Source organism: Crotalus tigris, unplaced genomic scaffold (assembly GCF_016545835.1).
Source record: "Crotalus tigris isolate CLP2741 ecotype Arizona unplaced genomic scaffold, ASM1654583v1 scf7180000017744.3724543626:3957646, whole genome shotgun sequence".
Lineage (NCBI taxonomy): Eukaryota > Metazoa > Chordata > Lepidosauria > Squamata > Viperidae > Crotalus > Crotalus tigris.
In genome coordinates this window covers 2,107,557-2,163,061 of record NW_024096611.1, presented here as the reverse complement: position 1 = coordinate 2,163,061, position 55,505 = coordinate 2,107,557, and the positions used below count along the sequence as shown (strand labels likewise).

Here is a 55,505-nt window from a genome sequence, read left to right as displayed (position 1 = left end):
TCAGAAGACAAACATTTTGGTCCTGCCAACATAGCAGATGGTAATTAGATGGCTCTTTTTACATGACCAGCATCTTTTCTACAAGAAACATCAAGCTAAATGCATCCCTGCTTCTCTTCAGTCAGAGACTGCCCAATAAAGAACTTCGTCAATAGGATTGTGTCAGACTAAGGAAGGTGAGGAGCGTGCTTTCTCTCTAGGGATATCTTGGTGTGCTAATGGTTTCATCTGGTTCATCTGGAATCAATATTTGGGGAGGCCAATCTGAATATAAATTAGCTATTTAAGCCCAGCAAAACCCCAGTTGGATTTCTTTTGGCCATACTTGAATTAAATCTTTTTAATTGTACGTTTTAAAAACTGCATGTCATAGTTTTTACCTTGGTGAAAAACTGAAAGTCAGCTTCAGCAACTGTGGCCAGAAGAAGATTCAACAACTGCAAAAAAAAAAAAAATGGACTACAGATCTTACAAGAAGCCATGGGCTCCATACCACTATCCATTGCAATTAATTCCTAACCAACTTTTTTTCAAAAGCGGTTCATGCTTTGTACACTAATAAAAACTGACATAAAATCATATGGAAATTCAAAGTCCACAAAATGTATCGACATTTCATTCACGTGAAACAAAAAAAAAGCTTTATAAAACTTTATTAAGGCTAGGCAAGGCATTAGAAAGTATGAGATAGCACAGGTCCTGTGGCATGTGTGTTTGTCAGGCCCAGGCCTAGAAACGATACCGCAACATGCAATTGAGTTCATTGCTTCATTTGCTTACAGTTAATAGACAGAATCTGGCCAGACTAAAACTGTAACCTAATTGACTAGATACATACTGAAAGATTCTAGAGACAGGCTCAGAGTAAGAGGCTGCATAGTTCCAAGCTCTGTGTGTGTGGGGGGGGGGAAGAAGTTCAGGGTAGCCACAGTCTAGAACAGGGGTAGGCAACCTCAGTTCTTTTATGACTCATGGACTTCAACTCCCAGAATTCCCGAGTCACTATGCATAGCTGACTCGGGAATTCTGGGAGTTGAAGTCCATGAGTCATAAAAGAGCCAAGGTTGCCTACCCCTGTTCTAGACTGTGGCTACCCTGAACTTCTTCCCCCACACACACACACACACAGAGCTTGGAACTATGCAGCCTCTTACTCTGAGCCTGTCTCTGGAAAAGCTCTGTGTTGCCACAAGTCCCTTCCACCAACCCACTGCTCTTCCAGGTGTGCATTCCATTACAGTATTCGTGCACAAACAACACTTTCTCTGGGATTGCCGGCCAACCAAAGTAGTTGCATAATTACACATTTGGGGAAATTCTTCAAGGTAGTTGTAGGGACACTCCTACAGGTCATGGTTGTTTTAATGCTTCAAGGAACATTTTGCTTACATCAACCCACTCTGTAATGTGCACCTTCAAATGTTTTGCATAACCATAGTAGCTATGACATCTGCTAAATGAATTACTTTCAAGTTCAGTAAGCAAATGTGCTCTCTTTTGCATATCCCAGAAACTCAAGATTGGGCTGACAGGCAAATTGAATCATGGGTGGAGGTCCACACATCAGAATCAAAGTGTCCCCAGAGGGGGGAGGAAGATGGTCCTTTATCATGTTTGCAGTAACGAAGCCAGTGCTATACTTCCATCCTGCAACAAAAAGAAAAGAGAAGCTTCATGGCAACGTCTAGCAGAAGACAGTATTGCACGCACTCATGGTGTTCTCATGGCTCCTGCATTTCAAAGAAATCTAACTAAACTTGACTTCATTAAATTTGAATGTTATATCTCATAATAACACAATCATTCTCTTTATATTTAATAATTTCCTCAAACCATATTGATAACTTTGACAGCAACTTTTGGAGATATCCTGCAAACACACATGGCCAAGATTGTACGCCTCTGCTTCAAAGATAGAATCATAACCTTAACTAAGATCAGTTTACCAAACTCCAGGCTAGAAACCAGGAGATTTCAAGTTCTAGTTCTTAGGCATAAAAGCCAGCTGGGTGACTTTGGGCCAATCACTCTCTCAGCCCAACCTGCCTCACAGGCTTGTGGTTTTTGTGGGAAAAATAGGAGGAGGAAGGACTATTATGTATATTCATCACCCTGAGTTACTTATAAAGTAATGAAGGTGGGGTAAAAATCGAATAAATTTGTTATTGACTTGCACAAACCTAATTGCTTAATTACTGTTATTACTACAGGTGGCAAGACTGCATTGTGAATTTTCATGCTACTCTTCACCTTCCCGTGTTAAAAAACATGTGTCGCTAACTGTGACAGGTAATCCATTACTTAGAAACACAGCACAGTAACCATATACTTCTCAAGTAATTTTCTATAGAGACTTAATATCTGATATTGTACTGCTCAAATCACAGTGGAAAGATCCTTGGAATAATGGTAATAATTTCAGTCTGGAAAGGCAATGTGTGAAAAATTCAAACTCTACTTTAGTAAAAGTGGTGCATCATATCAAGGCAAATGTCCCATATGATTGCAATAGAGATAAAGGCATTATCTTAAATGGTTCTATTCAGAAGAGTTCACTTAGCCTTTGAGCAACATCAGCTTACCATGAGGTGGTCTGTCCAAAGTATACCACAATTTAAATTGGTCTGAGTGGTTTGCAGCTACATCTTCAAGCTCTGGTTTCAGTAATATATCCTGTTCCGTCTGCCAATCAAAAGTCAAGTAGCCATTCAGAGTTGAGCATGCAGGTTGACATTGTTAGTATTAGTTTACCTTTTGATCTAGGATTCTTATTTTATACATTGTTTTGCGGCTTCCCTGTATTCATCAATTCTCTTTGCTGTGGAAGGCAGTCTATTCAACCTTCCTAGAAGTGAGTTACTCTCAAGTCGAGTGGCTTACATTGTGGGTAATGTGGTTAGAATTAGATGTTAGCAATTCTGTGGAATCAGAAAACTGATTTCCAGGGATTTCCTGTACATCTGGCACATGCTGGTTCTATTATTTATTTATTTATTTATTTATGAGACTTATATACCGCTTTAAGTGCAAGCACTCTCTAAGCGGTGTACACCAGTAAGCAATGTATATATATATTTACATTGCCCCCAACAATCTGGGTCCTCATTTTACCTACCTCGGAAGGATGGAAGGCTGAGTCAACCTTGAGCCGGTGAGATTTGAACCGCTGACCTGCTGAACACAGTCAGCTAAAGTGGCCTGCAGTACTGCACTCTAACTGCTGCGCCACCTCGGCTCTTCTATTAATTAAACATGCAATTTATCATTGGGCTTAATGATAATAATGTGCTAAGTATAATCCCTTTCCAATGAACCCATGGGGCATGCAGAATTAATCTGTCAGCACCTGACTGGACATATATCAGTCTTACACAGGAGGTATATAAGAAGATGAGGAGGCTACTCAAACTATAATTCTTCCTGGCTACCTCACCATTCTCCCTCCCACCTCTGTTTGAAATCAATAGCATCCAGCTTTCCATGGGAACCAGAAAAAAAATTTCACCAAAGGAAGAACAATGAACAAACTTTTTGATATGTAGTCAAGAGGATGGTGTGGATGTCCAAGCAACCGCTGGTGGCTTAGTTGCTTTTACAGTGATTTCACAAAAAGGAAAGGCAAGCAAAATGTAAGTCAACCAACCCGATTAGCAAAAAGGAGATAACATTTTGTTTTATCGGTAGGGTCCTTTGTGATATGGCGGATCAGCTGAAGCATTGGAGTAATTCCTATTAAATCAAAGCTGAGGTTCAGAATGAAGTAATATTTTTTCCATAGCCCAAAAGCAGAGCCATAACGTTTAGTTATTATTCCTATCCTTGTCAACTATAAAACTAGATGGGCATTTGTGTGAGCATGAAAGGCATACAAAATAGAACAAATGTGTGCTTTTTTAATACTCAGTGAAGGTAATATAATTCTCCAAAATTTCCAAAATAAGAAAAGAGAGAGAGAGAGAAATGATAGATAAAACAGTCATTCCCAAGATTCAAGAATATTATTTAATACTTTGTCTAAGAGGATATCTTTTTTCTCCTCCTTTCATATTAAATGACTCTAGTCTCACACTATTTAATTTTACATTCAGCTTCTGAGGCACATGGCTAATGACAGAATATTAAATTATATTTAACTATGAAAGAGGATCAGTAGAAAAGAAATCTTAAAAGATCTCAAAGAATGCCTAGGCTCATAATAAAAATGTGGCTTTTCAAAAGCCAAAGTGTCAAACTGACTAGGACTTTATGTCATAATCAGCTCTTCAAACATAGTTCAGAGTTAGCTTATTAAGTAATTATCCAGACAAGGGTAAATATTCAAACATTTTTAGAAGTAAATTAAGTTGTGCATCTGATATGACATATCTTCTGTCCCATGCTAAGCCTTGGTCAGGTCTTCTGTGCTTACTCTTTTGCAATAGAGGGGACAATAATAAATATTAATTTGACAAAATTCCTTTTAGAGCATACATCATAATCAGGAAGTATATGGCTTTTTTAAATTTATTCAAGCCTCCCTATTCCCAAAACAAGGAATACCTACCTGTTCCCCCAGCAATCATCCCAAGGTGCTTAACAAACTTCATCTTTGCTTCAGACTTTTTATCCAATTTGATAGCAAATTTACCTGTGTAAAATTACAAGCGTCAATTCCAACAAAATTGAACCAGTGCAAAGCTCTGAATCACAGCTATATACATTACTACATATTAAATCTGCAATATTATATCGATTTCTAAGAGTGAAAACCTGTATAGTGCTAAAGGCCTTCCCTCTCATAAGCAGAGTTAAGCTAGGTATATATTTGAAACTAGCTTGCTGAATAAGCCATAATTGCCTGAGCTCATACAAAGCTAAATATTAATCCACAAGTGTACAATCTGAGTCTCCAGAGCAGTTTACAGCTCCTGAGAGTTTTCTTGTGACCTTTGGAACCATGCAACTAGATCTGCTGCAATATAAACCACCTTTAGATGGTGGCACAGATGTTCTGTAAGTATTTGCTACCATTATAACAGAATTATAATATTTGGTAAGTATTTGCTAGTATTCTGTAAATATTTGCTACCATCTAATGGTTGGTTACATTCAGCTCAGATCTGATAGTTTGACTAGAGTTATTACCAAATTATATTTAGTCTAGTAGTTAAGGCACCAGGCTAGAAAGCAGGAGATCATGAGTTCAAGTCCACCCTTACCCACAAAAGCCAGTCGTTATTGTGAAAAAAAATAGGAGGAGGAAGATGTGCTGGATATGTTTGCCACCTTGAGTTATTTGTAAAAACAACAGATAAGATACAAAGAAATAAACAGAATAATGTGGTATTTGTTGAATACCATATTCCAGACTTACCCAAACTTTCGGGGTTGGCAACCCGAAGGGAGGGAGGAGGGAAAGAAGGGATGGTTTTCTGGGGGGGGGAGATAAATGCATGTGTGCATGCATGCTCACAAGAACATCCATTGCTTGCACAAGTGGGGTTGTGAATGCCCGTGACAACACTCGCACAAGTGAACCAGTGAATGCCTGTGACACTCGTGGTGATGTTTGCACAAGTGGGGCTGCGAACACCTGCGATGCTTGCAATGCTCCTGCAAGTGGGGCTGTGCATGCACGTGCAGACACAATCACTGGCCAGCCACTCACGCGGCCTGGAAGCCAATAGGCCCGGCCTGCTAGTGGACCACAGCCCACAGATTGGGGGTCCCTGCCATATTCAATGAATTACATTCAACCACATGAATAATGTGATATTCATTAACAGCAGGAGTGGGAAAAAGTATGCTAAAGTTGGAGATGCTATCTGTAAAATATCACAGATGCATTCCAAATTATTGTAGGTCAAATGGCTATGAAGCACATAAAAAACAACTTAAAATTGATTGCACAGGCAAAAGATCTAAGGTTTGTTTAACTTGTGACATGCTATATTATCCGCCCAGAGACTCTCTGTAGAGAGATGGATAGTTTCAAAACTTGATAAATAAAATAAAAAAATAAATATCTCTCATCTGCCTACCGCTTTTATTTCTTCAAAAGCAGTTGATCAAACTTATTCGTAATTATAAATTTCTTAGGACTTGACAATGAAATGGTACCTGATCCTTTATAAACCAGAAGCCCATTAGGCCCTCTGAAATCCATGGTGTCACCAATTTTCATGATGTCTAAGTACTGGGACATCTTTCCACCTTCAGGAAATTTGGGATGAACATTTTTGCGGTAAACCTAGAAAGAATACACACATGCAATAACTGCACTGTTTTACATTTAGATGACAGTGGTCTGCATTGGAAAAGATAATTCTAATTTGTACTGTTACATAAATCATGAATTAGAAGCCAGGAAAAGCCACATTTCTCCTGTTTACGCTCTATAAAACAAATCCACTGCAATGCTAGGGGCAAATAATTTTATCCTCAATAAAGTTACAAGAGTATTAACCTAGACCAGGGATAGGCAACCTTGGCTCTTTTATGACTTGTGGACTTCAACTCCCAGAATTCCTGAGCCAGCCATGGGAGTTGAAGTCCACGAGTCATAAAAGAGCCAAGGTTGCCTATCCCTGACCTAGACTGTTACTTTTGGCCAATTATGAAGTATTTAATTATATCCCCTAAACTCTGATGAAGATGTTACCTATCCCGATAATGAAATGTTTGGAAACCAACCCACAAGCTTGGAGAACAAACCTTCACCCTCAATTATTATTTTACCAGGTATTTAATGGCCCTATTTATGTACTAGTTTTAGACCCCAAAATTGTTTGGGAGCAAGTTGCCTAAAATACCATCTTAAATAGAAGCTGGATCTTTAGAAATCCTTCTCTATAATAGCCTCTCTTCATATAGCAAGGTAGGGAAAGCTCTAATAAGAAGGCCTTTTCAGTTATAGAACAGTTTCCCCAGACATTAATGATCTTCTCACAATGGGGGAAGAACTTTTTAATTAACCTTTTGAAGAACATGTACTCTCGGCTGAGCTTCTTTATTTATAACCTGTTTTAAGTATAACTGTTTTATTCTGTAGCGGGTTTTAATGTTAGATTTGTTTTGTGAGGTCTTAGAGAATGCGTGCCTCAAGGAAGCAACGTTAACATGGTAAATATAAATGAATAACCCCAAAATCATGATCAAGATCACTTCAGAGTAATTTTGAATACGTTGCTTACTAAGTTCTGGATGATATTATTTCTTCATTATACATACAGGCAGAACCACACATAGTGGGGTCAAGAAGAACTATTCACTCTGGGTCTTTATCTCAAATTAGACATAAAATGTTTTAAAAATATTCAATGTATATCACATTCTGTCTTTTGATACTCTGGTCTGTCAACATCCATTAAGACCTTTTACTTTTATTATGAACAAGAAATTCAAATCAGGACTCCTCAGATGTTTTAGAAGCACCTATAGTAAGTAGGTACATTGGTTTCGCTGAGAAAAGTAACAAAATTAAATAAGCTATAGAGATTTTTCATCATTTACTCATTCTTCTTGTCGGTCTCAGTGCTTTATCCCTAAAATAATTGTGCACAGTATTCCAACCATACATTCAAAGATAATTTCTAGATATCAAATGTGATGTGTTGTCTGTTTTTAACATCTGCAAAGAAGAAGTGAGGGTCAAAATTTCTCCAAAGCACTAGAGGGCAGGACAAGAAACAATGGTTGGAAACTGACCAAAAAAAGCAGCAACCTGGAATTAAGGAGAAAGTTCCTGACAGTGAGGACAATTAACCAGTGGAACAGCTTGCCTTCAGAAATTGTGGGCGCTCCATCACTGGAGGTTTTTAAGAAGAGACTGGACAGCCACTTGTCTGAGATGGTATAGGCTCTCCTGCTTGAGCAGGGGGCTAGACTAGAAGACCTCCAAGGTCCCTTCCAGCTCTATTCTATTCTAATTTGACTTATGTAACTAGAGGATTAGGGAACAATTTATTTGAGAAACATAGCAACAAAAACAGACTAATTTACCTGGTCAAAACAGTTTAAACCTACCTTTATTACTAAATCAACATATCCTTTCACTTCATCACTAGAAACTGGAGTATAAGCCCGAATCACAAGGTTACCACTGACTTTAGCAGAGAGGTATACATGTTGGCCTAGAGAAAAATAGTTATAGTTCCATTAAAGAAGAAAGCAAATGATTTGGGATCCTTTTCCAAACTGGATAGCATCTGCAAAATTGGTTGGGAGTTCAATTCTTCTCATCCCCAGAGAAAAATGTCAATTCTTATATACTTAGTTAAGAAAGAAGAAGAACCTCCTACAGTTGTAAAGATAAACATAAAAATGCTGGGTGGGGGCGGGAGAAGTAAGTTCCAACTAGCTGATAAGAAAATAATATCTGGAAATCTACAAATCCCCCTGAACTGTAGATCCTGCAGAGGTGTGGAGTGTCACCATTCAAGCTTGTAAAAAAATAGAAGACCACCAAACAAATCATGACATTAACTGCATGACTGCAGTTATGAACATGTGTTAGTTAACTACGGCAGCCTGAACTTTAATGTTCATGACAGGGGATTAACTCTTTTCTTTGCGTAACTTGACTGCCTCTCTTACGGCATTAGTTTGGCAGATACATCTTAAAGAGGTTAATGACTATATTAAAGGGATTGCATCAGACAGCATACCTGTTGAAATAAAATACAGATGCAGCTGTAATCAACAGTTAAATTCCAACCTATTTTGAGTAGTTTCTGCCTTTTCCAAAAGTTAAGAGCTCACAATACAGTGCTAGAATTCTACCTCATTGGAGACCTATCTTTTATGCTAAAATATCTGCCTGGTTTCCTAACTTGTTTCTGGTTTAATAGTCCAGTTTTTATCCTTGAAGCCAGACACAGCCAAAGAAACAAGCATGAACAAGTCCTTGTCATCTATGCCTTCACCATCCATGGGTCACACCTGGCTTGGAAAAACTATGACTGACCACTATTTAAAACTGAAATCTTTTATTCTCCCCGGTGTTCAATGAAAGATGAGTTTTAAATACTGTATATGCCACCTTTCGGTTGTAGTTTCACTTCTGTGGCATCTGTGTTTTACTTTCTCATTTTATTTTGCAATCTCCATTATGATATACCGTATATTCCGGCGTATAAGACGACTGGGCGTATAAGACGACCCCCAACTTTTCCAGTTAAAATATAGAGTTTGGGCTATACTCGCCGTATAAGACTACCCCTCTTTCAACGCACACCAAATAAAAATTAAAAAACATCAGATTTGATTTCAATATGGTAATTTTAATTCAAATGCTTATGGCATAAAGGTACTTAGCAGGAAAACTGTCACTTATAAACATAAGGCTGTTTGTCATCAAACATGTAAACATAAAACAGTGCAAGTGATTAAACTTTTCCTAATTCACTCTAAAGCTGAAAGGAAGGATAAGACAATAAACCCATGGGAGCTGCCATGCTATTTGTTTTCTAAGCTGTCAACCCAACTGGAACTGATGATGATAGGAGGAAGATAACAAACAATAGAGAGAGCAAGTGCCGGGCAAGTCCCTGGCGAGTCAGCAACGCCCATCATAACTGCAAGCTATTTTTATATGTTTTGCTGGCATGATACTTTCCCTTTAAAAGCCTTTAAAATCATCCTGTTCATCATCTGATATCATAAAAATATCAATGACATCTTGTGATACATTTGCAAGGCAGTCATCGTATGGATCGAATTCCGTATCAGATGGTGTGGTCTCAGCTTCGGCTTCCTCTTCATCTTGCCACAAGTAGTCGTCCTCCATACCATCTCATGAATTTGATATGCCACACTTCTTGAAAGACTTGATTATTGTTTCTGCATCAATATCATTCCAGGCTTTTATGACAAACTTGCACAAAACATCCAATTGTTGAGCACGCATGTTTCCTCCTTTTGTGAATGACTTTTCGCCACTAACCATCCATTCATTCCACTGTTCTCGAATGCGATCTTTAAATGGCTTGTTTAGGCATACATCCAGTGGCTGTACTAACGATGTTAATCCTGCAGGAATAACTGCCACATCTGTGTTTAGTCTTGCAAGCTTTTGCTTGGTGCTGGGAGTTAAATGAGCCCTGAACATATCCCACACCAGTAGACTACGTTTTTGAATAAGTCCACCTGGTCGCCTGCTCCATACATTATCAAGCCATAGCTTTACCCCTTCTTCATCCATCCAGCCTTTTTCATTCACATGTACAAAACAACCAACAGGGAACTTGAGTTTTGGCATTGTTTTTCTTTTAAAAATAATCATTGGTCTCAGTTTGGCACCATCAGCTGTGCATGCTAGTACCACTGTAAAACTGGACGTCTCATGTCCTGTTGTTTTAATTAAAATTGTTTTTTCACCTTTCTGATGGACAGTTTTATTTCCAACCATATCAAAATTCATTGGAGTTTCATCCATATTTCCAATACTACTTAATGCATAGCCATGTTTAATGCGCTGTTGTAGTATGTATTGATGGAAACTAATTACTTTGCTATCAAGATCTGCAGGTAATTTTTGTGCAATTTTCGTCTTTTGCCTCAGTACCATATTATGCCTTTCCAAGAATCTAGTACACCCGGATGCAGTGGCCTTAAATCTGTTGCTGTGATCTGGGTTAGATTTGGCCCACTGAAGTGCAAACAAACGTATTTTATTTCGTGTCACTACATAACCGTTTTGGCGATGCTCATTCACCATGTCTGCTACATGTTTTTCAAGTTCTGGCCAATGTGGGGTGCCTCTTCTTAATGCACACTTACCCCTTGGCATACTCTTTAATGCTTTTTCATTTGCCTTCCAGTCCCGAACCATCTTTTCTGTTACTCCATATTGTCTTGCAGCAGCGCAGTTATTATGTTCCATGGCAAAGTTTACAACTTTAAGTTTGAAACTGGCTTCATATTTCCTTCTTCTGGCTGGTGGAGCCATGATAGGGTCTTGACTATTGGACATTTGTATACTGTACTGTATGTATTGGTGCTGTACTGTATGAACTGGTACAGATACTGGTGCTGTACTGTATGTACCCAGTATACAACAACCAGCCAATCACAGCAAGCGATGAACCTTAGCTGGTTGTTGTATACAAAGCCTGCTTGGATTGGGTGGATCAGCTCTCCCTGCCTGCCCAACCCTTCCTGTCATCTTATAGGCCAGGGGTAGGCAACCTTGGCTCTTTTATGACTCATGGACTTCAACTTCCAGAATTCCTGAGCCAGCTATGCTGGCTCAGGAATTCTGGGAGTTGAAGTCCATGAGTCATAAAAGAGCCAAGATTGCCTACTCCTGTATAGGCCCTAGGGAAAAAATGGACAAGCTAATTCCATGAGGGAGGGGGAAAGGGAGCACAGTTTCTGAGTTCTCATTGGCCACCTGTAAGTCCAAATGAGTAGCTCAGGGTGTGTGCGTGCACATGTAGGCATGCGTGTGACTCCCTGGGTCCCTTCCAGTGCCCTCCCCCCAGTAGCAAGCTTTGGCTTGGAGCAAACAGGCTGCACACAGGGATCTCCTCCTCTCAGTCTTCCACCCTGCGAATACTCCACAGCCTCTCCAAGCTGAGTGAGCAGAAAGCCTGCCTGTTTTTCAAAGGCTCTGCCTTGTCACTCGCACACACACCTTGATGAAAATTGCCCTGCCTGCAAAAGGACTTCTCAGCAGTTTTTTAAAGCAACACTACCAAGAATGAAATTGGAGACAGCCAGAATGTTTAGGGAAGAAGGAAAGGAAGAAGTTAATAAACCAAGTAAGAAAGACATTTGCCCTTTGAAAACTTGCATTTCCACAAATGTGATAAGTTGCCCCCTTTTCAGGTAATGGGGGGGAGTAAATGCTTTCCTTTTAATTTGTTATTAAAACTCAGTGCACTACAGTACTTATAGATGGGAGCCAGATTGACCAGCCAGGATCTGTCATAAATAACACCACAAAGGCACCATGCAAGTTTATTTAGGCGGGGGGAGGGGGGGAACTGCTTGCATAAGCTCGGTGGAAGTCGACAGGCGAAAGGATTGTGTAGCTGTTTTCTGTCCCCACTCCATTCCTGCTTCATAAATCCGAGAGGAATTTAGCTGACATCCCTCCCCTTCCAGACCCATAAGCTCCGCCTCCCCCAAGCTACTCTCACCGGCAGTGAGAGGTAAACGCTGAAAAGCTTGCATGAAGAAGCACTGAAAAGTGCCTCGAATGGACGCAGATGCTTAGGTTTGTTTTCATTATATAAAAAAACCACCCTACAATTCTTTTCCCCCCTTCCCCATTACATGGGCCATCCCTTTCTACTTCCTTTGAATGAATTAATCAGGGGATGGCCACTACCAATCCGCAGTTCTGGAGGGGTGGGCAAGGAATTGGGATGCAAAAGGGAGGGAAGAAGAGAGGAGACGGTTTGCAATGTAGCATTATAGAATGGGGATTAAACCTCCAGGAAATCTTACCGTCACAACAGCCAGATAATGCCTATCGTACTCTCAGAGATATCTTTAGTTGATCGTCTGGTTTTAATAATAACCCTAGGACTCTTTTTGAGTGAGAGAGAGGGGGGGGGGAAGAGAAAACTTGCTGAGTAATATTTTTCCGGCGTATAAGACGACCCCCCACTTTTGCGAAGATTTTAAGTGTTTAGAAAGTCGTCTTATACGCCGGAATATACGGTATTAAAGGACAGTATATAAACACCTGCAATAAAAGAACTTTAATAATAAGGCAAGTCAGTCTGTGTGAAACTCTAGTTAAGCAAATCATCTATCAGGGAACGGATAGATATCTGGGCACCATATATTTTCCTGTAAGAAAGACAGGGCAAAGTACGTCCCTCAAAGAAGGTGGGTGGCAGCGCCATAAGAAAAGAAAAGAACATGTGCACACAGCTGGATGCTTCACAACTGGATAGTTTCCACCCACATTTCCCAGAACTGATAGATAACCTATTCTGCAACACAATTAGTTAAAAATAAAGCCAACTCTTGTCCATTGGATTTATCCAGGAAAGTTTGCCCATGACTGCATTTTGACTGCTTCCCCTACAATGTGACCAAGTTCCAGCCTAAGTATAACTTAACCCATCACCATCCATTTAAGAGAGTCGTTGAATGAAATAGTAAGTGTAACTTAGTAAGCATAACTACTTACTTGGAAGTAACTTTGCTACTCATTTTGATACAGACTGTGAATTAATTTTCAGTCCTTTGGATCAAGTGAACATTATTCACCTATAATGCTGACCCAATGCTGTTGAAAACAGACTGTTATCTCTGAGAGTCCTTGCAAACTATAGTATTTATTCGACATCTCAACATTAAAATCACTTATGATTTCAAGGAGATAATTAACAAAAGATTTTGTGCAGCGCTAAAAAAAAAACAGCTTCAGTATCAAACAAGTTTCAAAGAAGGGCTTTTCAAAGAAGATGTTGGTGAGTAGGCACCAATGAAAGGACTCTGCACCAGGAAGAATAAGGCTATGCTTACCTACAGGCAAGCCCAATATGTGTTCTGGGGATGGAAGTGCAAATCGAAATCTCCTGGTGTCATGGCTGATATCCTGGAAAAAGAAATCAGGTGGAAAAACATTGAGCAATAAAGCATCACAAAAATAATTTAAGACCTTTTCATCGTGACAAGCCTCACTTTCCATGTGCTAAAATATACAACTGAGGAAAAAAATAAGGGGCAGGGCTTTTTTTTTCCTAGAATACCCAGAACGGAGTTCCGGCACCTTTTTTGGATGGAACCTTATAGGGTAGGCAAGGCAGGTTGTATGACGTGTGTTAGTTCCGGCACCTTTTTTTTTTTTTTAGAAAAAAAGCACTGATAAGGGGGAACTGAGGATACCATAGTGACCTACCCATAACAAGGCAGAGAACATACAAGATCTTTGGGCATTGGTTTATTCGGAGATCTCAAGCATCCAGCTTGTGGCCATATCTGGCCCATTGAGAGTTTTTTGGGTACGGCCTATGGCAGCCTCACCCATGAGGCACTACTGGCTCAGCTTCTCCTCCCATCCCCACTGTGTGCATCTGGCCATGCCTGGCAGCCAGCATCTCAATAGGGTGACCGTGCCTCCTGGTTTATCATTTATCCCAGATTTTCAAGCTCCAGGCACCCTTTTCCCATGTCTTTTTCTTGGCATTGCTGGATTCCCTCCCTTAGTGAATAGCACTTTACTCCTCCCCCACAAAGGAAGCCAACACTGCAACCTTGTGAGAGAAAAACTGATGCCGTATAAGCAGGCACTGTGGGGGTTAAAGGTGAAGTCTGAGCCTCACAAACTGTGCAGCAGGGAAGAAGACAGCAGCTGTCTGAGGCCTCATAAAGGAGATAATATGGAGAAAGGGTGCCTGGCACTGCCTTTGCTTTTCCCTCAACACATTGGCTTGTGCAGGGATAGGCAACCTTGGCTCTTTTATGACTGGTGGACTTCAACTCCCAGAATTCCCGAGCCAGCTATGCTGCCATGTTATAAATCATGCTATAATTACCAATATCCATCATGGGACACCTGCTCAATTTATAATATGATCAGTGAAGTCTTCAGCTAGCCATCCAAGGTTATAGATTAGGTCAGGGGTAGGCAACCTTGGCTCTTTTATGACTCGTGGACTTCAGCTCCCAGAATTCCTGGCTCAGGAATTCTGGGAATTGAAATCCACAAGTCATAAAAGAACCAAGTTTGCTACCCCTGGGCTTGTGTATCTTCTCATTCTACTTCCCTTGAATCAGCTAGTTTGCCTATCAATGGAATTGCCCGAGGTGCTGTAGAGATAGACAGTGAGGTCAGTGGGAAACACAGGAAAATTAAGAACATTCACAAGATTTATGTAATTTTCATATGTGTTTATTATTTTTTAATGTCCCCCTATCTCTCTCAAAGTGTCCCAGTTTGGATAATACAGTTGCCAGTCAATGAGAAACGTGGCTGGCTGCCACACCAGGAATATGATGTTGAGTACACTGAATAATGTTACCTATTTTATATTTCATAAAAAATATTCAGTTTCAGTTCAGTTTTTAATATTTCTATGTACATGAATGCGGCCCACCAGGTAGCATACTTTATGCAATGTGGCCCCCGTAATCATTTAAGATTTAATTCCTTGGAATATTTCTTTTTCTTTCTTTTTATGCCTCTATTAGATCATTGCACAACCCCACAGGACTGAATATACTACGTACCCAGTTGTGGGTTGGGAAAATCTTGTACACACTGGACCACATATTAAAATTTTAAGCGGTAGCTCCTCTGTTGCTGCTCCAGTATATCAGAGCTGCTGTTACTGAACATTATGCAATATCCCAAGGGCAAAATTTCCAAATAACTTGGCACATTGATGGCCTTCCAAACATGAGAAAATAAATGTAAGCCAATATCACATGCTCAAACTTTAATGCTTCTGAACAGACACAATTTTTTGTCAGCGCACATGCTTTCTGTGCCAAAGGCTCAAGTCCAACCCCTGAAATCTCTCATTTAAAATATAGACATCCAACTTGGCACATGGCTGTCAAGAGTTTTATGTGGCATTTTCATACATTCAGGGGAAAAAAAAAAAGAACTGACAGCTCACCACTTTCTCCATCAAAGACAATGGATATTTGATATTTGGATCCTGCAAGGTCACTGGATCTTTCTTCCTCTGAAATCCAATTATTTTATAAAGCAAAAATAGCATAGATGGTACAATTGCAGCCACGGCAATCAAAACAGAAATATCCTAAAAGATGAAAAAAGAGCACAGGTATGCAAAAAGAATGAAAACTCCAGTGCAAAACTGGACTTCTTCTCAATCAGCTTATCATCAAATTGATCCACTTTAAATCTATTGAACAAACAGGGATCCTGCATGTGGCATCCAGAGACAATGTTACAATCCAGAACTTAGCACTTGCAGAATTCCCTAACCCCATTTAACTCTTTAAACTAAGACTGGTTTATTTTTTAGAAAAATAAATGGGAAGCTATCGTGCTGTAAAGCAAGGCACCAGTTTCAACAATAAGCAGTATAGGTTGTCCTCAAGCTACGACCACAATTGAGCCCAAAATTTATGCTGCTAAGTGAAACATTCAAGTGAGTTTTATCCCATTTTATGACTTTTCTTGCCAGTGAATCACTGCAGTTGTTCAATTAGTAACATGGTTGTTAAGTGAATCTGTCTTCCCCATTGGCTTCGCTTGTCAGAACGTTGCAAAAGCTGATCACATGACCCCAGGACATTGCAACCGTCATTAGAAGAAGCAGTTGCCAAACATCTGAATTTTGATCACGTGACCATGGGGATGCTGCAATGGTCGTGTGGAAACAGTCATAAGTCACTTTTTTCAGCACCGTTGTAACTTTGAACGGTTACTAAATGAACTGTTGTAAGTTGAAGACTACCTGAATTTCCATGATGCCTGAGTGCACCCAGAATCATTCTTAGAAAATGAAATAATAATAATAATAATAATAGTAGTAGTAGTAGTAGTAGTAGTAGTAGTAGTAGTAGTAGTAATGATGATGAAAATAATAATACATAGAAAGAAAGTCATAGAAAATGATAAAATTAAACTGCTCTGGGACTTCAGAATTCAAACAGACAAGCACCTGCAACATAACACCCGGACTTAACAATTGTTGATAAGAAAGACAAAAAAGTCTGGATAGTGGACATGGCAGTGCCTGGAGACAGCAGAATAGACGAGAAAGAACTGGAGAAAATAACAAAATACAAAGACCTACAAATAGAAATAGAAAGACTGTGGCAAAGGCAAGCAAGGGTAGTACCAATAGTAATAGGCGCCTTGGGTGCAATCCCAAAACAACTGGAGCACCACTTGGACACCACTGGCATTGACAAATTCGCCATCAGTCAATTGCAAAAGGCGGCCTTCCTAGGAACTGCTTCCATCCTGTGACAATACCTATAATACCATCAAACATCCACATCTGCCTATCCCAGGTCCTTGGAAAGGACTCGATAGTTAGACAAAAATGCCAAATCCAGTCTGAACATCTGGCTGACTGTGCGATGATCAATAATAATAATAATAATAATAAAGTTGGAAGGGACCTTGGAGGTCTTCTAGTCCAACCCCCTGCTCAGGCAGGAAACTCTATACCATTTAAGACAAATGGTTGTCCAGTCTCTTCTTAAAAACTTCTAGTGTTGGAGTGTTTGGCTGCTGCCCAGACTTTTGTTCATCTGATATACGGAAGTTTGGTAACTTGCTCTCAAAACCCTAAATGTGCCTACCAAAAAGACCAAGGACCCAGACAAGGATCAACTTGTCTAAAAGTCATACAGTCTACTTTATGACTAAGGAAAACATAAGCTTTCGGTTTATTAAAGGCAAGAGCAGAATTCATTAACTATATCTGACTCTGGATAATGAAAAGTCATTTTTCTAACCTCCATTTATCACTTTTCCACCTAAGAAATGTGAAACTTGTCTTAATGCAGACATGCACGGCTATATAAACAAGTTAGTTCAGGTTACCACTTTTCAGAGGTGGAGCAGATATGAGTTGTATTTTTTCACTACCACTTCTTGTGCCAACTTTTTTATGTTTGTGTCCAAGCTGTAAAAAAAATAATAAATCTACAGTATTACTTCAGATCATCAGAAGATAGATAAAGGAATGAATTATTACAAATGGAAGTGTTAATGCTGGTAACCATAAGACCCCACTCACCCGCCCACCCAGCCTGGAAATATATAATTTATTTGGTTAAAAAGGGTCCCTTGGGCTTTGAACTCAAAATCTCTGCTTGTTGTGGGAATCCAGATTTAAAATATTAACTGGGCTGTCTATCCAATGAGGAGATAGAGAAGCCCTCCCTACGCTGTGACACCGCATTTGTAAGGAAACGTCTCCAAAAAGGCAGCCACAATCTGCCTTACGTATGTAAGGCGAATGTCCCAGGATAACGTTGCAGGGTCCAATCTGGGTCGGTCACCGGGACCGGCGAGCAACCCAGATTGGATCCTGCAGAATCTGCCTTCCTGGAACTGTTCATAATAAATCCATATATCTTAACGGGCTCTTCACGGTGGCGTTTCTTCGGGTATTTGAAAAGAAAACCTGCAGATTACGCCGATTTTTTTTTATTTTTTTATTTATTCTTGTCACTCCTGTGCAGACTTTGTTTGGACAAAAGAAGCATTACTGTACTGTGTTCATCAGTGGGGAACGAATTCCCGAATTCCCTACGGTCCCTTCGCCAAGCGCCGCCACAATCCGTCTCCCCAACTCGTCCCGCTACCCCTTGCTCTGCCTGTGGCTGCGGGGGGTGGGGGGGGCAATCTGGTGAAAGAAAAGGGAGCGCTCCGTTCAGCGGAAGAATCGGGAGGGAAGAGGAGTCGCCGAGCAGCTTCTGTCATTTCCGGGCAGTGAGAACAATTAATCAGTGGAAGGACTTGCCTCCAGAAGTTGTGCGCGCTCCAACGCTGGAGGTTTTTAAGAAGAGCTTGGACAACCTTTATTTTTTTTTAAATGGTATAGGGCAGTGTTTCTCAACCTTGACAATTTTAAGGCATGTGGACTTCAACTCTGGGAGTTGAAGTCCACATGCCTTAAAATTGTCAAGGTTGAGAAACACTGGTATAGGGTTTCTTGCTTGAGCGGGGTGGGGTTGGACTAGAAGACCTCCAAGGTCCCTTCCAACTCTTTTATTCTATTCTATTCTTTCCAGCCAGGGTGGCTTCGGTTTCGCTTACCCAGCTGAACGGCTCCATGGCAGCAGTTCCTCCGCAGGCAAGAACGGAGGGCGGAAAAGCCGAAATAGCTTCGCAGGTTCCTCTCTTCCCCACTTCCTAGATCTGGAGATCTCGCCGCGCCTTCCCACGTCCTCAAGCTTCTCGCAGCTTCACCTGATCCAGAGGACAAAGGGCGCCGCTGGCTCGGCTCGGCGCCTGCGATTACAACACCTGCTCTGGCTTTTCCCAGGCTACGTACAGTACCTGTTCTGCAAAGGCTAGGGTAATAGCAGAGATAGGCGCCCATTGGGTGGCGGGGGGGGGGCGGCCCCGGTTGGCAGCCTCGAGGGCCACCGGGCACGGGACAGTGATGGAAAGGGAGTCCCTTAGTTTTCCCCTCTCCCTTGGTCTTGGACAATGGGGTTCATAGTTCATTTAACTGTATTAGGCTGAGCGTAGACCTTCCCCTCCAATTTTACTGTTCCATTTCTTAATAGATGAAAAATTATATTTTCAGCAAGATTGATCAGAGAAGACTCTCTGGGCCACCAAGAAAAGCTCAGCTTGCCCCTTGTTGCTTTAGAGCAGTGGTGGCGAACCAATGGCACGGATGCCAGAGGCAGCATTCAGAGCGCCCTCTGTGGGCACACGTGCCGTCGCCCCAGTCCTTTAGCTGGGTTTTATAAAACCTTTTTGCTTTAGGCTTCCACCGCCTGTGCAAAAAAAAAAAAAAGTTTCAATCAGTCAATTTCAACTTCTCATGGGAAAAAAAAAGATCTTGCAAAGTTGGAATTGATTGATTGAACTTTTTAATCCCACCCAGTCTGCCATTACCACTGCAGCCACGCCCACCCAATTGGCCACACCCGCCCGGCACTCCACCATGCATAAGTGGGTTTTGGGTTGCAGTTTGGGCACTCAGTCTCTAAAAGGTTACCATCACTACTTTAGAGACTCTCTTCATTTAAACAGAAGAGCTGCTGAACTCAAGTACTTGGAGGTAGCTGGTGCGCTGCCTTTTTCTATAGGATTTTCTGGGGTTCCTTAGGTGTCTGCTTTCAGAGGACCTTTGGCTGGACAAAGCATGACTACGGGAAATACGTTGTGCCTTGCAACATTCTTGGATGTAAAACTGTGAATAGAAAGTTGGGGTATAAATCCAATTAAATAAACTGAGCTTATTTCTCATTTTAAAAGATAGGTGGATCCTTGGGGATGCACTAGAATCTTGGGTCAATAGAAAGAAAAGATAGAGGGTTGGAGAGCACCTCACCCACCTGGGCTGATCTTAAAAAATGCTAAGAACTCTCGGTCTTTATTTGGAAAGGAGATCACTGGAAAACCAACAGGCCATTGTCTTTCATTAGAGGAAAGGGATCCTGCAAGTGGCAGGCAAGTGTGCTGAGCTTTATTTGTGCATGTGCGGGATTAGATTGTGCAATCATCCTCTACCCTTCCCTGCTACTACCGCTGCTGGTCCGCAGACCCAAAAAGGTTGGGGCCCGTTGCCTTAGACTTAGAGCATTATTTGAAAACATATAGCAAACATCTCAGTTAAAAATCCTTCTACATACATTTATTTGCAGCATTCGTAAGTATGATGGTGAAAAGCCTATATAACTGTATAATTTTCATCAGGAGTCTGGACATTGTTGATCTATTATATAAGTAATATTACAATCACATACATTTCTTGCCTCGTAATCATCCTTATTTTTGTCCCTTTTTCTCCTCCCTTCAGCAGATAGTTAACAATATGGAAAAAATATATATTCATCTATACCAGTGGTTCTCAACCTGTGGGTCGGGACCCCATTTGGGGTTGAACGACCATTTCACGGGGGTCGCCAAACAACGCAGTCCGCCATTTTTTCCCCCTTTTCTTTAGCTGTGCTACTCCTTTTATTCTATTGGCTTTTGAAAGCCAATAGAATAGACTCTCTTGAATAGAGTCTAATTCTATTGGCTTTCAAAAGCCATAGGAATTGTCCAGGCTGTCTCTGCCCTGCTGAGCCTGCCAAAAGTCCCATTCTGCAAACGGTACTGCACCAGTTGAGTAGTCCTTGACTTACGACCAGTTGAGTAGTCCTCGACTTACGACCGGTTGGGGGTTGCGGGATTAAAAAGGTTGAGAACCACTGATTCTATACTATAAAGTTACTGTAAAAATAAGGTGCACTGTCTTTTTTTAAAAGAATGTTAGAACTCCTAACTCATTCAGTGCTTTTACTACTACTATCTGAGTAATTCTTAATGCATACAGAAACTTGAATATAAGCACACAATTAAGACTGTACTAATTAATGAATATCCCAATATGAGAATAGAACAGTTACAGCTTTTTTATCTTTTTTTTTTTTTACCAATGTAGCCCACACATCTAGGGCTCAGATACATGAACTAAGCAATGCCCTTCAGAAATTGTGCCTTTATTTAGTTGTCTTCTCCAAAGGTCTTCATGCCATACTTGATGAATCTGCAAAAATAAAGAAGCAAGCAATAACTGTAGGCCAATCGAAAGGTGATCCACATTAAATTACAACAAAGGAATGGCATAATGATTATGAAAAGCTTAAGCTTTCTGGGAATACATTTAATTAAAGGTTAACACTGATTGCAATTATTTTGATGAAGATTTTAGAAATCCATTGCTAGCAGATGACAACATCCCATCACAGCACTAGGATCGTAGCCCAACTCCACTGTTAATGTAGAAACAGCCAGACCAACTGGAAGAAGTGAACAATGAGCTCTGACTCAAAAAAAAAAAAATTAAAATAATCTGAAAATAAAATTGCAGGGGCTGGTAGAGAAAAGACTTCTCAAGATCCAGAGTACTTTTGGTCGTTTAAGGATCTCTGCATAAACATACAAAGGAGCCCTAAAAAGATCCAATATATAGATCCACACATGGAGAGAAATGTCGAAATCATTAAATCAGATTGGTCAACACAGGTCACAGGTAAATTACAAAAGAATCCTTTCAAAGTTACAACTTGAAAGCAAATATAGCTGCAAGAGGTTGGGGGCTTTTTGAAAGCACGAATTATCCTTCTCTTCAGTTAACTAATATGAAGCAACCCTTCCCCACATGCCCCTCCCCCTTTTCTAATGAGAGCCATGATAATCTGATAAATTTTCCCTTGGGGTTTGGAAATTCCTGTTCTTGAATGTCAGGTCATAGGTGGGAGTACCTTTGCTCCCAAGGACTGCAGATTATAAATTTACAGTCCTGGTTCTGAAGAATGCTTTCTTTCCTAAATAAGATGCAAGGGCATTGCAGGTAGGGTGGGAGTGTGCAACAGAAAATAGCTCTGTCATCTCTTAAAAACAATTTGATTGGAATGATTTATTGGTAATTGTGTTTGTAATTCCCCTGCTGGCTTCTATGCATTGAACTTTAAAGGGCTGGAGCAGTATTACTTGATTGACTGAGCAGAATTACACTGAGATTTTTTTCTGCCCCCTCTGATATATGCAAAGGGCAGCAGTCAGTCCATAACAGTTTTGTGCAGGTCCCTACTGATTATGCATATGAAGAATATCCAGATCAAAGTTGAAGAGCTGTTGTTAAAATGAACATAAGTGCATACTATTTTTTCCATCTATGTATTGACTGATCCAATCAGCAAAAGCAGCAACATTTGTATAGACTCCTGGATAGCCTTTTCTTCCACAACCAAAGCCCCAGCTGATTATTCCATTAAGGGTGTAGTAGCTTGAGTCTTTTGCAGGACAAACCAGTGGACTTCCAGAATCACCCTAGTGAAAAGGAATATGACTTATGTTAACAAAATCTGTTTGTCAAAGAAGTATGTTTTCACAGATTTTCACTATGATCTTAGCTTATGTGTTCTGCATGAAATTTTCCGGAGCTGTGGTGGCATAGTGGTTAAAATGTAGTATTGCAGTTTATGAGTAAATTTTAGAGTATTATTATTATTAATAGTTTATTATAGTTGAATTTTTATTAATTTTATTATTATTTTTAGTATTAGTATTTAACAATTTGGATACTGTATTGTTTAATAATATTGACTTGTTTATATTATGTTTATTTTTAATTTGTTTATACTTATGTTAAAGGGGAGTTAAAGCGCATTATGGACTTGGTTATTTATATAGTTGGTTAATGTTAGTTAGAGTTTGATTATTATATTTGTAACCCTGTACTCAGCTCTCGGAAGTGGGGGAGGGAGAGGGGGGTTTAGGGTGGGTGGGTTTTGGGGTGTATACTGTAATTTTTATAAAACTTTTCAATTAAAAAAAAAAGAACGTAGTATTGCAGGCTGACTCTGCATTCCACTGTCAAGAGTTCAATCCTGACCGGCTCTAGGTTGACTCAGCCTTCTATCCTTCCAAGGTCAGTAAAATGAGGGGGCAATAGGCTGACTGTAAACTGCTTAGAGAGGGCTGTAAAGCACTGTGAAGCAATATATAAGACTAAGTGCTATTGCTATTTCAAATATCAGTTGACTCATAGTGACTACATGGACACCTCCATCTCTTTTCTGATACAGTATAGAAGTTGTTTGCTGTTGCCTTCCTCCAGGGAGTTTTTTCATCTTCCCAATCTAATCTACAGCCATGGAATTTCCCAGTAGACTCTGATTCAAATACTAACAAAGACAAACCCTGGTTAACTTTTTCAAGACCTGCCAAGATTGGCAACCCGTAGCAACCAATAAGGAGTTAAGAATATAACTCCTGTTGCCATCCCATCATTATTTTCTGGTTATTTATTATTCCTCACCATTTATCAGCAAATGAAGATGGATCCTGCTAAGTTCTGAAGACAGTGCAAGACAGCAGATGTCTGCTAATCTATTCTTCCTGAAAGATGCACATTTTAAGGAGACAAGCCTGCTAAATAAATCATAGGAACTGCTTCCTCAATGTTTTCCAACAAGCAGTTTTCATAGCAGAACATTTCTCCTTAAGTAATTTATCAAACAGAACATTTTTTATAGGGAACGAGAACCATGTTCCTTTGTCATGGCTTATTTTATTGTTGTATTGTTTACTTCTGTTCTGTTTACACATCTTTCATTTTTCTTCCTTTTTATTATTGTAAGCCACCTAGAGTAGCCCTACAGTGAGATAGGCAGCAAATAAATTCAACAGATAAACAAACAGTGTTCGGGAAATATGGTTGACTAGGGTGTTCCTGTTAATATCAAAGCCTCCACATCTCTTTGTTCCACTGTAATCCATCCTGTTCTATGGAGAGGTATGAATAGGGGATTTCTCTGCATATTTGTCTAGGATAGGGATCTTCAAACTTGGCCCTTTTATGACTTGTGGACTACAACTCCCAGAATTCCTCAGCCAGCATGCCTGGCTGAGGAATTCTGGGAGTTGAAGTCCACAAGTCATAGAAGGGCCAAGTTTGAAGACCCCTGGTCTAGGATATAACCTGTGAAACCCACTAGATCAGGATCTTCCAACTACTCTCAATCAAATGTGCAAAAAAGTCCCCCTCATATTTGCTCACTTAATAAGGGAAGATGTTGGTGGAGAGGGGAGGCAGAGGTGACAAATGCAAGAATATAGAGGCAGGCTGATAGAAAGGATAATATCTCTGCTGCAGAAATCTGGTTTTTCATCATCTCTTTGCTGGCATCTAATAGATGTTCAGATTTTTGCAACCAACTTCCTAGCCAAAACATACCCTGCATTAGATATGATTTTTTTTTTTTGGTTGGGTGAACAAAAAACATGAACAGAGGTACATCAATTCTCTGTGAAACAGTTTTGTTGTCATCATCTTAGTATTATTGGAGAGCTTCAGAATTTGTGAAATGCATATATTCCATAGGCAGCTTACCGTACATCCATCCTTTCCTCCTCCTGCAGGAAACCCAGCACAAAACATCTTTTCGTTCACAACACCAGGATAGTTCTCATAGTATTTCTGACATTCTTCGGAAACCAAAATAGGAACTTTGAGTTGGTGCAGTTTACTTGACTGTGCTCCATCTTGAGGTGAAAGAGAGGAAAAACAATAGTTTACAATGAAGAAAGCAATCAGGAGGACCTTAATGTTGAAAAGAAAGATAGCAGCTGATTTCATGGAACCCTTGGTCTAATTTCAAAATCCCTCCGAGAAATCACTCTGGGCATCTGGCAAGAGTGAACAAACCTCCCTGAGAAGAAGGAAGAGAAAGTGATAACAAAAAAAGAGGGGAATGGGAGGCAAAATGAAAAAGGGAGGCTTGCCTACCACTGGTTTGGCCTTGCATGGAACCCCCTAAGAGATTGCCTATCATGGAATGTAATTCTTGGTAGAAAAAGGATCTTCTAACCCTGCCTTATGTGTAACACACTGAGTTGATATGTGTTATGCTATCATTCTTGCAGTCTACCTTTACTTGTTTTCTATAGCTTTTTTTCATACACTCCCTTGGTTGAAGAATTGGATAAGAATCATTCTGGCTAATCAATGAAGAGAATGTTCTGATGGAAATGCTCACCTTCATACTGAATGCCCCATCCTGTAATGACACAAATCCTTGAAGGTTCGGTCTTCTTGTTTTGCTCTGGAAGGCACACTGGATGAACGTAATGATTGAATTCTAAAGGCTCAGTAAGTTCCACTAGAGCAATGTCTGAATCCAGAGTACTGGTGTTAAAATCCGGATGTGTGATGTACTGCTTCACCAATCTTTTCTACACATGGGGAAATCATGGCAGCATGTTATATGAGAATATATGCTCATGTATATTGGATATGCTTATCAACTTGGGTGCATGCCAGTTGATCTGTCTGAGACATGGATACAGCAGAGTTCAATATAGGATAGTCCTTGACTCATGGCCACTGTTGGGATCAGAATTTCTGTTGCTAAGCAGGGTGGTTATTAAATGAGATTAAGTGAGATTTTATAATTTTTTTTACCACAGAGAATAGAACAGAACAGAACAGAATAGAATAGAATAGAATAGAATAACAGAGTTGGAAGGGACCTTGGAGGTAATCTAGTCCAACCCCCTGCTTAGGCATCCACACAGAGAACCAGTTGTTCACATATTTGAATCCCACCACTGCTATAGACCAGTGTTTCCCAACCTTGGCAAATTGAAAGTGAGTGGACTTCAGCTCCCAGAATTCTCAACAATGGCTATGCTGGCTGTGGAATTCTGGGAGTTGAAACCCATATACCTGGAAATTGCCACAGTTGGTAACTCTGCTGTAGACCGTTCGACCCAGGCAACTCTTCATCATCTACCAGTCAGCGCAACACAGAGTGGAACGTTTGTGCTTCAAACAATGATACTCAAGATTCCCAAGGATCTGGTAATAATCAAGTCTCTACATTTAATGATTCATATTCCAATTCCTTATTTACTACTAGATAATAAAGACAATAAAAGGATAGATATTAAAAAGAAAAAGCAAGAAAAACAAAGGAAGGAAATAGTATCCAGAAATCAAAGAAAGACATTTTCCAGCCTAGTTGTCTTAGCTATCATAAATGTAATCCTGCAGCAGAACCAAACACTTTTAAGAGCTCTATTAGGTTGGAAAGTATTTGCTGATTCAAATAGAAATCATAGCTAATAGTGTAAATACTTCAACAAAATGCTTCAATGCTTAAACTGAACAAGTTTGACAAGTTTCATATTGCTTCAAAAATCCTGTAAGACTGGCTTTACCAGTATTATAAAATGCAAAATAGTTCCCAAACCATTTTCAGTTCAACTAAAAAGGATCACTTTCCTTAAAAAGAACTGAGATTGGTTCATAGATTATAGAGTTCTACATGTTCACGATCAACTCACATTATGTCATAAAGAAAAAACAACTTGTACTAACTTGGTTGCTCTGTTCTTGCTCTTTTATATCATGAGTGCCCACCACCACTCTCCACAGATCTTGATATTTTCCTCTAGAAAAACAATATAATTCAAATATTGCTTTAATCAGCTCAAGCATAGCATCTCTCATACTCCCCTATTCATTGGTAGATAAACAAAAGTACTGAATTTGAAATAAGAATCCAGTATTGATCACAAACCAAGTAAGTTCATATTTGCCACTAGGTGTTAAAATATGATTATATAATAAAAAATCTTCAATATATTTACTATGTCTAAAAAATGTCCAGTCACTTGATAGGGATGAAACTTCCAATTTATTTCATAGAGCCTCAGTAATGAGAAGAAATGAGAATATAAATGTTACATATAAATGTTGTAACTGTCATGTAGCAACAGGCAGTAACATAACTATCAATAATTATCAAAGAGGGACTTTGTCATTAAATGGAATACATTAATATCATGCCCAGTTAATATAATTAAAGTTGCAGAAGTTAGTTGAGAGTTAGATGCTGGTATAATGAGGTGAACCAAGCCATGAGTACTACTGGCCTGAAATTGAATCAGAATTGTATGATGACCTTACTATTCACAATTAGAAGAAATAAAACATTGGTCTTGAGAACTGGATGGCATTTGTCACATGTATCATGATGGGTTTGATCAAATATAGGTAAAAAACATGGTAAAGGTAATTGGTTACCACAAGTGCTAATTTGTTAGCTGAATCTTTTGGAGAAAGTAGGACTTAACGCCATACTCTGGTTATACCTCAATTAAACCACTGTCATGTGCTATATATGAGGCTAAGTTTAAAGGAGATTTGTAGGTTTGATTGATGGAGATAGCTATCAGTTTCCTTTCAGGTACATGAAATGGCCATTCTGGTATGAAATCACTATGACAGTCTGCCAATGTCTAGATTCTTAGATCAACCATAAAGACTCAATTCACATGTTGACTGGTTAGAGTTACTGCATTAGGCTGATGAGCAGAAGAATTTTTTTTTCCCTATGGTTGATTACTCTTACTGAATGTTATATAATGCAGCTTTATTTTAAAGTGGATCTTAAAAAATTGGATGTCCGTTATGTTTTTTTTTATGAAGATAGATGACTGGTTTCATTCATATACTATATCTGCTTTTAGTTTACAGTTTTGCTGCTGTTCTTCTCCTGTTTGCTCAGCTTATATACTGAACTTAGGATGGCATACATAGCATAGCATTCTGTTATTAATTGTATTGAAACGAGCTTGTTCATTAGTTAATACAGAATATAATTAATATAGAATATAGATTTAATATAGAACACAATTCTGTACTCAATGAGATACAAAAGGAAAGTAAGGTTATAATAGTGGTGGAGGAGTGTAGGTTGTACTGGTAAATTGCAACTATATTAATAGAGAATAGGCTATACATACTTTGGGAAATAGCACAAATGCAAATTATACCAATTATCAATTTTCCATTTATTTTCCAATACTGCTGCTGATAATTTGGTAGGAAAATGTTGAGTAAGTAGCTTATGTAAAGCCCAAGTTAATTTCTTATCAGAGTAATGGTTCATAAGTTCTAAATAGTAAATTAACTAATATAGGGAGTGAAGTTTGGTTTTAAGATGAGGCCCTGAAAATAGTCTGCTTCTATAACTACACAATTGACTATTCCCAATGATTTTAAAGATTTTTTTTCAACCATATCAATGGAGAGAGAAAGAATCTTTTTATTATAAGTCATCATCTAGTCACGAAGTTAGCTTTCAATTAGATCTTGATTAACAGGATTGAAATACTGTTGTATGCATGAATATATAGGGATTGTTACAAGCTCCCCAGTAACTGCTAGTGCAAGTAACTCTTGGACTAGCAGAGAAAGATCAAGAGCTGCCAGAAAAAATCAACTTTATTTTTAATATAATAACATAAGTGGATAAAATACTGAATTTGTCAAATCTAAAAAGTGTTGATGACTGAAATTTAGTTGGATAAGTACTTTACATTTTGTGTTGTTACAGCCACAAAAAATTGTATAAGCGAAAGTGTTTTTAAGCATAGGGTCAACAAACTACTGCAACTCTTTATTTTCTTTAAAAAATATATATTGTTATATATATTGTTATCTAACCCACCACCTATGTTTTAAACTGATAGTTCAGACTCACCATTAGATAGTTACTTGGCTAAATCAAACCTTGAATAAGTAATATAACTATTTCTACATAATTACAAAATAATTCTCTGAAAACCTGTAATCCAGGAAATGTTTCTTAGAGATGCAAAAAACCCAAACAAACCAGATTTAAGTTAGATTATTGCTAAATTACCCTGCATTAGTCAATGTGTCTACTTACCTGGACAATTGTGAGTAGATATACAGAACATTGCATTCTAATTTATGCATTTGTTGGTATGTTTTCTACATTGAATAGTCCCTCTCAAAACTAGAGTATCCATATTGTACTTACTCTTTTTTTAAACAATGAGCAGCAGTAACCACCCAGGTTCTTGTGAGAACAGCTCCACCACAGATGTTTTCATCCAAAATCTGCAAGCTGGCCTGCCAAGGCCAAGAATGTGGCACAGCTTCCTCACCGCCAACTATCCGATTAAAGAGAAATCTCGGCTGGTTGGATGCTAATCCACAACTATCATCTGTTAACAGAGAAAATATAAATGTAGAGCACAACATTCTTCATGGAAAACAATGCTATTTACCCTTCACTGACTCTTTAGATTGTTTAGGCGCAGACATGTCAAACTCGCGATGTCACGTGACATTGCGCAACATATCAGAGCTTTTTCCCCATTGCCAGCAATGGAGTGGGTGTGGTTTCCTGGTGACGTGTCCGGCCCACGGGCTGGTAGTTTGACACCCCTGGCTTAGGAGTAGCTTATATCAATTTAATATTGTACAGCTGGTTCTTTACAAGCAAGGATTGGTGAGACTATTTGCTAGGTCAATTTTTTAACCTTGAAAACTTTAAAATGGGTAAACTTAAATTCCCAGAATTCCACAGCCAGCAATGGAAGTTGAAGTCCACCTATCTTAAAGTTCCCACTGCCTAGAAATACTGCCTAGATAAGCTATCAGTAACAGTAGCAGCACAGCAGTGGGGATTTGCCACTCTAAAAGTTGGTATCAGGAAGAAGAGGTGGGGGAGGTGTGCAGTGGCTATCCTAAGTAAAAGCCCTTTTTCCAAATGGATAGGTGGTCCATCAGATGACCTTCAATATGGTACCCATACTTCAATCCCTAATTATTCTACCAGTGTGCAATGGCCAAGTGCATCCCATCTCCATCCATCAAGAGGAAAGTCACTTCACTGTGGCCATCTAACAAGTCTTGCTAGAAAAATACTTTATGAGCCACCACTAGAGCACTGTCACTTTATGCCTTTTTCTTTTACCTTCCTTAAAGCCTTCCCATTACAGGTAGTCCAGATGACATCTTCATCAATATGGATGGGGAACCCATAGCTTAGCCAACACTCCCTGGACAGATGAACACTATTCTACAAAATGAAATTCAATGGTGAAAAAAGTGTTCTACATTTAGGCAAGAAAAACCAAATGGCCATAGGTGCATGCTCAATAGTAGTAACATCGGAGTCCTAGTAGACAATCCTAAATATGAGCCAAGCTGCCAAAAAGGCCAACACAGTGCTAGGCTGCATTAACAGAGGGATAGAATCAAGATGTGAAGTATTAATACCACTCCAATGCCTTGGTAAGGCCACACTTGGAATACTGCATCCAGTTTTGGTCACCACGATGTAAAAAAGATGTTGAGACTCTAGAAAGAGTACAGAGAAGAGCAACAAAGATGATTAGGGGACTGGAGGCTAAAACATATAAGGAACCATGTCTAGTTTAACGAAGAGAAGGACAAGGGGGGACATGATAGCAGTATTCCAATATCTCAGGGGCTGCCTTAAGCTATCCAAAGCACCTGAAGGCTTGGAAACTTCAAGGAGAGAAGCAACCTAGAACTAAGGAGAAACTTTGACCAATTAATCAGTCAGCTGCCTAGAAGTAAATGCTCCAACACTGGAAGTTTTTAAGAAGAGACTGGACAGCCATTTGTCCGAAATGGTGTAGGGTTTCCTGCCCGAGCAGGGAGTTGGACTAGATGACCTCCAAGGTCCCTTCCAACTTTACTACTATTACTATTACTATTACTTACAACAGTTCATTTAATGACCATTCGAAGTTACAACGGCACTGAACAAAGTGACGTATGACCATTTTTCATACTTCCGATCTTTGCAGCACTCCCATAATCCCCATGATCAAAAGTCAGATGCTTAGCAACTGACTCGTATTTACGATGATTGCAGTGTCCCAGGGGGATGTGATCCACTTTTGCGACATCTGACCAACCAAGTCAATGGGAAAGCCAGATTCATTTAACAACCGTGTTGCTAATTTAACAATTGCAGTGATTCATTTAACAACTTTGGCAAGAAAGGTCGTAAAATGGGGCAAAACTCACTTAACAAATGTCTCACTTAGCAACAGAAATGTTGGGCTCATTTGTGGTCGTAAGTCAAGGACTATCTGTATAATGGACCCCTTTGTGTAATCCAGTAGATTGAGGTTCTGATTGGCCAATATTCTATAAAATAATTTACAAAAATTCAGGTTTCTAATCTGTGAGGTTCATTCTTAAATAAGCGGATTCATCCATGAATTACGTATTAGCATAACACAGTTTCCATCAAGATTTGGTGAGTGATGATAGAATGCTTACAGAAATTTTGCATAATTATTGTTTTGCATGTGTTAAGCTACAGTATATGTCACATTTATACCAAGAATATTTACAAATTAAATTCTGGATTTCTCTCTGCTTTCATTTTCCCCTTCTTTGGGGCTATTAAAGAGATTCCCATGAGAAGCATATTTACCAGGCATGTCTGTTTCATTTGCAGGCTCACTGATTTCTTCAAGTATCATTCCACTGCTCGAATTTGTTATGTTTAAATCTAACAAAACCAGAAGAACAAGCACACAGAGGCATTCTCAGAATTCCTGTAATGAATGTTATTCAGCTTTCACCAGGAAAGATAAAAATTCAATTTACAACTACGTGTATATGCAGAGAAGTAACTGATTTAACTGATGGTCTGTAATTTGGCGGCACCATGGCTTACTTACACTTACATATTTTGCCTATGTTATTACACTAAAGATATATCAGTACAAAGGACAGCTTGAACCTGGAGTGGCAGATGAAATTGGTACATGAAATCAATATTAGTGTAATAGTGGTTCTTAATTCGTATCACCATTGCTTCATTCTCTTAATACTTCGGATCAGATTTTCTCAATCTGAAGCTGTTAATATTGAATGTCCAAATCTGAAGAGTAGCAGGTTGTGGAAAATCAGGTTTAAGATATGTCATGTATTATGATTTTAGATGCATAGAAGACAGTGTGGTAAATTTAGAGTAGCAGGTTTTAAACCTGTCTCCAAAATACAATACAGTGGTCACCATGACCAGCTAATTAGGAGCAAGACAGAACAATTTCAGATAATGTCTTATGACAAGCCATTAGTGGACCATCTAGCCCAATATTGTCAGCACTGATTCACAGGCCTGTCTAAATTTTCAAGTAAGAATGTTTCCACACCTATCTGGACATTCCAGGGACTGATTTCTGAATATGATCTGGGGGTTAGAAGCCATCCATGCTAACAATTTTGTGGCTTCATCTAGATATGGTTATGATGATATAAATCTGTCCATGATAAATTGCACTAGTTATAACCGGGTGATTGTATTAATCACTATTCTGGATAGGCTCCAGAGCTGGTAAACTTTATACTTCACTTCATTAATTCAAGTATTACATTAGAAAGGCAGGAGAAATGTGATTAAAGTATAAATTATGACTTGATTTAGAATAAAAATGTATTAATGATCCACTGAAATCTAGCAATTTGAAAGCAGTTTGCTGCTATAAACAACATACTGAAGTGGACAAAATATACTATGCATATGTATGCAGAACTAAGACACACATACTGTACACACAAACATTTTTTTTTACCTGCAACATCAATAAAGAAAAATACAGCTTTGAACCCACTGTAGGTCTCTGTTTCATCAGAATGAAACTGGATAAGCATGGTGTTAGAGGAACTCAAAACTGGTGCTGGGACAGCAAATCCACATGATCGAGCTAAGAAAATGAAGAATGAATGAATGAATGAATGGTAAGATGATAACAGCAAACTGCCACTTTTTAAAAGATAAAATACTAAAATCTCAATGAATGAGCATTCTACATACATATATAGAGGATACAACTAAATGTTTGCAGCTGTGTGTTTGTAGTAGGTTTTGCTTGGTTACCTGCTCCATTCAATATCAATTACTTTGAAATTGCCAATAACTTAATATTAGACTTTGTCGATTTTATTGATCCAACCTGTCAAAGACCCAGGAGAAGGCCCTCTAATATTGAAAGACACATGTCAATCCGTGCCTGTGAGTTTCCAGCACCTTTGGTGCCCTATGCTATTTTCTTTTAATGTTTCCACCCCTTTTAACATTTGTAAAACTTCAGGTATTATTCAAGGGCATAATTAACTCTATTAAGTAATCAGGTAATAATTATCCTGATTTTAACCTTTTTCATAGGGGAAAGTGACAAGTTACACTGCAGACGTGATTTCTATATCATTATTTTTTCTGACAAAATGTGATCCACTGGAGAAGGAAATGGCAAACCACTCCAGTATCTTTGCCATGAAAACCCCATGGACAGTACTAAAAGGCAAAAAGATATGACGCTGCAAGATGAGCCCCTCAGGTCAGAAGGTGTCCAATATGCTACTGGGGAAGAGCAGAGGGCTAGTACTAATAGCGCCAGAAAGAATGAAGCGACTGGGCCAAAGCCGAAAGGACGCTCAACTGTGGATATATCTGGTGGTGAAAGGAAAGTCTGATGCTGTAAAGATTTTTTCTCCATAGGAACCTGGAATGTAAGATCCATGAATCAAGGCAAGCTAGACGTAGTCAAAAAAGAGATGACAAGACTGAACATCGACATCTTAGGAATCAGCGAACTAAAATGGACAGGAATGGGTGAATTTAACTCAGATGACCATCAGGTATACTACTGTGGGCAAGAATCCCTCAGAAGAAATGGAGTAGCCTTCATAGTCAATAAAAGAATAGGAAAAGCAATACTGGGATACAATCCCCAAAATGACAGAATGATCTCAATTCGAATCCAAGGCAAACCATTCAATATCACAATAGTCCAAATCTATGCTCCAACCACTGGTGCTGAAGAGGATGAAATTGACCAGTTTTATGAAGCCCTACAGCACCTTATAGAATTAACACCAAAAAATGATGTCCTTATCATCATGGGGGATTGGAATGCTAAGGTAGGAAGCCAAAAGATAACCGGAATAACAGGCAAGTTTGGCCTTGGAGTACAAAATGAAGCAGGGCACAGGCTAATAGAATTTTGTCAAGAGAATACGATGGTCATAACAAACACTCTTTTCCAACAACCCAAGAGACGGCTCTACACATGGACATCACCAGACGGTCAACATAGAAATCAGATTGACTATGTGCTCTGCAGCCAAAGATGGAGAAGCTCTATACAGTCAGTAAAAACAAGACCAGGAGCTGACTGTGGCTCAGATCATGAGCTTCTCGTTGCAAAATTTAGGCTTAAATTGAAAAAAGTAGGGAAAAGCACTAGGCCACTCAGGTATGAACTAAATCATATTCCTGATGAATACACAGTAGAGGTGACAAATAGATTTAAGGAATTAGATCTGATAGAAAGAGTGCCTAAAGAACTATGGATGGAAGTTCGCAACATTGTACAAGAGGTAGCAAGTAAAACCATCCCAAAGAAAAAGAAATGCAAAAAAGCAAAATGGCTGTCTGAGGAAGCTTTGCAAATAGCTGAGGAAAGAAGGGAAGCAAAAGGCAAGGGAGAAAGAGAAAGATACACCCAATTGAATGCAGAATTCCAGAGAGTAGCTAGAAGAGATAAGAATGCCTTCTTAAATGAACAGTGCAAAGAAATAGAAGAAAACAACAGAATAGGGAGGACCAGAGATCTCTTCAAGAAAATTGGAGATATGAAGGGAACGTTTCATGCAAAGATGGGCATGATAAAGGACCAAAATGGCAAAGACCTAACAGAGGCAGAAGAGATTAAGAAGAGATGGCAAAACTACACAGAAGAACTATACAAGAATGAGCTTAACATCCCAGATAACCACAATGAGATGGTCACTGACCTCGAACCAGACATCCTAGAATGTGAAGTGAAATGGGCCTTAGAAAATCTGAGCAACAACAAAGCTAGTGGAGGTGACAGTATTCCAGCTGAGCTATTCAAAATCTTAAAAGACGATGCAGTAAAAGTGCTACACTCAATTTGCCAGCAAATTTGGAAAACTCAACAGTGGCCACAGGATTGGAAAAGGTCAGTTTACATTCCAATTCCAAAGAAAGGCAATGCCAAAGAATGTTCAAACTATCGCACCATTGCACTCATTTCACATGCTAGTAAAGTTATGCTTAAAATCCTACAAGCTAGACTCCAGCAGTATGTGGATCGAGAACTACCAGAAGTACAGGCAGGATTTCGAAGAGGCAGAGGAACTAGAGATCAAATTGCCAACATACGCTGGATCATGGAGAAAGCTAGGGAGTTCCAGAAAAACATCTACTTCTGCTTCATTGACTATGCAAAAGCCTTTGATTGTGTGGATCACAACAAATTGTGGCAAGTTCTTAAAGAGATGGGAGTACCAGACCATCTCATTTGTCTCTTGAGAAACTATATGCGGGTCAAGAAGCAACAGTGAGAACTGGACACGGAACCACTGATTGGTTCAAAATTGGAAAAGGAGTCCGGCAAGGCTGTATACTGTCGCCCTGCCTATTTAACTTATATGCAGAGCACATCATGAGAAAGGCAGGGCTAGATGAATCAAAAGTTGGAATTAAGATTGCCGGGAGAAATATCAACAACCTAAGATATGCAGATGATACCACTCTAATGGCAGAAAGTGAAGAGGAACTAAAGAGCCTCTTGATGCGGGTGAAGAAGGAGAGTGCAAAAGTAGGCTTGAAACTCAACATTAAGAAAACCAAAATCATGGCATCCGGCCCTCTCAATTCCTGGCAAATAGATGGGGAAGAAATGGAGGTAGTGACAGATTTTATTTTTCTGGGCTCAAAGATCACCTCAGATGGGGACTGCAGCCAAGAAATTAAAAGACGCTTGCTCCTGGGGAGGAAAGCTATGGCAAATCTAGACAGCATACTAAAAAGCAGAGACATCACCCTGCCAACAAAAGTGCGTATAGTCCAGGCCATGGTTTTCCCAGTTGCAATGTATGGCTGTGAAAGTTGGACCATAAGAAAGGCTGAGCGCCAAAGAATTGAGGCCTTTGAACTATGGTGCTGGAGAAGACTCCTGCGAGTCCCTTGGACTGCAAGGCGTTCAAACCGGTCAGTCCTAGAAGAGATCAACCCCGACTGCTCTTTAGAAGGCCAGATCCTGAAGTTGAAACTCAAATACTTTGGCCACCTAATGAGAAGGAAGGACTCACTGGAGAAGGGCCTAATGCTGGGAAAGATTGAGGGCAATAGAAGAAGGGACGACAGAGAATGAGATGGCTGGATGGAGTCACTGAAGCAGTAGGTGTGAACTTAAATGGACTCCAGAAGATGGTAGAGGACAGGAAGACCTGGAGGAACGTTGTCCATGGGGTCGCGATGGGTCGGACACAACTTCGCAATTAACAACAACAACAATTTTTTCTGATGATGAATTTGAAATACATAATAAAACACCGGAATAATTCATAATTCCAGTATCTAGCTTTATCACATCCTGCTGTCAAATTCAATTAATTTAAAGAAGCATTTTTATTCAGGAATATCCTGAGAAATCGTATGCGCCTGGTGCTATTTGGATTTTGAGCAATGATACTATTTGTCTAATTTCTGAGCCAGGACCTCCACAAAAAGTTTTTCTGAGTCCCTCCGTCTAACTTGCTTTTCTTCATCTCCACCTGTACCTGACAAATGAATCTTTAAAGAGCTTTCCTTCCTTGATTTGAAGGTGAGTGTTTCACTTTTCTGAAGTTTCCTGCCTGGTGTGCCTTGTATGTCATCAGGCAGGTTTAATGAAGTGGAAGGTACCTGATAACCTAAGTATAGGGCACAGGTCGGCAACCTGCGGCTCCGGAGCCGCATGCGGCTCTTTGAGCCTCCCCCTGTGGCTCCCAGTCTCCTCTGCCTTTGCAGAGAGAGACAGAGACAGAGAGAGGCAATTGCACTTCCCTGCTTCTCTCTCTCTCTGTGTGTGTGTTTGTGTCTGGGTGTGTGTGTGTGTGTGTGTGTGTGTTTTGTGTGTGTGTGTGTGTGTGTGTGTAAAAGAGAGTGCACTCACAGTGTTCTCTGAGGAGCTGAAAAGCTTTCTGGGTGGAGCTCCTCCCTTTGCTGCATCTCTGAAGGAAGCAGGAAGCAGGAAGGGCAGGAGAGAGCTAGCTAGCCCAGCTAGGCTGACTCAGGAATTCTGGGAGTTGAAGTCCATGAGTCATAAAAGAGACGAGGTTGCCTACCCCGGAGGTTGTTGGACAACAGCTTGAAGCTTGCCAGCTGAGCAGGAGATAGGAGAGGGGGGGAGAAAGAGAGAGAGAGAAAGAGAGAGAGGGGGGGAGAGAGAGAGGGGGGGGAAGAGGAGTGGCAGACCAAGGGCAGATAGAGAGGGAGGGAGAGAGAGACCCTTTTGACATCTAAAATGAAGATAACACTGCATATATCTTTTTTTACCTGTGTGTATATGTAATTTTATTCTCTTAAATCATTCTCTTGGTGATCATTGTTTTAATAGTATGGATATTCCCAAGAGTCATATTTTTACTTTTATTTTTAATGTGTGTGTGTGTGTGTGTGTGTGTTTTCTGAGGTTTTCGCGGGTATTTGTATGTAGGTCTTTGATTGTTCGGGTTTTCTCCCGCGTAAAATTGGAAGTGTCATGGCGACGTTTCGACGAAGTCCCATTCGTCATCTTCAGGCTGGTGTTTTCAGCTTCGTGCTTTGAGCAGCAATGTGTGGTCTTAGCTGTTTCTTCCTTTTAACTGCCAGTGGGGGTATGAACTGATTGGGTGGGAGCTTGGCTGTGTTCTGATTGGGTGGAGGTGTGTTCTGAATGGTTAGGGGCTTGGCTGTGCTCTGATTGGCTGGGGGAGTGTTCTGTTTGGTTGTGCTCAGGTTAGTCTGAGTTGCAGAGGGGTTTGAGATTTTGGGCTGCCTTGCTATTTTTTGGCTTCGCGTTCGTGGTCGTGCTTCCTCTTCATGGAGGGTGTCAGTTTGCTTCATGTATGGATTGGAGGGGTTTAAAGTGGCTAATGATGCAGCTGTGGTCTGGCTTCTGGTTTGTGGTCGTGCCTCATCATCGGTGTGGCTTTGGGTTTGTTTTTTGCGTGGATGTGTGGTGGTGACATCCTGTGTGGTTTTTGTGAGTGTGGGTCTGGTATCATTTTTTGTGTTAGGGAGTCGTTTGTCAATAAGGGCGGGTTTCCAAATGGCTGGTAGGCGGGAGGTATCATCTCGCTTGTTCATGCTGTGTGGGCGTTTTTCTATCTCGATGGCTTCTCTGATTATTCTGTTATTAAAATGTTCACTTTTGGCAATGGTTCTGGTATTTTTAAAGTCAATTTCATGTCCTGTGGCTTTAAGGTGTTGGACCAGGGAAGATGTTGGTTCCTCTTTTTTGACTGAGTTCTTATGTTCTTCAATGCGTGCACTTATTCTTCTGTTGGTTTGTCCGATGTATGTGGTGGGACAAGTGGTGCATGGGATTTCGTATATTCCTTGATTTTCTAATTCAATTTTATCTTTGAGGTTTCTAAGGATGGTGGATATTTTTCTGTTTGAAAACACCAGCCTGAAGATGACGAATGGGACTTCGTCGAAACGTCGCCATGACACTTCCAATTTTACGCAGGAGAAAACCCGAACAACCAAAGACCTACATATATATACTCCCCACATATACACATACACACACACACATACACATACACACACCTATAATAAAGGTAAAAAAGGATATATGCAGTGTTATCTTCATTTTAGATATCAAAAGGGTTTTGCGGCTGTGTTTTGTTTTTGGTGGGAAACGGGTCCAAGTGGCTCTTTGAGTGTTTTGGGTTGCCTACCCCTGGTATAGGGGAAAGTGTCCGCAAGAGTCCTGCCTCAGTTTCATAAGAATCTGGTCCATTACTCAAATTATCCTATTCCTCAGCTGCTTGTATCTGAGGAGGTACAAGCAGCTGCCTCCTTTGCCTCCATGCTCAAGGCAGTCTCTGAGTATCTGTCTCTAACTGTTTTTTTTTTAACTGAACATTGGTCCAGCCCTCTAAGAATTATTTTCTATAGCCCCTCTCAACTTACTGATTGTCTTTGATTTCAATTATTTCCAGGGAGCAAAGCAAAAATTAGTTCTATCCTACCTGGAGTAACCCATATATTCTTTCAGCCATATCCCATTTATTCACCTCAGGTCCCAAGTTGAGTCTAACATGATAGACAACAATATCTGTACTTTACATAGAATTACTGGAGGATACTTCACCTGCATTATCTCAATAATCTACAAAATAGGACCATACAAGGTTCTGCAGTATTTTTATTACAGTACTGCAAATGATGGATTCAGATTATATGTAAGAGATAACCACCAATATGATAGAAGAACTCAGGCAAAGGTAAATGGAAAAGCATGCATTTTGCAGCTGATAGCTGGCACCTATAAAGCCAATCAACTATACCAGCATTCTTAATTTAGTTCCTCTCTGTACATACACAAGAACCATTAGATCTGAATCAACCCATAATTCAGAAAGGAATATAACAAACCTATTTCTTTCTCCTTTGCAACATTTTCGTAGATTGCCACTGAGTCATAAGTGCAGTCTTCATTTTCTTCCAGTTCAAAATGTTCATAGACAAGCTTCGGAAAAATAAAAACAGGAAAGAATTAAAATTCATGCAAAACAAGGGAGTTTGATTTTAAATAAAAATGTTTTTCTATTCTTTTTCTTAGAGATCTTACTGTTATCAAATTAGTTAAATCATTGGTCAAACATAGTGCTTAAGAAAAATGCCATTCAACAAAGGACAGGCAAATGCTATTCTCTTCCCAAGAAAATATGCAAAAGATTGAGTTGCACATCATTAAAAATATTTAAAAATCATTTTACAAATATTTAATTCAAAACAGATTTAGAGTTTAATTTACTACTATTTAATATAACCCAAATTTTTAACACTTCAATGATCAAGATTGATACAGAAATAAACATTTACTTATGGAATGTAATCAGGGATATAGGATAAAAGCCAGGCTGATGATAGTCAGTCTCGATACTAAAAATGTTGGACTCAAAAAAATCTAATATAAATACACAGTAAATACATATATAAAGTCAAATTCATGAATAGAAAAGATGTCAAAGTGCTACTTTGAACATTTGAACCAATGCAAACATGCATAAATTCTGACTGAAAGAAATATTTTATGCATGTGACTTATACCTTAACAACATGACTTTTTGGAGCATGAACAACCCATTGACATTCTGCCAGGTTATCATATGCTTCAGGATAGTGCATGCTTTGCACTGTTCCTTCTTTAAAGAGAACTGCTAGAGATCCACAGCCAGAATCTAAAAAGAAACCAAAATTTCTTCAATAGAATAGAATAGAATAGAATAGAATAGAATAGAATAGAATAGAATAGAATAGAATAGAATAGAATAGAATAACAACTTTATTGTCACTTTGAATATACATTAATCGGCATATATTAAAATGAAATTTCATTGCATATAGCTCTCAAAGGGTCACCACCTCCAATATACACTACACAAATATGACATAAATAAATACAGAGTTATGCATTTATCCACATATATTATATGACACAGAGAAATAACCTGTTTCAAACATTTAGAAGATTATGTTGTCCTATCACACTGTGGAATGTATGGATATATTTGTGACATATTGTACATTAAAATTGTACAAAATTGCTCTTTGAATATTACCATTATAGGGCAGGGGAACCCAACCCCTGGTCCGTGGACCGGTACTGGGCCATAGCATGCCAGCAACCGGTCCGCACAAACAAGCAAAGCCCATCCACGAGATGCAGGCAGCACACAAAACCATGCACTCTCCAGTCCGTGGAAAAACAATGGACTGATCAAGAGCATTAATATTTACCTAGAAAACTAGCTGGCTTAATAGCTCGATATGTCATGGTAAATCCAGTTCCTTCTTCCTTGTTATCTGAGACAAATTTCAATCTTACGCTGTTTGAACCAATCAAAATAGGTAGTGGAAGGTCCATTCCACACAATTTCCCTAAAAGGCATAGTTGTAGAAATGAAGATATTGATACTTATAGACATGGATATTATTATTATTGTCGCACATTCATCCCTTACAACTTTCAGAGATTAATTTAAAAAAATGTGTGGTCATTTGCTGAAACATTCTTACCACTTTGAATATATGGATGATTTTTCTTTCCATGCCATAAAACTCTCAGCTTTAAATTTTCTTTGCAGGTTCAGTTCAATAAAGCGTCAAGTAATGCTGACTTTTGAATAGTACGTTGTTTTGATGGTCAAAGAAATCATATGCAAACGTCAACAAAGAGCCATGATGGTGCAGTGGTTAGAATGCAGTACTGCAGGCCACTTCTGCTGACTGCCAGCTGCCAGCAGTTTGGCAGTTCAATCCTGGTCGGCTCAAGGTTGACTCAGTCTTCCATCCTTCTGAGGTCAATAAAATGGGGACCCAGATTGTTGGGGGCAGTGCTGACTCTGTAAACCTCTTAAACCTCTTAGAGAGGGCTGTAAAGCACTGTGAAGCAGTATATAAGTCCAAGTGCTATTGCTATTAATAGCAGAATCCTTTGTTTTTAATTAGAAGACCGCTTTTGGCTATACATTTTGAAGAAGAAACTTACCAATGAGTCTGTCATCCATAGAAATCACTGACAAAGAATCATAATCACAGAATGCATCTGGCTCCACATCAAAATGAGAAAAATTCAACACTATATGCCTCCCTTCTGGAACAGATAAAGTCCAAATGCAGAGCCTAGATTGAGAAAACATTGAGTGATTTCTAGTTGAAAATTAAACCATGAATTAAGCACTGGTGCACAAAACCATAGACAAAACAAAGAGGCAATTTGTTTCTTCCACCTTCCCATGCATATTATATTGAAACCTAGTTAAATACATGTAACCTTCCCCCCATGCACACATAATAATAATTTTAGTTCTCTAACGAAACCCAGTGAGATTTTAGATTTGCTTCTGAAAAACTTATTTCAAACAGCATAAGAAGACTTTCATAGACTAGTGAAAGATAAGATAAATGTTATGGAACATGCATAAAGTATGAATGTCTATCCCAACTAAGATATACAGAAGTCATAATCACATAAGACATTTTTAAAAGAAGATTCATTGCTTGCTTTATTTACTGAATAATCCAGTACACAAACATACTTTACTTACCGTATATGCCGGCGTACAAGGCGACCCGGCGTATAAGACGACCCCCGTCTTTGTCGCTGAGCCGCATTCCCAGTATTTCCGGCGTATAAGACAACTCGGCATATAAGACGACCCCCACCTTTGGCGCCGATTTTAACGCTTGCGGAAGTCGCCTTATATGCCGGCATATACAGTACCATGTTAAGTCACGTTTACTCAACTATGAATTAGCTGATAAATTATAATCAGCTTAGTTTACATAAATTCAAGCTCATTATGTGGGTTTATATAACAACAATAAAGCACATTAAAGTTTAGGGATTATCCTCACATCCTGCTAACCATAGTTAGAAGATATCTTGCTATTCTAAAAATGACATACCTTTAGGCTGTCAAAGGATTTTGGCAATTAATTGATAGTTGAGTCCCTTTGAACCCATGCATGAAGACAGAGCAAACGTGAACAAATTTGTTTTCCTATCTTTCAAAACTCACTTTTTCCTCAACTCCAGCACCATTCCAGGTTATGAAGAGTAGTTGACAGATAATTTTTCCCACTAGCAACTGGTGCTCAGTTGGAGGAGAAGTGAATTTTAGGAATCCATTATTCATTTTCCTTAATTTGTCCTGCATGAAATCTGTAAGGACAGTACCGATCTCCTGTAGCATATTCTGAGGGAGAATATGGCTAGGGTTTCAGGCACCAGAAATTATTCTGGCATTATTTTGGGGGGCCAAATTAAAGATGAACAGAATGAAGATTAATATGGCCATGAGAAAATGCCCTTAATATATTGTATGAATGAAGTCATACTTTTAATCTTCTGAATTTTGTCACTCTATTTGGGTTTACATAATTAAGAATTCTAGTTAAATATACAGGTAGTCCTCGACTTATAACCATTTGTGTAGTGACTGTCTTGAAGTTACAACAGCACTGAAAAATATGACTTATGACCTATTTTCACACTTATAACTGTTGCAGCATCCCCTTAGTCATGTGATCAAAATTCAGAATTTGGCAATTGGTTCATATGTGCAATTTCCCGGGATCGTATGATCACCTTCTTCTACCTTCTGACAAGCAGAGTTAATGGGGAAGCCAGATTCATTTATCAACCATGTTATTAACTTAAGTTGAGTGAGACACTTAACAACTGTGGAAAGAAAGGTCATAAAATGGAACAAAACTCACTTAGCAACCATCTCACTTAGCAACTGAAATTTTGCCCTGCATTATGATTGTAAGGTAAGGACTACCTGTAATAACTTTGCTGCAATAGAGTATGGATTGAGAAGGGCTATATGCAACAATCCAGGGTAACTGAGCCTTGAAAATGGCAAATAAATAAATATTTAACTACTTACTGGTTATCCTGATAAAAATGCTTTGGGAATTCAGGAAAAATCAATTTTCCTTCACTGCCAGAAAGTGCACCATCTTGAATGTTACACGATGCTATATTGTGAATATATAATATGTTATCATGGATTATTTCAATTAAACCAAATACTTATTGATTTTTTTATTTGTATTGCTGTCCTCAAGAGTTCAAATTCTAGAATCTCTAACCAATCATTGCTAGGACTTTTGGAAGTTGACATCTAGCACATCTGGTAGATTATTTTCTTCACTTTTTCTTACTTAGGCACTTTAACCTTGTGCTTATTTTGTATTTTTACTTCCTCAAAAATAAAGTAACAGCATAGGAAGTCTAGAGAAAAGAGCTCTTTTTTAAAAAAATCTTACTGAGGAAAAAAATAGCATGTTGCAAACAAGGAATAACATTTCTATATTACTTAAGATAAGAAAGTGACTGCATGAATTTAAAGCTTCTCTGGGGGAGATCCAAAAATGCACACACATAAGGTTCTTCAGGTTTCCAGGGCTTTTAATTTGGAGAACCTTTGCAGGAACTCAGTCTGTACAGGAAAGATATGTCCATTACACAGCTACAGCCCTTCCGTATTACTCTTTGCCAATTGCAAGAGGGAAGGCAAGAAACAGCGTGTCAGCTGGGATGCCCTAATATAATACTTGTCAAATGGGATAACAAAAAATAAAAAATGTAATTGTGCTTTGAGTTAAATTCAATTTTGTAGAATTAGAGGAGGAAAACTGCTTAGCTCCAATAATTAAGGACTTGTTTCAACTTTTGGTCCATAGCGTAAAAGTTCTGGAGTACAAATAAGCCAGCATGGCTCCCATATTTAAAGATTATTTCACTAACCTAAGGCAGTGAAGACATGAGTTCGGAGACAAAGCCAGTTCTTAGCTTTCATTTCAAGGGAGGGCAAGGTTTATCTCTTGTAATTCCTTACCAAATGAGACTATGCAGAAGGCATTGCAAATTAATCAGCATAACTGCAGTGAGCAGCTAGTAAAACTAAAAGTAAAACTCAAGAATAGCCATACACATTCTTGAAGTTCACCCTTCTTGTTCCTATCTTATTTTAAGAACTGCTTATTTAAATGTTACCCAAATATATCAACTTTAAGTATTTCTGTCAATGCTGCTAACATTGGATGCTCCTGCTCTGACAACTGGTGAAAATGCAGCCATTTTCTCTTCTTCTTTAACATGCTTTTCTTTACTTTTAGAATTCAGGTGCAGCAGGCGGGGTTGGGATGTAAGTTCAGTTAGCCATAATAATAATAACGCTGCCATGGGAACTCAAGGATAAGCTGATAATGTTTTGGTGGGCTGAGGAGCTGAGGAGAAAGCCCGTGCATGAAGCTAATTGGGGAATGTGCTTTATGACAGTTTATTGGGGGTGGGAATTGTGCTTTGTTACTTTGTATTAGAGGGAAGGGAATTTAGTTTTTGGGTTCAACTATGTAGTGCTGATACCTTGTTTCCCAAATAAATGTTCGTTAAGGAAGAATTTTGCCACAAAGTTCTTTTGATGGGTTTCATCTATCGGAACCATGACAATTTCATTATACCAGTATTCAACACTTATATGGAAAAGGAATATCAGTTACTGTACTTTTAAAAATCTGTTGAATTGAGAAACTATATAAATATATAAAAATACAATTTTCACATTTTAATTTTGCCCTGACTGGAAATATTATCAAACATAAGCACAAAGCTGACCATAACACATTTATTTTATTTATTTATTTATTTATTTTATTTTATTTATTTATATGCCGCCCAATCCCAAAGGACTCAGGCGTACATTGATCTTATCAAGAATATTCAAATTCAAAAAGATTTTCTTGAAATTCTATACTCACCTACAGAACTTTTCATTTTGACATCTAATTAAAAGGAATGAATGAAATAGATTAGCTATTATATATATATATATATATATATATATATATATATATATATATATATATATATATATACAGGCAAACCTTGACTTACAACCACTATTTGCTTAAAGATAGCCTAGGAAAAAGTGATTTACGATCGGCAGTCACATGATTGTGATTGGTGATCTTCCCAGCCAGTTACTCTCAATTGGGGAAGCCAAATTCACTTTACGACCATGCAATTTGCTTAACTATCATAGGATTCACTTAACAACCACACAATTCACTTAATGACTTGTTGACTTACTTAATGGCTGTGGTAAAAATGTAATAAAATAGGTCTGGTCCCATGATGACTTGCTTAATGATTGCATTGTTTTAGAGACTGAAATTCCAGTCCAATTGGAATTTGACTGAAATAGAACTATTACCCAGGCACACTTTGAAGCTGAATATTGATATCACTATAAAACAAAACCAATGACATTTGTAACAGTGCAGTGCAAAAGTTATATACTGCCTTCAGTCACTACCAACAAAGAACCTTCCACATTTAGCTTCCCATAATGCGGAACTAGCCTCTTAAAACAAAGAGATTAGCAAAACGAGCTTGGAGCCATTTCATGTACATACACCTTGCTGTATAACAAAACAAAATGAAAAATATTACATGTGTACCACACCCAATATCATTCTGGCTTCTTTTTCTCACCCAATGTCCTTGCATTCAAATGAATATTGCCAATTCTGCCAGTATGTACCAATGGAATGGCATTCACTAATGCAAAACTAGGGGATTCATGGCTTTCTGTGTGTTGCTGAACTACAAATGCCAAATGCTATAATAGCTGGAGTTGCTGAAGGTTGCAATTCAGTGACTTTTGGAAAGTCACAGCCCTCTAATTACACATTATCAAGACAAATCTTCTTTCTCCCTGCAATGAACAGTCCCCCAAATCTAATGTGATGAAAGAAAGCCTGTCGCCTTCTGGTACACATTTGAGTAAAGCAGAGAAGACAGAGCAAAGACAAATCTGGTTCCTGAAGCAGACTCTGCTCATGTAAAGCCAGATGTAGCCTGACTTTATAACCCAGTAAACATAAAACATAACATAATATCATAACATAATGTAAAACTAGGCACCAACTTTCAACATCTTTGTCAAGTAATGTGATGGCATATGAGAAAACCTTGGGAGAATGAATCAGGAGACACACCCAAGGCAATGGCTAAAGAAGAGACAGCATGATCGTGGACAGGGCAAGGGGCTCAGAAGAGAGCCTCCCTAGTTTCTTAGGCCAGAGGTCCCAAACTTTTTGGACACCAGGGACCGGTTCCATGGAGAAAGGTTTTTTTTCACAGACTGGAAAGTGCATGGTTTTGTGTGCTGCCAGCATGCCACGGATGGGGCTTTGCTTGTTTGTGCGGACCAGTTACTGGCATGCCATGGACCGGTACTCGTCCACGGACCAGGGTTTGGGGACCCCTGTCTTAGGCTGAAAAAGAGGCGGGGCTGGGAGGATTGTACTTTCTCAGATTTGCAAGATACTTTCAATGTAGCTTTACAATGAAGTAGAATTTGCTTATCTGATGGTGATTCCCATCTGGTTTGTCACGCAAGGCTGACAAGGGATAAGAAAGAGTCCTTCAAAAGACAGACATAAAAGATCAGCTAAACATAGAAATGGCTAGCTTATACTGTTATGGAAAGTAAAAAAATTGAGGTTCAATCAAATGCCTTATTTTACTGCAATAGAGGGAGTCTGAAGTCAAGCATAGCATCTCTCATACTCCCCTAACCCCTCCATACATCTCATTTTCCCTTCTCCTTATATTTGATTCCTACTACTTGCTTTTGTATTTTTGTATTTTATACTATAAGCTAATAAAATAAATATGTATGAGCAATAAATAAAAATTGACTAAACATAGGCATTTTTGTTTTTGTTTGTGCGGGGGATAGTTTTGCAAGGGAGTAAGTTTCTACTCTTAATGCAAGTCATAAATTCTAATCAGGTAAAATACTATTATCAATAACCTGCTAATTGATATAATCATGAGATAAATCACAGTATTGGTGGTATTTTGTTACTACCGGCATCTATATGCTGCTGAATCCAAGGGAGCACCTTGGTCAGATCCGTAAAAACTCCTGGAGTTCCTCTTTTCTCATACTTCTTTTGTAGATTATGAATCCAGCTTCGAGCACATCCTAGGCCCCATGAAGTCACTCCAATCAGGGTCCAAGAACCATGTTCACGTTGACACACAAGTGAGCCTCCAGAATCCCCCTGCAGGAGAAATATTATTTTTCCTCAAAAGGAGACACATCTCAAACAGCACATGCAGTTCTTTACTTATTGGATCTTAAGCGAACTTTCTTTTTTGCAAACTGGTGGGAATAGGTCATTCCACCTTTGCCACATTATAAAGTTCCCTAAAGAGGCAGGATTGGATGTGTGACAGACTTCACCAAAAAGTTGACCTTGGCAAGAGAGAGGAAACCATTTCAGATCCAGGTGAAGCGAGAAAATATAACTGGTCAATCTCTATCAATGAATGGTCTCCTTTTTGATCCCTTCACCAAGTTTGTAATAAAAATTGCAGGACTAAGCTATTGGATCCCACTGATCAATAGACTGCTTGAATGAAGTGTCCTGTAGGGATAGGAGTGAAGTCTAGACACCTTTGGAATTTGATTCTGTAGAAATGCATAGAACTGGCCAATAGAACTATGATTGTGAGCAACTTAGTCTTTCTTAATTGTTCAAGGATGCTTCTCTGTTCATTAAAAAAATGCATACTACACCCTTCTTCTATGCATGACTCCACTACTGACCATGATTGCTTTTGAATTCTATCAACATCCCAGCTGCAAAGCTCCTTCTAGCTTGGTCTATGGAAATCTGAGTTTCAGTAGTTTGAATCTATAATTTACATTTGTTTTGGACACTCTTCACCCTATAAATTCTAGATCTGCTATAATGTTATTGTCTTAAATAGGCTGGCAAGCTTACTATTATGAGTATAAATGATGATCTCTGAATAAAGGTGGAGCATCTTAAATTACTTCCCCAAATATTTTGTCTTGTTTTGGGCTTTCATAGCAGATGTACAAGTATTACTCAGTAGTTCTCACTGTTCCCAGAAGGCAGAAAGACTGAAAATGACTGGCTATAATAGCTACAATCAAGAAATTATCACCCTATGAAACTGAAAATAACTGAGCCATTGAAGCTTCATTATCATTTCTACTACAACAGACTAGAACGGCTGTCCGCTTGCAAAGACTAAAAAAAGATAATTTTTATTCATATTTCTTACCAAATTTTTAATGCCCTAATAAAAGCTACACTCTTCCAAGTCAGGTATCTGATTTTTCTAGCTCAGGGCTGACTCTACATATTCAGAAGCAAGAGTTCTCAGTGGCTACTCAAAGAGCCTTGTTCTGAATTTCCATCTGGGAATTAACCTGAAATCTTTTGTTACTGAGCCACAGCTTTTCCTCCTAAAAGTTCTCTTTGGAATTTTTATAAACATCACAAAAAATGACCTAAAACTACTATAATATTTTACTGCAGTATTGTGTATCATGATCAACAACAACAACATCACCACCACCACCACCATCACCACTACCACCACCACTGTATTCTCCTTAATAAATATATTGATATAATCTACCAACCTGGCAAGCATCTTTTCCTCCATCTGGAAATCCAGCACACATTATGGTGTAGCTTCGAATAGGCCTCCTTAGAGCTGACAAGATTCCAGAACATTGAGTCTGGTCTAAGATGGGCAATCTGACTTCATGCAAAATGTCAGGAAGGATCCCATCTGAAAACCAAACAAAACTCAGGAAGTTGCCCTGTTACATTGTCCATCCATCAGGCTCAGAATCATTCACCTGTATGAGATGGTATAGGTCAGCGGTTCTCAACCTATGGGTCGCGACCCCATTTGGGGTCAATCAACCATTTTACGGGGGTCGCCAAACAAGGCGATCCGCCATTTCCTCCCCTCAGGGGGCGGTGCCACGCATGCGCGCCACGCATGGGGGCGGTGCCGTGCATGCATGCCGCACATGGGGGTGGCGGCGCACATGGGGCGGCCCCACGCATGTGCACCATGCATGGGGGCGCCGCCGCACATGCGCACCGCACCATGCATGTGCGGCACATTTGTGTGGCGGGGGTCACCGTCACACAAACGTTGAGAAACGCTGGTATAGGTTCTCCTGCTTGAGCAGGGGGCTGGACTAGAAGACCTCCAAGGTCCCTTCCAGTTCTATTCTATTCTATTCTATTCTATTTTCTAGCTGGAAACAGGGGTCAAGGATCTCAAGCAAAGATCTTTCTTTACTGCCTGATCCTTTTTTAAACTGGAGCTTCCAGGAACTGGATCACTAGCCCTCAGTGTACTTATGTGTATTGTGCCACAAAACATTCAAACATCATGAACTGAAATGATGAAAAACTACAATGTGGAGCCAACACTTTTCCAACTATTTGTTAAATGTGATCACCATTGAAGGCTGGATTTCCAGCCCTAGATGAAACAGAACTGAATGTTGAAATATATGACATCATTGAACATCCAGGATACATACTATTATGCCATCATTTTCATAAATTAAGCAGCAGAGCAATAAGCAGATGCCTCTGAATATCTCTTTACCACAATATCTAATATTTGCTTATATTCATGGAAATTTAGCCTTAGTAACATGCACTAAAACCAAGGCTGAATTTATTTGGGTACTGAAAATAAATTGAGCATAGAGAGAAAACACACACTTTCCCAAAACTTCTTAACTGCATTTATTGTCATTTCCTCTCCACTTTCATTTCAGTATTATTTATATTCATTGTTTGCCTCCCACCTTGACTTCCTATGGGGGGAGGGGGAGAGAGAGAGAGAATGCACAAATGCATAAATGTACATTTAATAATAATTCCTTTTGAAGCATGAAACACTTTCAAATATTATATCATTTCCTTACTTTCTCTTAAACGACCCCAACCACAAGTGACACATATATATCCTGGATCAAATTTTTCATGTGGGCCAGGAAGACAGACTGGCCATACTGCTGCACCTAACATTAAAACAGATCAAAATTTTGATTACACATTTGAAAGAATGTTAATATGGCTCATGTCTCAATGACGATTTCATACACCTTGATAGGTATCAAGAGGCCCAATATAGAAAGTGATTTCTATAAAAGTTAAAGTATAATTTACAAAAATATAAAATCTAATTTAACACTATGAAATGGAAATACGATTCTGTTCCAAAGTGGGCATCAAAATAAAATCCAATATTAAATGTCTCTATGTTTCCCACCTGGCACACCCAAATTTTAAATTTGTTGTCTTCTTTCCACCCACAGTTGGACTTGTGTAAAAGTACCTGGTTTTGTATGATCATCTAATGATAAACAAGCCAGGCACAAGTCTTTGGATGTATAACTAGAGTCTTACCTTGTCCTCAGGATGCGTGTTCTCATTATCTACACTTAATCTTCTGCCTCTAAATCACCCACATATTTCCTTGTCCAGAAAGCAATTAACATAGTGCTCTAGTCATAGCTGCACTGTGGGTGGTAAAGGCAGAATAAGAAAAAGAACATACATACTGTGCTGGTGGAACTTAGTTATGAGACTTCTTGGGGATCAAGCTATGTAAAAGCACCGATTGATGGCACAACCTACCATATGCCTAGACTTTCTATACAGAGTAGTATTAGATTGTACAGTAAATTGTTTTCCTTTGTGTATCACATTTTTAATATGATGGCTCAGATATGCATACATGCACATGCACATATATGTGGACATTTGTATCATCTTAAGCTAGCATATTACCATATTTGAAATGACCGTCCATTTTTAGAAGAGCAATATCATAATCCATTGGTTTCTTCCTATTAAAGTTGGGGTGCTTAATTATGTCTTTTACATAGAGGGTCTGCTCTTCCTCATCTTTCAGACTCAAATCATGTTCTCCAGCAGTGACAGTCAGCAAACGGAGCAGTGATCTACAGAACAGTGGAGAGATATAACTGGGAAAAATTGAACATGGGTTTTTCAAAATTAAATAACTATTTTAGGCAGAGATTCTGTCAGTCTGTCTGTCTGCCGTCCGTCCGTCTGTCCGTCCGTCCCTCTGTCTGTCCGTCCATCCATCCATCCATCCTGTGGCTAAAATCTGACTTTTGGTAGTGCACAAGAAAAAAACCCCCACAATAAAATACAGTAATATTTATTTATTAAATTTATATGCCACACATCTCACTCTGCAAAACAATTCTGTGTGACTTACAATTAAATATATTGAGATTCATTAAATATAATATACAAAGTAATAACAACCTGACATTACCATAAAACCGAAGCACAGTTCTGTAGCACTGTCTTAGCTCATTAAAAACCATAAAATACCCCCAGCACCTGCTAGAATCTTCCTGTACAATAGGATGTGTGTGTGTGTGTGTGTGTGTGTGTGTGTGTGTTGCCTATTACATTGTGAAATCATCTGGAGATATATGCTTAAATATTTGATGTCTCTGGTCATTTATTAAGCTACATTTCTAGAGAAAGCATATCAAAAGTCTATGAAAATGATTTATAAAACACAATGGTAATCTGAAATCATAGCCCTTCCAGTGAATTGCCTGCTTGTACCTGCTTACAACACAGTGAGCTGCTGTGATTACCCACTGAGTGGAAACAAGGGTTCCTCCACAGAAGTGATGATTACTTCTTTTCAAGGAAACCTGTATCACAGAGAGCACATACCACTTTAGGAAATGTACATCTTATAACAGAGCAACAGAAGGCAAAATACACAGTGGGGTACAGGGAATATGTAATAAAAATCAACAATGCCAGATTAATGTCATAAATGCATGAACATAATCCCTGCTTTATATAATTCTTGGAAACTAATGAAGGATGGAAATTAATGAAGGAAAGAAGCAACCTAGAACTAAGGAAAAATTCCCTATCAGTGAGAACAATTAGTCAGTGGGGAAGGTTTTCCTTCAGAAGTTGTGGGTGCTCCATCATTGGAGCTTTTAAGAAGGGACTGGACAGCCACTTCTCTGAAACGGTATAGGGTCCCCTGCTTAGGCAGGAGGTTGGACTAGAAGACCTCCAAGGTCCCTTCCAATTCCGTTATTCTGTTCTGTTCTTAATATGAAGCAGAAGTGAATGCTAATAGCCCTCTTTCACCCTTTAATTGGTAACATTCACAGAATCACGAATATTCAGATATTGTCAAAATTAGCCTAATACTGTCAATGTCTAAATGGTTTTCTGCATATGGAATTAATATTGTTATAATGATTTAACATATCTTTTTTTCATATTCCCTTCCTCAACTTTATAGTGAATGTCAATAGTTGCAGTAGCAGCACTTGGGAGGAAAAATCCAAAGGGGCAGATTATAGTAGAGCATATCATTTGTCCGTGTGCATATGAAAATGCCTGAACCTGCCAACCAAAAGAGATGTAGTATATTACATTGTTTGATGTTGCCAGAAGCTTAGAAGTGACAAAGTACATTATGGGGGGAGGAAAATGATGGTAACTGAAAGAAAAGTAATTATACATTTATTTTAACATTCCCACCCCAAATCTTCTAATATTTTTTATTAAATCTGAACAATGTCTTTTCTTTAAATAACCACAGATGGCCAGTAAAAATTGTGGAGGGGGAAGCAAATGGATTGTTCTCTTGTTTGGTGTTATCTATGAGGTTTGAGATTAAAATTATTTTCCAAATGAGAATGCCTATCTCAGTTTCTCATAATGCAGACAACAGAATTAATGACAATGTTCCGTTGGAGACCATGAGCATTGTTCACTATTTGCTCCATTGGTCTTGCAAAGAGTAATATGCTGTCCAGCAAAAGCATCTATACAGAAAAAAAAAATCAAAGATATGCGGTAACCTAATTTTCCTTATTAGTGTGATAAGAGCTGGAGGAAATACACTGACCTGCCATGGATGTGATCCTTGTTGTACTTGGCTTCCGCCAACAATCCGAGCAAAGTGGTTATAAAACCCCCATAAATCGCTTCCATAGACTTTCTGCCCACATCTTGAATCTGAAAAGCATAGAAAAGAGGCAATGTAGAAAACAGTAACTCTTGTGTACTATTCTTCTACTTTATTTACTGATCATGTCCAAATTTAAATTGTCACCCAATAGTTGAAATTATTTAAATATTATTTAATACTAAAGTGTATTTTAATCATATTATTCTTAATGCAAAGGATATGTTTCAGATATACAACAGAATTTTCTTCATTCTGTAGAATTCTGTAGATCAAACTATGCTATTAAAAACAATGAAGTAGTATCTATATGTGCTCAGTTCTAAATACAAATGGCTTAATTTGAAATTCAGTTAGACTAATTTTATGCATGCCAAGTACAAAACAATCACAAAGATCAGACTTATCATATTGAATGTCAAGTCTTTATTATCCACATGGGCATATTTACATTTATTAACAAATTTAACATTCAGTTCAAGATGGTATAACCTCAGACTATATAGCAGGGAAATATCACCCTGTGGATAAGCCTACTAAAGGTAAAACTTGAAATAATTACACATTTTATTTTATATTAATTAAGTATTTAGCTATCAGTTCACTGTATGGTTTTGATGTCTCCCTGAATCTTCAGAATAAACTGTTCCATGAGTAATCGAAATGCAAAACAACAGGTTGTAAATTTCTGTCCAGTTATGTCCACTTAATTTTGGAATGTCTTTGTTCCAGAAGAGGAATTTATGAATGGAAAGGGAAGGAAAGTAATTTGAAATTGTCCGGTGTCTTCCAAGGCTCTGAATAGATTTTGAAGGAAAAGAAATCAACCAAACTGCTTTCCTCTGTTTTCCATGTACCAAATTCTCTGATAGAACCACAGAGCTTTCCAAACAGACACAACTGAAGGTAACCTTCTGCATCTTTACATGTAAAATTAGTATTTTCATATAATAGTCCCTTTAGAATCTACTCCCAGAATCATAATGAAATATGATCTCATCTACAAAAACCCATACCCCAAAGTTATTCTTAAGGTGATGTGTCACTGTTGCTCATCATATAAGGTCTACAGCCTACTCTTTTATTTGTTAGATGTATACCGTATTCTGCCTTTCTTCCAGAGGCAAAAGATAGCTTACATTGCACTCCTTTATCCTTTTTTGTTTTTCCACAACCACCACCCTTTGGCAAAGGATGACCTAAGAAGAGCACATAGCCCAAAATCATGCAGTGAACTTCCGTAGTTAGTGGGAATGCCCCAAGAATTCCCATATGGGTTGAAGGGCAGAATCTCAGCCCAATCGCAGTTTTGATACCAATTGGCCAGCTTGTTCTGTATGCAGAGCTAACAAGGCTAATTTTAAAAAAAGCCTGACTTTGTGAACAGTTGTGTGAGTCTACCTTTTTCCTACTCTTGGCTACAGCAGAAATAAGAAAGAGTAGCTGATAAATGAAGTCACTGAAATAAGTAAGCATAATATTTACTTGGCCCAAGTAAATTTTTACAATGATTATCAATAAAGAGGCAATTGGAATCATACCTTGTTGGAGAGCCATTGATGGACAGCTTGTTTTTTGCAGGTAGACTGTTCCAAGTACAAGAAGGAAATGCCCTAAAGCCACTGGCATGTTCACGCTGTAGCTACCGTATGTTAAAAAACAGTGTGGAGACCTTTATATTAGCCAAAGAAAAACTGTAACACAGTAGGAGAGCACCAACTTGCTCATTAAAGTGCGGGTTACTCATTAATTCAGCGGTAAAGCGTTTAACCAGGCACTAGTAAATTTTTTCACATTTAGCCGAGCCTAATTCCTTTCCAGTTCTCAGGAGACTGAAGTTCTTTACTGCACGACGCTAAACCTGAATCTTTCTCAAACTGTCTATACATTAAAAGGAATAATAAAAAGAGGCCTCCTGGCTAGCCATCACATAATGGCCTCATGCCAATGTAACTGATGATTAACAACTCTGATTTCATTATAATTGTTTCCAAGGGTATCCCATGTTATTTTTTTAAAAAGGGAGTTAATTTTCTGACAGCAAAGGAACCGTACATGGTAATGCTTTTATCTAAATACAGCCTCCCCCACT

General features: G+C 38.9%; 2 protein-coding genes across 5 annotated transcripts; both read right to left on the bottom strand.

Moving 5' to 3' along the window:
• Positions 1-1,087: 1,087 nt before the first annotated feature.
• LOC120306702 (NADH-cytochrome b5 reductase 2-like) lies at positions 1,088-19,331 on the bottom strand. 2 transcript variants are annotated; one of them, XM_039340387.1, is made up of 9 exons: positions 18,695-19,328; positions 15,564-15,710; positions 13,465-13,537; positions 8,005-8,111; positions 6,100-6,229; positions 4,544-4,627; positions 3,644-3,729; positions 2,583-2,682; positions 1,088-1,647 (listed from the first exon to the last, which is right to left on the bottom strand). In XM_039340387.1, exons 1-9 carry the CDS (start codon positions 18,710-18,712, stop codon positions 1,475-1,477), a joined length of 918 nt encoding a protein of 305 aa, XP_039196321.1. In that variant the 5' UTR covers positions 18,713-19,328; the 3' UTR covers positions 1,088-1,474. The 2 variants fall into 2 exon arrangements, with proteins under 2 accessions (XP_039196321.1, XP_039196322.1); XM_039340388.1 differs by lacking the exon at positions 15,564-15,710 and having other exon boundaries at positions 18,695-19,331.
• Positions 19,332-20,701: 1,370 nt separating this feature from the next.
• On the bottom strand, positions 20,702-55,259 carry OVCH2 (ovochymase 2). 3 transcript variants are annotated; one of them, XM_039340371.1, is made up of 21 exons: positions 54,955-55,259; positions 53,354-53,463; positions 52,036-52,127; positions 51,217-51,389; positions 50,349-50,444; positions 49,032-49,183; positions 47,439-47,634; positions 45,319-45,342; positions 43,443-43,533; positions 41,537-41,670; positions 40,786-40,926; positions 40,096-40,226; positions 39,418-39,511; positions 32,552-32,683; positions 31,405-31,482; positions 28,963-29,149; positions 26,490-26,562; positions 25,147-25,342; positions 24,501-24,652; positions 22,267-22,435; positions 20,702-21,149 (listed from the first exon to the last, which is right to left on the bottom strand). In XM_039340371.1, exons 1-21 carry the CDS (start codon positions 55,040-55,042, stop codon positions 21,130-21,132), a joined length of 2,529 nt encoding a protein of 842 aa, XP_039196305.1. In that variant the 5' UTR covers positions 55,043-55,259; the 3' UTR covers positions 20,702-21,129. The 3 variants fall into 3 exon arrangements, with proteins under 3 accessions (XP_039196305.1, XP_039196304.1, XP_039196306.1); XM_039340370.1 differs by having other exon boundaries at positions 20,702-22,435; XM_039340372.1 differs by lacking the exon at positions 45,319-45,342 and having other exon boundaries at positions 20,702-22,435.
• Positions 55,260-55,505: the final 246 nt, after the last annotated feature.

Bases quoted from the DNA above. Each gene is read 5' to 3' on its own strand.
- LOC120306702 (XM_039340387.1), bottom strand. The intron at 8,112-13,464 runs GTAAGCATAGCC...ATTTTTCTCTAG, and splicing joins CATATTGGGCTTGCCTGTAG to GCCAACATGTATACCTCTCT. The intron at 4,628-6,099 runs GTACCATTTCAT...AATTTTACACAG, and splicing joins TCTGGTTTATAAAGGATCAG to GTAAATTTGCTATCAAATTG.
- OVCH2 (XM_039340370.1), bottom strand. From the start codon at position 55,042: ATGCCAGTGGCTTTAGGGCATTTCCTTCTTGTACTTGGAACAGTCTAC. The intron at 51,390-52,035 runs GTACAAGCAGGC...ACTGTTCTGTAG, and splicing joins GCTCACTGTGTTGTAAGCAG to ATCACTGCTCCGTTTGCTGA. The intron at 29,150-31,404 runs GTAAATATGCTT...CTCTGTTAACAG, and splicing joins AAATGAAACAGACATGCCTG to ATGATAGTTGTGGATTAGCA.